Source organism: Jaculus jaculus, chromosome 14, assembly GCF_020740685.1.
Source record: "Jaculus jaculus isolate mJacJac1 chromosome 14, mJacJac1.mat.Y.cur, whole genome shotgun sequence".
Classification (NCBI taxonomy): domain Eukaryota; kingdom Metazoa; phylum Chordata; class Mammalia; order Rodentia; family Dipodidae; genus Jaculus; species Jaculus jaculus.
In genome coordinates this window covers 6,295,576-6,358,026 of record NC_059115.1, presented here as the reverse complement: position 1 = coordinate 6,358,026, position 62,451 = coordinate 6,295,576, and the positions used below count along the sequence as shown (strand labels likewise).

Sequence of the window (62,451 nt, the reverse complement as noted above, 5' to 3'; positions counted from 1 at the left end):
AAGCCAAAGGACTTCAATTTGATCCCCCTGGACCCACATAAGCCAGATGGTGGCACATGCATCTGTAGTTCGTTTGCAATGGCTGGACACCCTGGTGCATCCATTCTCAGTCTGTCTGTGCCTGTCTCTCAAATAAGTAAATAAAAATAAAATATTCAAAAAAATATTTTTTAAAGTATAATTATAAAATGAGTTTGGGGCTGGAGAGATGACTCAGCGGTTACTGCACTTATCTGCAAAGCCTAAGGACTCAGGTTTGATTCCCTAGTACCTATGTAAAGCCAGATGCACTAAATGCATGTGTCTGGAGTTCATTTGCAGTGGTTAGAAGCCCTGGCATGCCCATTCTCTCTCTCTGTCAAATAAATAAATAAAAATAAATACAATATTAAAAAAAAAAAAAACCAAGGGACTGTGGAAATGGTTTACAACATTTGCAGTTACAACATTTGCCTGTGAAGCCTAAGGACCCAGGTTCGATTCCCAGGACCCACATAAGCCAGAAGCACAAGGGGGCATGTGTGTCTGCAGTCCCTATGCAGTGGCTAGAGGCCCTAGCATGCCCATTCCTTCTCTGACTCTTTCTCTCTCAAAAATAAATAATAAATAAAATACCCACCAACAACATAATGAGTTTGAACAGAAGTACCCAGAATGGTAGATAATGCTGTTTCCAAAAGTCATAGGTTATTGAGAGAAAAATCCTAGTGCCTGGAGTGAGATCCTTCTCAGCCAGTTGTTGGTCAGGGAGCCCCGAAGTCTACCAAAACAATCCAGCCTATTGTCAAGGCTCATGGTTGCCCACCAGAACTAGAGGGTATGACCCACATGCTGAGGGCACCATGTGCTTTGGCTACAGGACACTGAGAAATCAAACGAGAGCTGAGCTGGAAGGCTCCTACCTGCTGGCTAGCTGTCATAGATCTGGAAAATGCTATGCATGTTGCTGAAGGAGAAAAGTCATGAATGGTGTTCTCTAGCAGTGGACCCTGAGACCTACATAAACCAGGCAGCCAGCCAGCCAGGCAAGATGTGCCTATCAGTGCGATACTGGCATGGTGGTTATAGGGGTAACCAAAAGCTCTTTTATTGGCTTTGAAGCCTGCTTCACATGAAAACCTACTCAAAAGTCTATGATGGCTGGGTGTGGTGGCACACATCTGTGTGAGTGTGGTAAGTCCAACAGACTGGCCTTCTTAAAATTTTTGCTTATTTTTATTTACTTATTTGAGAGCAATAGACAGAGAGAGAAAGAGGCAGATAGAGAACTCCAAACACCAGGGCCTCCAGCCACTGCAAGTGAACTCCAGATGTATGTGCCACCTTGTGCATCTGGCTCACATGGGTCCTGGGGAATCGAACCTTGAACAGGGGTCCTTAGGCTTCACAGGCAAGCGCTTAGCCACTAAGCCATCTCTCCAGGTCCCTTCCTCCCTTTTAAATGAGTGAGAGGAACAGAAAGAATTGGTGCACCAGTGCCACCAGCCAGAACTTTGTCTGCTTGCACCACCTTGTCTGTCTGGCTTACAAGGCATCTGGGGAGTTGAACATGGGTCCTTGGCTTCGCAGGCAAGCACCTTAACTGCTATAACTGCTAAGCCATCTCTCTAGCCCAGTGTCACACGTTTTAAATCCCAGCACTTAGGAGGCTGAGGTAGGAGGATCAATGGAGTTTGCGGTGAGCATGAGACTACAGAGCGAGTTCCAGGTCAGCCTGGGCTAGAGTGAGACCTTGCGAAAACAACAACAAAAAGCCTTGTTGGGTGTGCTAGGGTGGTTAAGACATTTGGCTGCAAAGCCAAAGGACCCCGGTTCAATTTCCAAGGTCCCATGTAAGCCAAATGCACAAGGTGGCGCATGCATCTGGAGTTCGTTTGCAGTGGCTAGAGGCCCTGGTGCGCCCATTCTCTCTCTCAAATAAATAAATAAATATATTAAAAAAATTCTTGGGTGTGATGGTGCAAACCATTAATCCCATCACTTAGGAAGCAGAGGTAGGAAGATCAATGTGAGTTCGAAGCCACACTGAGACTACAGAGTGAGTCCCAGGTCAGCCTGGGCTAGAGTGAGGTTCTACCTCAAAACAATCAAATAAACAAAAACGCCTATAGCTAGAAAGGTCATAGGCACTAGGAGGGAGGCTAGTAGTGTGATTGCTCTCGGCCTCCATCAGAGAGGCTCTTCTTTTGTTTTTTCTCCTCAAGGTCGGGTTCCACTCTAGCTCAGGCTGGGCTGGAATTCAGTATGTAGTCCCAGGTGACCTCAAACTCATGGCAATCCTCCTACCTCTGCCTCCTGGGTGCTGGGATCACAGGCGGGCACCACCACCACACCCAGTGCCAGAGATGCTTTTTCTTTTCTTTTTTTTTTTTTTTTTACAGCCAGTGACAACTGCAACTAGGTCGACTCAGAACTCTGATCATAGCGCTGAGAATAAGTGACTGTGGAGTGCTCGGTGCCAAATGCGTCTTCTATATTATGCCCTCCAAGGCTTGGGGAACACCGCAGAAGAGGGGGCAGAAAAGACTGTCAGCGCCAGAGGATGGGGAGGAGTGCTGTGGAGTGCTGTCTTCCAGACGGGACACAGTTATTGCATTCATGAGCTCTTGGTGGCTCTGGTTACCTGCGCAGTACTGGGCCCATCAACACCCTGTCATTGACAATGGGGGAGGAAACGAGGGGCCCCCTCATTCCTCCCTGAGAAGTTATTGGCATTAAAGGTTGATGGGGCTGGGGGTGGGGAGAGAGAGACATTTTCTTTGGTGGTATAAATAAGTTACATGTATTGAGTGGTATATAATTTCTCACCCATGTTCATGCAAGCAACCCTAATTAAACTCAGTGAGCTGGATAGATGGCTTAGCAGTTTAAGGCACTTGCCTACAAAGCCTAAGGACCCAGGTTCAATTCCTCAGTACCCACAAAAGCCAGATGTACAAGGTGGCATATGTGTCTGGAGCTTGTTTGCAGTGGTTAGAGGTCCTGGTATACCCATTCTCTCTCTCTGACTTTTTCTTTCTGTCTCCTTCTCAAATAAATAGATAAATAAATTTTATATATATATATATATGTATATATGTATATATATTAACTCCGTGATAGAGCTGGGCGTGGTGGCACACACCTTTAATCCCAGCACTCGGGAGGCAGAGGTAGGAGGATCACCAAGAGTTCGAGGCCACCCTGAGACTACATAGTGAATTCCAGGTCAGCCTGAGCTAGAGTGAGACCCTACCTTGAAAAACCAAATGAAAACAAATCAAATCAAAAACCCTCCATCACACACACACACACACACACACACACACACACACACAAACAATATTAAACCAGAAGGAGGACATGCTGGGAAAAAGGAGATCAATGGGAATGATAAGAGAAAAAGAAAAGGGTAATGGGATGTGATTGTTATCAAAATACATTATTTATATGTATAAAAATTACTAATAAGTGGGATTGTAGTTAAAGGTTCTTGCTTGCAAAGCCTACCAGCCTGGAATCAATTCCCCAGTGACACATAAAGCCAGATGCACAAAGCGACACATTCATTTGGAGCTTAAGAGCTTGTATGCAGCAGCAAGAGGTCATGGTGTGCCTATGCTCTCTCTATACGCTAATAAATAACAATTAAAACAACAAAAAATTAGTCGGGCGTGGTAGCTCACACCTTTAATCCCAGCACTTGGGAGGCAGAGGTTGGAGGATCGCTGTGAGTTCGAGGCCTCTCTCAGACTACATAGTGAATTCCAGGTCAGCCTGAGCTAAAGTGAGACCCTACCTTGAAAAACAAAACAAACAAACAAAAGAGCCAGGCATGATGGTACATGCCTTTAATCCTAGCACTCGGGAGGCAGAGGCAGATGGATCACTGTGAGTTCAAGGACACCCTGAGAGTACGTAGTGAATTCCACGTCAGCTTGGGCTAGAGAATAAGACCCTACTTCGAAAAACAAACAAAAGGAAATAGATAGAGAAAATAAAGAATAAAAATTGCCAGTAAGTCAAACAATTTTAAAAGAAAATTGGGGCTGGATGGATGGCCCCATGGATAAAGTGTTTGCAGCCCAAGCATGCATGCCTGCGTTCCAATCCTCAGACCAGATGCTGTAGCAGGCATGTGTAATGCCCACACACCGATGGGGTGAAGGGAGATGGGGGCAGGAGGATCTGCCAGAAGCCCTGGGCCAGCGAGCCTGGTGGGCAACAAAGAGAGACCCTCCCTGCCCCATACAAGGTTAAAGATGAGGGCTTACAACTGAAGCTGCCCTCTGACCACATGCATGCTCTTGCATGCCCCTACACACACACGCACTGAAAATGTGGGTTCAGGCTGGAGAGGTGGTTCAGTGGTTAAAGGCACTTGCTTGGAAACCCTGATGGCCCAGGTTCAGATCCCCAGTACCCACATAAAGCCAGATGCACAAAGTGACACATATGTCCAGAGTCCATTTGCAGTGGCAAGAGGCCCTGGCACACTCATTCTCTCTTTCTCTCCCCTTCTCTGTTTGTACTTGCAAGTAAATAATAAATATATTTAAAAAAAAAAAAAAAAGGTAACTGTCAGACGTGGTGGCTCACATCTTTAATCCCAGTACTCGGGGGGCAGAAGTAGGAGGATTACCATGAGTTGGAGGCCAGCCTGAGACTACATAGTGAGTTCCAGGCCAGCTTGTGTTAGAGCGAGACACTACCTCGAAAAACCAAAATATTTTAACAAAAAACAAGGCTGGAGAGATGGCTTAGTGGTTAAGGCGCTTGCCTGCATAAGCCAAAGGACCCAGGTTTGACTCCCCAGGACCCATGTAAGCCATATGCACAAGGGGGTGCAAGCATCTAGAATTCGTTTGCAGTGGCTGGAGATCCTGATGTGCCTATTCTCTCTCTCTCTCTCTACCTGCCTATTTCTTTATCTCTCTCTCTCAAATAAATAATAAAATATTAAAAAATAAATACATAAAAATAAAAAAGAAACTAGTAATAATTTTATTTTAAAATGTGGGTGTCTTGTTTGATTCCTCCATGAGACATGGGAGAAGAATATCTGGGTGACATATACAGAGACACGACAGAGCAGACACATCCTCCCACACGCGAATCTGCAAACTCAAGATCTCTCCCACACAGTCGCACAGACACACACAAGTCCCTGGAATTACAATGTCAAACAGCACCATTCGCATATGCATTATCACAGCATCACACACACACACACACACACACACAAACACAATCACAATGCCAGGCTGGGAATGTGGCTCAGTTGGTAGGGGGCTCACCCAGCATGCACAAGGCTCGGGGTTCTTTCCCCACACCACATAAATTGTGTAACGGCGCAAACTTGTAATCCTAGCATTCTGGAGGAGAAGGCAGGAGGATCAGAAGAAGTTCAAGGTCATCTTGGGCTATATAGTGAGTTTGAGGGCAGTATGATCATACACACATACATACATGGACTGGGCATGGTGGCATTCGCCCTTGGGGAGTGGTTATAGGAGGAGCACCATGAGTTCAAGGCCACCCTGAGGCTACATAGTGAATTCTAGGTCAGCCTGGGCTAGAGTAAACCCTTACCTTAAAAAAAATAATCACAGTGCCCTCCACATAAGTCAATGGAAATACATACAGCAGAACTGTTTCACCTAGATGCTAATGCAGGCCCCTAGAAGGACCTGTCCCCTCAACAGAAGTATGTTACAAAGACCCACATGTCCACCCAGAATGGTAGCATAAGCACGAGCATGCACACACACACACACACACACACACACACACACACACACACACTCAGAAGCTGGTTGTGCTGGCTCAGGCCTATAATCCCAGCATTTAGCAGGTGGAGACAGGAGGATCAGGAGTTTAAGGTCATCCTTGGCTGTGTCATGAGTTTGAAGCCAGCCTGAGCTACATAAAACCCTGTCTCAAAAAAAAGTGGAGGGGGAGGGGCTGGAGGGATGGCTTAGTGGTTAAAGCATTTGCCTGCAAAACCAAAAGACCCAGGTTCAACTCCCCAGGACCCATGTTAACCAGATGCACAAGGGGGCGCATGTGTTGGAGTTTGTTGGCAATGGCTGGAGGCCCTGGTGTGCCCATTTTCTCTCTCCCTCTTTCTCTGTCAAATAAATAAATAAAAATAAAATTTTTTAAAAAAATTTAAAAAGTAACATGCACCCAGCATGGTGGTATACACCTTTAATCCCAGCACTCCAGAGGCAGAGTAGGAGGATCGCTGTGAGTTCAAAGCCACTCTGAGACTACATAGTAAATTCTAGATTATCAGCCTGAGATAGAGTGAGCCCCTACCACAGGGAAAAAAAAAAAAAAAAAGAAAGAAAGAAAGAAAGAAAGAAAGAAAGAAAAGAAAAGAAAAGAAAGAAGGAAAAAGAAACACAGATACCAGCCACCTAATGCATTCATACCCCACAGAGTGAACCCACAGAGATGAGGCAACACACAGGTCTCTGGTGCCGACCAAGGCGAGGTCTTTGTGGTGGCTCAGGAGACATTTGTGGGTGTCAGGGTCAGCATGATTAGGGCAGGTCTTTCCACTCCCCTAGCCCGTGCACTTCCCCCCACTGAGGGCCACGACACCCAAGAGGACAGGAGTCAGACCCGGTCCTTCCATAGCACCCGGACAGGCCAATCCCTACAAAGTGGGTGATGCCTTGTAAAGAGGGGGGAGGGAGGGGCTAAGGGGAGGCTTTCTTGTGGAAGGCCTGGAGTAGCACCATCTAGAAAGAAGCTAGGTTAGGAGGAGGCACGGCTGGTGGTAGACATCGGAGGGGTCCTGCCCTCTCTCCCCACCCCAAGGTATGCAGACAGGGCTGTGCGTGTGCCTTGCGGCTGGAGAAGGCCTCCTGGACTGTGAGCACTCCAAGGAGGGGAGGGGGGAGACGCAGGTCACCGGACCCCTGGGAGAAAGTTAAGGCTTGGGGTGGGCAGGGAAAGAGATTCTAGGGCACAGAAGTCTCAGGGCTGAGAGACGGGAGAGGCTTGAAGTTCAAGAGCAGAGGGCCTGGTGGGGTCTGGAATGGGAAAAAGAGGCCGAGGAGAGGAACTGAGGCAAGTGGAATGAGGATGGGGAGCCCAGTACGGAGTTAGGATGATGGGGTCTGGACCCATAAAGTCAGGGGTTGTGAGATTTCAGAGGAAACTACAGGCTGAGTTCTAGATTCTGCACCCAGAGGCACTTGGAGGCTAAGATCCAGAACCGGACGAGGTTGTATCACAGCCGAAGCTATGACACCTAAAACCCAAAGAATTTCCAGTAACGACAAAATTCGAACTATCCCAGGGCTGAACGTGTCGCTCAGATGGCCGAGTGCCTGCTCGGCATACGGAAAGCTGCGAGTTCACTTCCCGGTGCCGAATAAACGAGGCACGGCGGCACACGTCGCTAACCGCAGCACTTAGGAAGCGGAGGCAGGGGGATCTGCAGTTCAAGCTCATCCTTGACTGCACAGTGAGTGTGAAGTCAGCCTGGGCTACATGAGACCATGCTTAACAACAACAACAACAAAAAGCTGCGCGTGGTGGTGCACGCCTCTAATCCCAGCACTCAGGAGGCAGAAGTAGGAGGATCGCTGTGAGTTCGAGGCCACCCTGAGACTACAGAGTGAATTCCAGGTCAGCCTGGGCTAGAGTGAGACCCTACCTCGGAAAAGCCAAGAAAGAAAGAAAGAAAGAAAGAAAGAAAGAGAGAGAGAGAGAGAGAGAGAGAGGGAGAGAAAGAAAGGCCTAAGAGCAAGTTCTAGAATCCACAGGAATTTTGGAATCATGAGAATCATCTAGAGTAAGAGGAAGGAATTGGGGTTGTAAGGCTTCAAGCCAGAAAACCGTGTGAAGGCAAGATCATACAATGAGATACTTTGGAGCTGCAATAATTTGAGTTGTAAGATCTGGAGTAAGGAGGAATTGTATGTGAATCAAGAGGTCTAGAATTAAGGGGGCAAGATCTACAATGAGAAGACATTTATGGCTTAATTCTGGGACCAGTGAAGTGACAGATCATCATGTCTGAGATTAGAGAACGTGGGAGGTTGCACTGTATAAAAGTTGGAGAGTCTTTAACCAGGGGAGGGTGGAGGTCATGAGGCCCAGAACTCAAGAAAACTGGCACATGCTTTCCATGAAGAGATGGCTACAAGGTCAAAATATAAAGCTTATTTTAGCTGGGCACGGTGGCATGCGCCTTTAATCCCAGCACTGAGGAAGAGGAGGTAGGGGTTTACGTGAGTTCAAGGCCAACCTGGAACTACAGAGCAAGAGTTTCAGGTCAGCCTGGGCTAGAGTGAGACCCTGCCTCAAAAACAAAACAAAACAAAATAAACTTCATTTTACTCCTCTTCTGTAAGGAAAGCAATTCTTAAGTGCTGAACTATAAACTAGACACCATCCATGAGTTTTGGAAACAGAACAGTGTAGAAATAAATGATGAGGTCTGGATTTGAAACCAAAGAGACTACAGATAAGGAAGACTCGAACCAATGGGAAGCTTGGAGCTGTGGGGTTGGTCCACCAACAGGGGAAATCATCAGTGATAAAACCTGGAATCAGCTGAGCCCCACCAAATAGGCCTTCAATCCTAGCTACTGGGAAGACTAAGGCAGGAGGATTATGAATTTAAGATCTGCCTGGACTTATAGAATGAGTTTAAGACTGACCTGGGCAAACTTAGTGAAGATCTGTCTCAAGATAAAAAAAAAAATGGGTTAGAGATACAACTCAACGATAGACCACTGACTTAGCCTGTAGGTTCAATTGCTAGTATTAAAAAAAAACAAAACAAAAAAAACAAAACAAAAAAACCACCTAGAATCAGCCAAGTATGGTGGTGCATGCCTTTAATCCCAACATTTGGGAGGCAGAGGTAAGAGGATTGGCACATGTTCAAGGCCACCCTGAGACTACATAGTGAATTCTAGGTCAGCCTGGGCTAGAGTGAGACCCTATCTCAAACAACAACAAATCTAGATTCAAAGTGAGGTTGAGGGCAAGAGACTGAGAATAAGAGGCACTTTTAGGCAGAGATCTAGAATCAAGAGGACATTACAGAATGCATTCCAGAGCCAGGGGATTCTGGTGGAAACAGAGCCAGGCAGACCTAGAGTAGTGGAGCCCCCCAAAACCAATTTGGAAACCATGAGTTTTGAAAACAGGTTGAATTGGAGGTTGCGAGACCCAGAATGAGAAAGCGTGAGGCTGCGTGATACGCAGTTGAGAGGGGTTTGCAGGAAGCATGGTTTACAGCAGACTCTGTGCTGGGCAGAACCTGGGCAGAGTCCGTGGTAGCGTTGTGTAGAACCAAGGAACATCGGCGGGCAGCCAGTCTAGAGCTAGTGAGGGGGCAGAGGCGGCAGTCGGGAACTGAGGAAGGCCATAGATCCCGTGGTCCAAAACCCAGCAAATCTCAGCAGCTGCTGCACCGTCTAGAACCAGAAGACCAGAGACTGTACAACCTAGAAAGCAGGGAAAGGAGGGGAGGGGAAGTCACACAGTTCAGAACCAGGGAGGCCAGAGCCAGTCGTGTAGAACCTGGGAAAGTCTGAGCTCACACAGCTTAGGATCAGGAAAGGCAGAGGACACACAGCCTAGAGCCACTGGAAGGCAAGAGGAACATAGCCTAGAACCAAGGTCAGTCATTGGCCGCACACTTGAGAACTAGGGAGGATCAGAGGCCAGAGGCCATACGGTCTAGACCCAGGGAAAGGCCAGAAAATGCACAGGCTAGATCCAAGGAAGATTTTGGGTCCTGCAATCTAGAACCAGGAAGCTTGGTGGCTGTGTAGCCTAGAGCCAGGAAAGGGCAGAAGTTACCAGGTCTGGAAGTAGAGGAAGTTGTAGGCTACCCCCCAACCCAGCAACAGGAAGACTATAAATGGAATTCATGTTCAGGCGAGGTTGGGGCAGGCAGAGCTGGATGGTAGCTTTGGAAGTTGAGATTCTAGAAGCTGCTGGGGGGGAGGTCTGGCCCAGAACCTCTCCTGTGGAGGAACAAGAGTCCCAAACTCCTTTGGACCCTGTGTCATGCAGCATAGTGATTAAACACCATATTCATGAAAAGAATGGTAATAAAGATAGTGATAAAAGAGGGATAGAAAGAAATGTGGTTATGGTTATCCAAACCCCCCTGGGCTGGGCCCAGAGACATAGATTGGTGGCCTTTCTAGCCCTCCCCAAATAAAGCCAAGAGGGTCAGAGGAAGAAACAGTGAGGTAACAAAGTATGGAGAACCCCAAAGGAAGTCCTGAGAGGAGGAGGAGGCCAGGACCCCCTCCCAGAGGTCGCTGAGCTGAGAACACCCCTAAGAGCCCCTGACTGGGTACAGGCAGAGGGTAGGAGCTGAGGTAGGCCCAAGGCGGCTGGGAACACTCAGTGGGGAGAGGCCCTTGTCGTCCTGGGCGTGAGCTGCCAGAGGTGGAGTGTGGCTGAGTCCTTTCTGGGGTACAGGAAGGGAGCTGGGAAAAGGGCAGTCTCAGTGGACTTGGGCTAAGCCTGCTGCTGGCTGGAAGTGGCTCCTGGGCTGGGCAGCGTCCTCATCCTGGCAGAGAGAGCGCAGTGAGGAAGCCAGACCTGCAGAAAGAGAAAGCAAGCACGGGAGGATTAACTTTTGCCCATCTTCCCCTTCTGGAATTAAAAGCAGGAAGGCTGGGGGATGTCTGCCTAGGCTTCAAGGCTGTGTAATATCGTTTGGTTTTGGTTTCGGACAAGCTCTCCCTTTGTAGCCCAGGCTGGCTTGCAACTCAGTATGTAGGGCAGGCTGACCCCAAACTAGAGGTGATCCTCCTGCCTCGCATCATTCCAAGTGCTAGGATTACAGGTGCAAGCTGTCCAGCTCAAGGGCAGGGAAATCCTTTTTTTTTTTTTTTTTTTGAGATGGGGTCTCACTCTAGTCCAGGCTGACCTGTAATTCACTATGTAGTCTCAGAGTGGCCTCGAACTCATGGCGATCCTCCTACCTCTGCCTTCTGAGTGCTGGGATTAAAGGTGTGCGCCACCATCCCCGGCCAGCAGTGAAATTGTAAGGAAGGCCAGCTAAGGCTAAAAACTCAAGTTCAGGTGTTAGGGGTGTGGCTCAGAGGTAGAGCACTTGTCTAGACCCACAGTGAGGGGCTGGGGGCGTGGCTCAGAGGTAGAGCACTTGTCTAGATCCACAGTGAGGGGCTGGGGGCGTGGCTCAGAGGTAGAGCACTTGTCTAGATCCACAGTGAGGGGCTGGGGGCGTGGCTCAGAGGTAGAGCACTTGTCTAGATCCACAGTGAGGGGCTGGGGGCGTGGCTCAGAGGTAGAGCACTTGTCTAGATCCACAGTGAGGGGCTGGGGGCGTGGCTCAGAGGTAGAGCACTTGTCTAGAGTCCACAGTGAGGGGCTGGGGGCGTGGCTCAGAGGTAGAGCACTTGTCTAGGATCCACAGTGAGGGGCTGGGGGCGTGGCTCAGAGGTAGAGCACTTGTCTAGATCCACAGTGAGGGGCTGGGATCTCAGGCACATATCATAAATTGTCTCCAAGGGTATCCGTATGTTTGCATGGTGTGTGCATGTGTGTACGTGTTCATACATACACATACATACATGAGAGATAGTGCAAGTGCAGTTCTGTGTGCATGGGTGTGGAGATACAAGGTCAACACTGAAAAACTCTTTCCATCACTCTCCCTCTTATTTATTTATAGAGAGAGGGAGAGAGACAGAGACAGAGTATTGATGCAGCAGGGCCTCAGCCACTCAATCGAACTCTAGACATGTGCCACCTAGTGGGCATGTGTGACCTTGCACTTGCCTCACCTTTGTGCGCCTGGCTAACATGGGATCTGGAGAGCCAAACATGGGTCCTTAGGTTTTGCAGGCAAGCACCTTAATGGCTAAGCCACCTCTCCAGCCACATCTTATTTATTTATTTATTTATTTATTTATTTTTTTTTTTTGAGGTAGGGTCTTACTCTGGCCCAGGCTGACCTGGGATTCACTATGGTGTCTCAGGGTGGCCTCGAACTCTTGGTGATCCTCTTACCTCTGCCTCCCGAGTGCTGGTATTAAAGACGTGTGCCACCACGCCCAGCTCCCATCTTATTTGAGACAGGGTCTCTCACTGAACCCAGGGTTCACTGACTCGTCTAGTTTAGCTGGCCAGCCTGCTCTAAGGATGACCTGTCTCTGCCTTTCATATGCTGGAATTACAGGGACATGCTGCCATGCCGGCATCTATGTGAGTTCTGAGAATTTCGACTCAGGTCCTCCACTTGTGTGGCAAGTGTGTAACCAATTGAAACACTGAAACATCTCCCTAACCTGAAGGCACAGATTCCTGTGTCTTTTTTTTGTTTTTTTAGGCAGGGTCTCACTGTAACCTACTGATATGAATTTCAAGATGTAGTCTCAGCGTGGTCTGGAAGTCATGGAAATCCTCCTACCTCTGCCTCCCGAATGCTGGGATTAAAGGTGTATACCACCCCACCTAGCTCATATCATTTCTTTTTTTTTTTTATTGACAACTTCCATAATTATAGACAATAGCCACACTAATTCCCTCCCTCCTCACTTTTCCCTTCACAACTCAACTCTCCATTATATCCCTTCCATCTCTCAATCAGCCTCTCTCACTCTCTTTTTGATGTCGTCATCTTTTGCTCCTATTATGAGGGTCTTATGTAGGTTGTGTCAGGCACCGTGAGGTCATGAAGATCCAGGCCATTTTGTGTCTGGAAGAGTAAGCACTCCTATCCTTCCGTTGGCTCTTACTTTCTTTCCGCCACCTCTTTCACAATGGACCCTGAGCCTTGGAAGGTGTGATAGAGATGTCTCCGTGCTGAGCACTCTGATTTATGTGTCTTAATAGTGTATTTCTAGCACCCAGGGCAGTGTCTCGCATTTATATTGCATTTGATGAATATTTATATAACGTCAGAAGAAAGGAGTAACTGAAAAGAGGGTAGTGGTTTGAATGTATATAGTAGCATAGCCTCACATTTTTTTTGGGGGGGGGCTGGGTGTTGTGGCACATGCTTTTATGAGGGGGAGAGAGAGAGAGAGAGAGAGAGAGAGAGAGAGAGAGAGAGAGATTGGTGCACTAGGGCCTGCAGCCACTGCAATCGAACTCTAGACCTGTGTGTCCCCTTGTGTGCATGTGTGACCTTACACATGCATCGCATGTGCGTCTGGCTTGTGTGGGATCTGGGACATTGAACATGATCCCTGGGTTTCACAGGCAAGCACCTTAACCACTAAGCCATCTCTCCAGCCCAGCCTCAGGTATTCTTTTCAAAAAATGTTTTTAAGGGCTGGAGAGATGGCTTAGTGGTTAAGCGCTTGCCTGTGAAGCCTAAGAACCCCGGTTCGAGGCTCCATTCCCCAGGACCCACGTTAGCCAGATGCACAACGGGGCGCATGCATCTGGAGTTTGTTTGCAGTGGCTGGAGGATCTGGTGTGCCCATTTTCGATCTCTCTCTCTCTCTCTCTCTCTCTCTCTCTCTCTCTGCGCCTTTCTCTCTCTGTCTGTCACTCTCAAATAAAAATAAACAAAATTTTAAAAAAAGAAAAAAATGTTTTTAAGATTTATATTTATTTACTTATTTATTAGAGATAGAGGGGAGAGAGAGAGAGAGAATGGGTGTGCCAGGGCCTCAAGCCACTGCAAACAAACTCCAGACACATGCACCACCATGTGCATCTGGCTTACGTGGGACCTGGAGAATTGAACCTGGGTCCTTAGGCTTCACAGGCATGTGCCTTAACTGCTATGCCATCTCTCCAGCCCTCAGGTATCATTATTATTATTATTATTATTATTATTTTAGAGGTAGGGTCTCACTCTGGCCCAGGCTTATTTTTTATTTTTATTTTTGGTTTGCTGAGGTAGGGTCTCACTGTATCCCAGGCTGACCTGGATATTCACTCTGTAGTCTCAGGGTGGCCTCGACCTCACAGCGATCCTCCTACCTGTGCCTCCCGAGTGCTGGGATTAAAGGTGTGCGCCACCACGTCCGGCAGCCCTCAGCTATTCTTTTTTTTTTTTCTAATTTTTTTAAAAATTTATTTATTTGAGAGCGACAGACACAGAGAGAAAGACAGGTAGAGGGAGAGAGAGGGAATGGGCGCACCAGGGCCTCCAGCCTCTGCAAACGATCTCCAGACGCGTGCACCCCCTTGTGCATCTGGCTAACGTGGGACCTGGGGAACTGAGCCTGGAACCGGGGTCCTTAGGCTTCACAGGCAAGCGCTTAACCGCTAAGCCATCTCTCCAGCCCGCTAAGCTATTCTTGATTAAGCTTCCTACTTAGTCTCCAACAGGGAGAGCCCTTGCTGGAGGAGGTATGAGAGGCCGATCTTGAGTGTAGCCCTGAGTGTGTGTTTAGAGTCAGCTCGCGCCTGCTGGTGCTGCCTGCTGCCTTCCTCTGCTGTGGATGTGTGGTGAAGGGAGCCATCGTGAAGCTTCCCCTGGAGTCTGTAAGCCTGAACTCAACACTTTCCTCCCACAAACTGCTTGTGGTCGGACGTTTGTCCCAGCCAGAACAGGCAACTGCAATAGACTGTGGTTGAAACAGAAGATGTGATGTAGAGAGGGGTCTTAAAGGACCTAGAGGCCAAAGCCTGAAGGGACTTGCATTCGAGTGAGGAACTCTCTGAAGGGCACTATGGAGCCATGAAAAGGTCTTTGAGTAGAGGAGAGCAGGAGTCAGATCTGTACTTTGGGAAGATCCTTCTGAGTAAGGCCTGCGGGGTTCAAGTAGAGGTAACAGCTTTGGAAAGCTGCACCAGAAGATGACGGTAAGAACACACACACTGGGCTGGGGAAGATGGCTTAGAGGTTAATCCATTTGCCTGCGAAACCTAAGGACCCTGATTCGATTCCCCAGGACCCATGTAAGCCAGATGCACAAGGGGGCGCACGCGTCTGACGTTCATCTACAGTGTCTGGAGGCCCTGGCGCACCCATTCTCTCTATATGTATCTGCCTCTCTCTCTCTCAATAAATAATCAGAAAAAAAAGAACACACACACACACAGCTGGGTGTGGTGGTGCACACCTTTCATCCTAGCACTCCCGAGGCAGAGGTAGAGAATCACTGTGAGTTTGAGGCTAGCCTAGGACTTCAGAGTGAGTCTTGGGTAGAGTGAGACCCAACCCTGAAATACACAACACACACACACACACACACACACACACACACACACACACACGCACTATGGGAACTGGCATTGCCACCTCAGCCACGAGGGGAAATATCTCGTGAGTGCTTACTCTGTAACAGGTATTGTGTGACGTTCTGCCCTGCCCCATACAACTTCTCCACAGTTCTTCATGACATCTCCTCCAGCTAAGAACTCTAACAACAAAGGCTGGGCCTGTGGCTCAGTTAGTAGAGTGTGTGCTTGCCTGGCATGCACAACGGTCCGGGTTCAACTCCTAACACTTCATAAGTGGGGTGTGGCAGCACATGTCTTTTATTCCAACACTGGAGGAGTCGCAAGCAGGAGGATCAGAAATGCAAGGTTTTCTTCAGCTATGTAGGGAGTTTGAGGCCAGACTGGTTTACATGAGACCCTGTCTCAAACAAAACAAAAGAACAATGAGGGGCGGGAGAGATGGCTTAGCCGTTAAGGCGTTTGCCTGCAGAGCCAAAGGACTTTAGTTCGATTCTCTAGGACCCACATAAGCCAGATGCACAAGGGGGCACATGCATCTGGAGTTCATTTACAGGGCTGGAGGCCCTGGCAAGCCCATTCTCTCTCTCTCTCTCTACCTGCCTATTCCTGTATCTCTCTCTCAAATAAATAAATAAAAATAAAATATTTTTTAAAAACCTATAGAATCTGTCAGCCCCAACTGACAGATGGGAAATCTGAGGTTTCGCCAGCAGAAGTTGCCCCAAAGTCACACAACTAGGAACAGTCGTAGGAGATTTAACTTTCAATCAGTCAGGCTCCAAGTCGGAGTCCTACACGGGTCCAGGAGGGCTTGGCTGACACACCAGGGGAAGATGTGGCAAGCCCCTGTCCCCTCAAAGTCTCTCCCTACAAAGGGTCCAGGAGAGGAGGAAATGACTGCTCATTTCTACCAATGTCACCTTGGGGCAGCTCTCTCTTTCAAGCATTTGGGTGCTTTCTTTTTTCTTTTTAAATTTTTTTGTTTATTTTTACTTATTTGAGAGTGACAGAGAGAGAGAGAATGGGCGCACCAGGGCTTCTACCCACTGCCAATGAACTCCAGACGCGTGCGCCCCCTTGTGCATCTGGCTAACGTGGGTCCTGGGGAATCGAGCCTCAAACCGGGGTCCTTAGGCTTCACAGGCAAGCGCTTAACCACTAAGCCATCTCTCCAGCCCCATCTGGGTGTTTTTAAGGGGATAAGGAGACCCAGCGCTTCTGTATTCCCAGGTTGCTACTTACCCAAAGGCTCATGCATGTTCGGGAGTGGGGATCTGAGATTTTGTTGGTTCCCTGGGAATTGTCGCCCTTGTAGAAGGAAACTCTGGGGAGGGTGAGAGAGGAAGTTGCCATCACTACCATTATCCACATCACCAGCATCAGCATCACTTTTATTAGCATTGTCATCCCAACCATTGGCACCAGCAGCAGTATCATCACCACCATTAGCACCATCAACATCACATCACCATCATCATACTCAAGAACTTCATCAGCACCATCAGCAGCAGCAACACCACCAGCAGCATCATCAGCTTCAACTTTACCAGCAGCAGCAGCAGCATCACCACCATCCTCCTCCTCCTCCTCACCATCCTCATTATCATTGCCACCATCATCATCAGCATCATCCTAACCATCATCATCACTACCACCGTCATCATCATCATCGTCACTAACATCACCATCCGCAGCAGAGCCCAGGTGCCTCCCTCTCTCCTCTGACAGCCTGTGTCCCGGATGCTGACTGCATTCCCGGACTACATCGCCCATATCACTAAGCCATCTTGCTGTGTGCTCCTGCTGAGCTCAGCAGGTGGGGGGAGAAAGGGGACTTCTTTTTTTAGGGTGGGTCTCGCTCTAGCCCAGGCTGACCTGGGATTCACTATGTAGTCTCCGGCTGGCCTCAAACTCACTGCGATCCTCCTACCTCTGCCTCCCGAGTGCTGTGGTTCTAGCTGTTTCCCAACTTGGTCACTTTGGGTTGGTTACATCTTTCCATGGAAGTTGTCAGCCCTCAAAGAGAGACTCCATTACCCCAGCTATGGATAATGTTGGCCAAAGCACCACACCAGGTCTGTGGATTTGCTTACAAGCCACTCACACCTGTTGTTGAGTTCTCCTCACCACCCTATCTAAGTGAGCTGTCTAGATTCTGACTGATAATGCTGTTTGCGTCTGTGTAACTCTTTAATAATGATATTTATCATTATTTTTTTAAAACTGATTTTTTTTGTATTTTTATTTATTTATTTGAGAGAGAGGAAGAGGCAGACAGAGAGAAAGAGAATGGGCACGCCAGGGCCTCCAACCACTGCAAACAAACTCCAGACGCATGCGCCCCCTTGTGCATCTGGCTTATGTGGGTACTGGGGAATCGAACCGTGGTCCTTAGGCTTCATAGACAAACGCCTTAACCACTAAGCCATTTCCCCAGCCTGATATTTACCATTATTAAATAATGTTAAAGTTAAAGTGTGCTCATGAGGATTTTCATCATGTGAGGCACTCTGTAAAGTCAGGATGACCAGTAAGTGAGAGCTATTAATAATGTCAGCTGCATGCCTCACATTCAAACAGCCCTTGCAGACTAAGGAACCAGGGAATTGAGAGCCCTAGGGAGCCATGGAAGATGCCAGAGGAAGGCTCTATGGAAGTGATACAGTCCAGGCTGCCTTTAAGAAGTGAGGTTCTAGGGGCTGGAGAGATGGCTCAGCAGTGAAAGGTGTTTGCTTACAAAGCCTAATGGCATGGGTTCGATTCCCCAGTACCCACGTAAAGCCAGATACACAAAGTGGCACATGTGTCTGGAGTTCATTGGCAGTGGCGGGAGGCCCTGATGTGCCCATACTAACTCTCTCAATAAATAAATAGGGTTCTGTTGTTTGTTGTACAAAATGGATTTTTAAACTTTTTTGCTTATTTTTATTTATTTATTTGAGAGCAACAGAGAGAGAGAGAGAGAGAGAGAGAGAGAGAGAATGGCTGCATCAGGGCAGATGAACTCCAGATGCATGCACCCCCCTTGTGCATCTGGCTTATGTGAGTCCTGGGGAATTGAGCCTCGAACCGGGGTCCTTAGGCTTCACAGGCAAGCGCTTAACCGCTAAGCCATCTCTCCGGCCCCCAAAATGGATTTCTTTAAGACAAAGTCTCAAACTCTTCTCCTCTTGCCTCAGTCTTCTTAGTTTTGGGATTACAGGCATGTGGTACCACACCTCCTGGCTTAAGTGCTTATTCTCTTTCTCTCTTCCTCTCTCTCCCTCTCTCTCTCTTTTTTCGAGGTTAGGGTCTCATTCTGGCCCAGGCTGGCCTGGAATTCACTATGTAGTCTCAGGGTGGCCTCAAACTCATAGCAGTCCTCCTACCTCTGCCTCCCGGGTGCTGGGGTTAAAGGCGTGCACCACCACGCCCAGTTTGTGTTTATTCTCTTATAATGCTAGAATAATCCAGGGTCAATGCTGTTTTAGTTTTGGCAGGAGGGACGATTCCTTGTGACATAAGCCTTGCCCTGATTTCATGTCTCTTAGTGGGCACTTAGCAAAAATTTGCACAACCTCTTCATACCCATTAACGTAACCAGGAGATCAAGGACCCTGGCTCTAACTGGACCGTTGACCCACCAGACCTTCAGCCAGCCCCTGGCCCTTTCTGGTTTTCCCATCTATAAACAGGAGGTTGAAACCTGCTAGGGACTGAGGACTGGAGAAGCCACTCCCCACCACCAGCAAGTCCCTAAACCTACCAGGCTGAGGGGAGACAGCAGGAAGTGTTCAGGTTCTAGGCTGGAAGGCCGTTTGGGGGGTCTCACTCCCAGCAGCTCCACCTCCTCGTCCTCTGAGCTCTGGGCTAGGGGCCTGTTGAGAAACAAGCAAGACTCTCAGAATGTAGCAAACCTGGGCAGGTGTGGGCGCCTGGGTCAGGAGGCGATGGCCTCCGCACACACTTGTTTATTATTATCTACCTATGAGCCCTAACCCACCCACCCACCCACCAATCTTCTCATTCATCTGTCCAATGACCAAACAGCTTCCACCATCTACCATTACCACCTCCCACCTCCACAATCATTCATTCATTCACTCATTCAGCTGCTTTTTTTTTTTTTTTTGAGGTAGGGTTTTACTCTAGCCCAAACCTGGGCTAGAGTAAAATCCTACCTCAAAATAAATAAATAAATAAATAAATTCACAACTAAATGTTTCTTGGGGACTGGAGAGATTGCTCATTGGCTAAGGGAGCTTTCTTGCAAAGCCTGACGGTCCAGGTTTGATTCCCTAGTACCCATGTATAGCCAGATGCATAAAGTGGTGCATGTCTGTGGAGTTCATTTGCAGCAGGGAGTCACTGTGTGCCCATTCTCTCCGTCTTTCCTTCTCCCTCTCTCAAATAAATAAATAAAGTAATCTACATATTGTAGCAATTTCTTCTTAACTTTTTGTTTGTTTGTTTTTGTTTTTTGAGGTAAGGTCTCGCTGTGGCTCAGGCTGACCTGGAAGTCACTATGTAGTCTCAGGGTGGCCTCAAACTCATGGCAATCCTCCTACCTCTGCCTCCTGAGTGCTGGGGTTAAAGACGTATGCCACCATGCTGGGCTTCTTCTCAATATTTTTAAGCACTCTGAGCCAAGTCCCAGCCCCTTACAGGTGGATTCTAGACAAGATCTACCACTGAGTCACACCCCCAGCCCCTCACTGGTGGATTCTAGGCAAGCTCTGTCACTGAGCTATATCAGCCCAAAAGTTCTTCTCAACCATGAGAAAAACTGTCACTATATTGTTATGTCATGTCATGTCCTAAGGCCTGATCTCTAGCTAAGATGGGATTTGGATAAAGAGTGAGACGGGCGTGATGGCGCACACCTTTAATCCCAGCACTCGGGAGGCAGAGGTAGGAGGATCGCTGTGAGTTCAAGGCCAGCCTGAGACTACATAGTGAATTCCAGGTCAGGATGGGCTAGAGTGAGACCCTACGTGGAAAAACAAAACAAAACAAACAACAAGAAAAAAGACTTGAGAAGGTTGGAGGGCATTCCAGAAGGGGAATCAACCTGGACAGACCCACAGAGGGTGAAGAAATGTGGCATGTGCTGAGGACTTGGAGGGTCTGGCTGGAGAGAGAGGAGATTGGAGAGCCGTGCAGGTAGGTGGGAAGCAGGTGGGGGCAACTGAGGCAAGGCAGGTGGAGAGGGACCTTCTGTAAGCTAGGATCATATACCCCCTTTCACTGCGGCTCACCTCTTCCGGTTCCCAGGCTTGTGGGAGGATGCGGAGGGGTCCCCCCTGGAAGGGCTGGAGCAGCTCAGCCGGGGGTCACTCCCCCAGCGGGGCAGCAGGGCGGGCTCGGGGGTCGGGGGCGACAGGCCGTGGAAGCTACGAGCGCGGGGCCGCCGGGCCAACGCCCCTGGGGGCCTGCGGAAGGCCCTGGGCAGCTGCTCACTGGAGCTGAGCTGGAAGTCGTCATCCATGGAGATGTAGGGAGCCAGCATCTCCAGGTCCAGCGTGTCTGCGATCTGCGGAGGGCGGAAGGAGTTAGCGGCAGGGACCTGGGCCTGGGTCCTTGTGCATGCCTGGGGCGGAAGGCCTGAGCTTCCCGAGCCCCGGGCTGCACAAGGACCATGTGGGAGTCAGTCCCCAAGTATCATCCTGGGGTTCGCTCTTGGGTGCATTCCCCTCAAACAGCACCAAGGCTGTCCTGTGACCAAATGAGATGATTCCATGTGACATTCACTCGCAGGTGTGAAAGGCACGGTGACTGTTTTGTGTGTGTGTGTGTGTGTGTGTGTGTGTGTGTCTTTTTTGTTTGTTTTCCAGGTAGGGTTTTGCTCTGGTTCATGCTGTCCTGGAAATCACTGTGGAGTCTCAGGGTGGCCTCCAACTCTCGCTGATCCTCCTCCCTCTGCCTCCTGAGTGCTGGAATTAAAGTTGTGCGTCACCACGCCTGGCTTTCTTTTAAATTTATTTTTAAATGTATTTGTTTTATTTATTTGAACGATTGAGATAGAGTGAGAGAGCGACATGGATGAGATGGAGAGAATAAATGCACCAGGCCTTTAGCCGCTGCAAACTCCAGACACATGCGCTACTCTGTGTATCTGGCTTTAGTGGGTCCTGGGGAATCAAACTTGGATCCTTTGGCCTTGCAGGCAAGTGCCTTAACTGCTAAGCCATCTCTCCAGCCCGTGTGTGTGTGTGTGTGTGTGTGTGTGTGTGTGTGTGTGTGTGTGTGTGTGTCTTTCTCTTTCTCTCCCTCTCTGTGGCTCAAATAGATAAATAAATTTTTTAAAAATGCTCAAGCCGGGTGTGGTGGTGCACGCCTTTAATCCCAGCATTCGGAAGGCAGAGGTAGGAGGATCGCCGAGAGTTCAAGGCCACCCTGAGACTACACAGTGAATTCCAGGTCAGCCTGAGCTAGAGTGAAACCCTACCTCAAAAAAACAAAACAACAAAAACAAACAAACAGAAAATGATCATTCATCTACCATCACCAGCCTAATGAATGAAATAGCCCATCTTTAAAAAAATATTTTTTTAAATTTATTTGAGGGGAGAGGGGAGGAGGGAGAGGGAGAGAACTGCAAACGAACTCCAGAAGCATGTGCCACCTTGTGCATGTGGCTTTATGTGGGTCCTGGGGAATCAAACCTGGATCCTTTGGCCTTGCAGGCAAGTACCTAACTGCTAAGTCATCTCTCCAGCCTGTGTGTGTGTGTCTTTCTCTTTCTCTCCCTCTCTTTGGCTCAAATAAATAAATAAATATATATATATATATATATTTAAAAAGATCATCTACCATCACCAGCCTAATTAATGGAATAGTCCATACTTTAAAAAAAGTATTTTATTTATTTATTTGGGAGAGAGGGAGGGAGGAAAAGGGAGAGAACGGCAGGCCAGGGCCGCCAGCCACTGCAAACGAACTCCAGAAGCATGTGCCACCTTGTGCATCTGGCTTTATGAGGGTCCTGGGGAATCGAACCCGAGTCCTTTGGCTTTGCCGGCCAGCGTCCATGCACCCATCCAACCCCTCCCGTAAATCCCGAAACATCAGCCTGCCTTCCCATGCCCTTCCTCACCTGAGCCCCATCTAGATCAGTCTCCGCAGCTCTGAGGCTCTTCCGGGCTGCAGAGCATCTGTATGCTTTCTCCTTCCCCGCGAGCAGCACATCCGGAACATCAGCCTACCGAGAGACAGATGCACAGGGGCCTGAGCCTGGGGGAGGGGGAGTTGGCAGGAAGAGCTCAGGGTAGAAGTGGCGGGGGGGCAAATGTCAGACAGCTGAGACATGAAAGGGGACACACGTGGATGCAAATGAGTTCTGGCCCTGGATGTGCAGAATCACAAGGCTTGGTGACTCAGGCCTGCGACCCCAGCTGCAGAGAGGCTGAGACAGGAGGATCTTATGTCTACGGCCAGCCTGGGCCATATTGTGAGACCTGACATCAAAGATTATGAAGATTAGACACTGAGGTCCAAGACTTCCAGGTCCGGAGTGGTTGAAGGTCTGGGGGGTCTGGGAAAAGTGTTGTGGGATAAAGGATAAGGAGAGCCAGTGGAACAGAGATATTTTCTGAGGCCAAGGGTGTTGGAAGGAGGAAGGATAATCGAGACCCATTGAGGTCAGAGGTCAAATTACCTGCACTCCAGTAAACACAGTAGTCCGTTAAGCACTCAGAGTAAGCCAGGGCTCTGTAAGGGCTTCCCATGATAAATGACCTTCCTTAGCATTCATGATGACCAGTAGCATGGCTCCCTGGTCTGTCTGTCTCTCTCTCTCTCTTTTTATTTTATTTTATTTATTTAGTTTGGTTTTTCAAGGTAAGGTCTCACTCTAGCCCAGGCTGACCTGGAATTCACTATGTAGTCTCACGGTGGCCTTGAACTCATGGCAGTCCTCCTATCTCTGCCTCCCGAGTCCTGGGATTAAAGGCGTGTGCCACCACGCCTGGCTTTTTTTATTTTTATTTATTTGAGAGAGAGAAAGAGGTAGGTAGATAGAGAGAGAGAGAAAGAGAGTGAATGGGCTCACTAGGGCCTTTAGCTGTTGCAAACAAACTCTAGACACATGTGCCACCTTATGCATCTGACTTATGTGGGTCCTGGGGCATTGAACCTGGGTCTTTTGGCTTTGTAAGCAAGTGCCTTAACTGCTAAGTCATGTCTCCAGCCCTCTCTCTCTTTTCTGATTTATTTTCTAGAGATAGAGAGAAGGACAGCAAGAGAAGGAGAGAGTAAGAATGGGCACACCAGGGCCTCTAGCCACTGCAAAAGAACTCCAGATGCATGTGCCACCATGTGCATCTGGTTGATGTGGGACCTGGAGAATCAAACTTGGGTCCTTAGGTTTCATAGACACTTTACTTAACCACTAAGCCATCTTTCCAGCTCTCTCTCTCTCTCTCTCTCTCTCTCTCTCTTTTAATATTTATTTATTCGCCAAGAGATATAAGGAGGAAAGAGAATGAGGAGGGGGAATGGAGAAACTCACACCAGGGCCTCTGGCCACTGCAGAGGAAGTCCAGATGCATGTACCACTTTGTACATCTGGTTTGACGTGGGTACTGGAGAATCAAACCCCAGGCCGTCAGGCTTTGCAAGCAAGGGCATTTAACCACTGACCATCTCTCCAGCCCCTCCCCCATCTGTCTCTCTTGACAAGGTCTCCCTTTGAAGCCTAGGTTAGCCTGGAACTCACTATGTATCCCAGGCTGGGCCTCAAATTCATAAAAATTCTCCTGTCTCAGCCACCCAAGGGCTGGGATTAGAAGTGTGAGGCACCACGTCTGACTTCTTCTCATTTTTCAAGTAGAGAAATTGAAGCCTCAAGACTTCTCTTACACAGGGTAACACAACTGAAGAGCAGCACATTCAGATTTTTTTTAAGAGAGAAAGAGGCAAAGAGAGAGAGAATGGGTGCACCTAGGTCTCCAGCCACTGCAGACGAACTCCAAACACATGCGCCACCTTGTGCATCTGGCTTACGTGGGTCCTGGGGAATCGAACCTGCATCCTTTGGCTTTTGCAGGCAAATGCTGCTAACCCATCTCTCTAGCCCACATTCAGAATTTTTAAAAAATCATTTAAAAAAAGTGAATGTAGCCGGGAATGGTGGCTCATACCTTTAATCTCAGCACTTAGGAGGCAGAGGTAGGAGGATCACCATGAGTTCCAGGTCAGCCTGACTTGAAAAACCATAAAAAAGAAAAAAAAAAAGTGAACTTATGGGACTGGAAAGATTGCAATTGCCTGAAATGCCCAAGGACCCAGGTTCAATTCCCCAGTACCCATGTAAGCCAGATGCACAAGGTGGCGCAAGCATCTGGAGTTTGTTTCAGTGGCTAGAGGCCCTGAAGTGCCCATTATCTCTCTCTCTCAAATAATAAAAGAATAATTTTGGGGGGGGGGGTTTGAGGTAGGGTTTTGCTCTCGTCCAGGCTGACCTGGAATTCACTATGTAGTCTTAGGCTGGCCTCAAACTCATGGTGATCCTCCTACCTCTGCCTCCCAAGTGCTGGGATTTGAAGGTGTACTGCTTAAAAAATAAAATATTTTTTAAAATTTAACTTTTTTTTTGCCAGGCGTGGTGGTGCACACCTTCAAATCCCAGTACTCGGGAGGCAGAGGTAGGAGGATCGCCATGAGTTCAAGGCCACCCTGAAACTACATAGAGAATTCCAGGTCAGCCAGGGCTACAGTGAGACCCTACCTCGAAAAAAAAAAAAAGTAGGAAAAAAAGTACAAAAAAATTTAACTTATTTTGATTTCGCATGTATGTACGGTGCATGCACATGTGTGTACATATGTGTGATGTGTGAGCCCCATGCATGTGGAGGCCAGAGGAGAATGTTGGGTGACCTCCTCTGTCGCTCTTATTTCCTTGAGACAGAATCACTGAACCTGGAGCTATTATTTCTTAGTCAGACTAGCTGACCAGCGAGCCCGTCTCTGCCTCCCTCAGGACTGGGGTTACAGGTATATATGTGATCATACCTGTTTTTGTTTGTTTGTTTGTTTGAGGTAGGGTCTCACTGTAGCCCAGGCTGACCTGGAATACACTCTGGAGTCTCAGGGTGGCCTCGAACTCACAGCGAGCGATCTTCCTACCTCTGCCTCCCAAGTGCTCTTATTTGCCGAGCCAACACCTAGGCCACAGAACTTTTATTATTATTATTATTATCATTATTATTATTATTTTAATTATTTGAGAGAAAGAAAGAGAGAGAGGAAGAAAATGGGTGTGCCAGGGCTTCCAGCCACTGCAAACGAACTCCAGACGCAAGCACCATTTTGTACATCAGGCTTACATGGGGTCCTGGGGAAATCGACCCTGAGTCCTCTGGCTTTGCAGGCAAGCGTCTTAACTGCTAAGCCATCCCTCCAGCCTGGAACGTTTTTCTCTTTGAGACAGGCTCTTGTCTAGCCCAGGCTGGCCTTAAACTCAGTCAAGGACGACCTTGAGTTTCTGTTAGGTGAATATGATAACCGCTGCACTACGGAAACAACCTCAATTTCTGATCCTCCCGTCTTCACACCCCAGTGCACACCACCATGCCTGGCTCTTTGAATTGTGAGATAGGGTCTCCCTCTATGGCTCATGATGGCCCCAAAATCACAATCCTCCTGCCTCAGCCTTCTGAGTGCTGAAATCACAGAACTGATAATACTTAGTTTGAAACGTTAAGTCTAAAAGGAACCCCGGCAGGCCCCATCTCATCCTTTGGATGGAGAAACTGAGGCCCAGAGAGCAGCCAGGCTCAAGCCAAAGGCCCAGGCAGCCTGAGTCCTGAGGGTCAGGGAGCCTGGACTGCTTACTGCAAGAGGACTTCGGGGTCTCCTTTCAGCCTGCGGGGTGCTGGGCGTGGCAGCTCCCAAAGGCCCATCCAAAATGGGTGCCAGGAGGCGACGCAGGTCAGGACTACAGAAACGGCGGGGGTCAGCAGCCAGGGCAGCCTCGCTCAGGGTTGGGGGGTGTAGGAAGGCCAGGATCCGGGGCCCAGGAAGGTCTGCAGAATGGAAGGAACGTGACACAGTCATGTTTGGCTGCAGGTCCAGACCCTGTCCTCCGGCCCCCGCCCCCCACCTCCACCAAGCCCAGGGAAGGAACAGTGAGTCATGCCGACATTCTCAACCGTCCACCAGGCGGCGATCATACTGCTGTGAGACCCTGGAGGGTTCTAGAGGAAGTTTCCCAGTGGCCACAAACTGCACTTGGCCACCGTTCTTGTGTGTTAGGAGAATAGACTGACCCAAGACACCCAAGGGATCTAAGATCGCTGAAGGTCAACACCGTCAGCTCTCAGCCAGAAAATTTCAGTCCCTTCCACCCCTACATCCAGGAACATGGTTTGCCAGAGATAGCTTGGAGAAGGTGAGTCCTAGAAGAACAAAAAAGAAGTGAGGGAGAAGAAGGAAGGTGGGGGAGGAGAGGGTGGAAACAAAACAGAGTCAGGAAGTTCAAGTTTACCTGACGCAAAAGAACGAGGTGTAGGCAATTGGGGGCGTTATAGCAGAGCAGAGGGCGACAAGACACTGAAGTTCTTGTCTCATGAATATAGAAAAGGACAGGAAAGAAGGGGCTGGAGAGATGGGTTAGCGGTTAATGCGCTTGCCCGTGAAGCCAAAGGATCCCGGTTCGATTCCCCAGGACCCGCTTAAGCCAGATGCACAAGGAGGTGCATGCTTCTGGAGTTCATTTGCAATGGCTGGAGGCCCTGGTGTGCCCATTCTCTCTCTAGTAAATAAATAAAATATATATTTTTAAAAAAAAAAGGAAGCTGGGCATGGTGGCGCATGCCTTTAATCCCAGCACTTGGGAGGCAGAGGTAGGAGGATCGCTGTGAGTTTGAGGCCACTCTGATACTCCATAGTGAATTCCAGGTCAGCCTGGGCCAGAGTGAGACCTACCTTGAAAAACAAGAAAAAAAAAAAAAAAAAAAGAAAAAGAAAGAAAGAAAAGGATAGGAAATAGGAAAGAAGAGCAGTGTGGACAGGAGGGACAGTACTCCAAGGCAAGAACGGGTCTGGTATGTTCTCAGGTTTGATGGGTGAAGGACAAGGGGAGGAAGGCAGGAGGTAGGAGGCAGATCCCTGGGGGCCCACTGGACCATGTTAAGACACTTATACTTTCTTCCCAAGGGTCTTGAGGATATAGTAGCCATGTTTCCTACCAAGACTGCCTCCAAGTGTTTTCTTCTGAGTGGAGGTTCCGCGCACAGGGGGCCTGCGAGAGTGTTGCTCGGTTTGCTCCAGGGACAATACCATGCCGGTCTCTTCCACCCGGCTGGGGAACAAGGCAGAGACAGGAGTGGGAGTCAGAGCTGGGCCTGTCCCCCATGGGTAGTGCCTTCTTAGGATGTTTTGTTACACAGGCCACTCTATTCAGGGGCCTAAGAGTGTTTATGCAGAAAATAAAGCCCCACATTTATTTACATATTCTTTTTATTCATTTGCGAGAGAGAGAATGGGCACCTCAGGGCCTCCAGCCACTGTAAACAAACTTGAGATGCGTGCGCCACTGTGTGTATCTGGTTATGTGGGTCCTGGGGAATCGAACCTGGGTCCTTAAGCTTTGCAGGCAAGCGCATTAACCACTAACACATCTCTCCACCCATCATTTTTTCCATTGATCTTTTTTTCCCCCATTTATTTATTTGTGAGTGGGAGAGAGTGGTCTCTTGGCCCTGCAAACAAATACATGCTCATGCCCATTCTCTCTCCCTCTTTCTCTGTCAAATAAATAAAGAAAAGAAACAATCAGCTTAGCACTCAGGAGGCAGAGGTAGGGGAATCGCCATGAGTTCGAGGCCACCCTGAGATTACATAGTGAATTCTAGGTCAGACTGGGCTACAGTGAGACCCTACCTTGAAAAACAAAGCAAAACAAACAAAAAGCTGGGTGTGTGTCCTATGCCTTTAATCCTAGCACTCAGAAGCAGGAGGAGGGGGCTCACTGTGAATTCGGAGGCCAGCCTGAGACTACAGAGTGAATTCCAGGTCAGCCTGCGTTAGAATGAGACCTTGAAAAAGCAAACAAGAACAGCAACAAGAAAGTCCCTCCCTCCCCCACAAAAAAAAAAAAAAAAAAGAGTGTGCTGTGGCAGAACATGCCTGTAACTCAAGCATTTGGGGGCAGAGCCAGGAAGCTAAGGAGTTCAAGGCCATTCTTAGCTACATAGTTTGAGGCCAGCCTAGGTTACAAAAGACCCTGTCTCAGAAGACTGGGGGGGGGGGGAAGGAAATACTTACACTTTAGCTTATTCGTTATATTCCCAAATATGAAGAATTCATAGGACTATATTTCTATGAATAAGCATTTATTTATGAAGTTGCTATTCATAGATGTTTCCATCCTCAAGGGAACAGGTTTATAAATGCATCCTTCTGTCCCCCGCAGGGCCATCCCACAGTATCTTCAGTCTGCCTAAATGCCGGCTGAGTGAATTGGCCTTTGGAGAGTGGGTCTGGGGCTGAGGACCCTGCTCCCATTTACATCTCATTAGCATAAAGCATCCGATAGGGTAGAAGGCAGGTAAACCAACCTGTGGCTGCCACCAGGTCTTTGAGAAACAATGACACCCCACTCACCCACTCATCCTCACCAAACCTGTCCTAGGCTGCAGACATTCAAATTTCGAGCACCCTATGCCCACCTTCAGCCCCTTGAAAGATGGCCCACACTACCGCAAAAGTTCACATGCTCGGTCCATGCAGGCACAAACAGAACACGTGTACATACATAAGTGTGTAGAAGGATGGGGCGCACGTGCACACACACACACACACACACACACACTCACACCACAAGGAGCTCACATATCTTTTTCATTCCACAAACATCTCCTTGCCAAAGACGACCACACGAGGCTTGAGAGCAAGGCCTCTGTAGCTGGCAGCCTGGGCTCAAATCTCAGCTCTATTACTTCTGCACTGTGTGACCTTGAACATGTGGCAAATGGCTTTGGACTTCAATTTCCCGTCCTGTAAAGAAGGAAGCTCTGGGCTGCAAAGAGGGCTTAGCAGTTAAGGCATTTGCCTGCAAAACCTAAGGACCCATGTTTGACTCTCCAGATCCCACATTAGCCAGACGCACAAAGGTGAGGCAAGTGCAAGGTCGCACATGCCCACTAGGTGGTGCCTAAGCCATCCCACCAGCCCAGTAAACATATTTTGTTTTATGTATGGCAAAACCCTGTCTTTGGAAACTGGTGCTATGTTATATTAGTTGAACTTCAAGGGCTACTAGTATTTTTTTTGGAGTGGTGGTTATGAAAGGAGAGTCTTGGGAATGCTAGATAGTTCTATCACTGAGCCTCGCCCCCAGGCCCTCACTGATGGATCCTAGGCAAGAGCTCTGCAACTAAGCCACGTCCCCAGCCCCTCACTGTGGACTCTAGACAAGTGCTCTACCTCTGAGCCACGCCCCCAGCCCCTCACTGTGGATCCTAGACAAGTGCTCTACCTCTGAGCCACGCCCCCAGCCCCTCACTGTAGATCCTAGACAAGTGCTCTACCTCTGAGCCATGTCCCCGGCCCCTCACTGTGGATCCTAGACAAGTGCTCTACCTCTGAGCCACGCCCCCAGCTCCTCACTGTGGATCTAGACAAGTGCTCTACCTCTGAGCCACGCCCCCAGCCCCTCACTGTGGATCTAGACAAGTGATCTACCTCTGAGCCACGCCCCCAGCCCCTCACTGTGGATCTAGACAAGTGCTCTACCTCTGAGCCACGCCCCCAGCCCCTCACTGTGGACTCTAGACAAGTGCTCTACCTGAGCCATGACCCCAGCCCCTCACTGTGGACTCTAGACAAGTGCTCTACCTCTGAGCCACGCCCCCAGCCCCTCACTGTGGACTCTAGACAAGTGCTCTACCTCTGAGCCACGCCCCCAGCCCCTCACTGTGGATCTAGACAAGTGCTCTACCTCTGAGCCACGCCCCCAGCCCCTCACTGTGGATCTAGACAAGTGCTCTACCTCTGAGCCACGCCCCCAGCCCCTCACTGTGGACTCTAGACAAGTGCTCTACCTCTGAGCCATGACCCCAGCCCTTCTAACTCTGTGTTGTGATAATATGGCAACTTCATCATAATGTTGTCATTGGCACTCCTGCATTCTTTTTTTAAATATTTTATTCATATTTATTTATTTATTTGAGAGCGACAGAGAGAGAAAGAGGCAGATAAAGAGAGAGAATGGGTGCGCCAGGGCCTCCAGCAACTGCAAATGAACTCCAGATGCGTGCGTGTGCCCCTTGTGCATCTGGCTAACGTGGGTCCTGGGAAATTGAGCCTTGAATTGGGGTCCTTAGGCTTCACAGGCAAGTGCTTAACCACTAAGCCATCTCTCCAGCCCATCCCTGTATTCTTAAAAAAAAAAAAAAAACTGTGATTTTATTTTTATTTTTATTCTCAATTTTATTAAACAATTTCCATGATTACAAAAAATGTCCTATGGTAATACCCTCCCTCCCCCCCTTCTCCCCTTTGAAATTCCATTCTCCAATACATCCACTCCCATCTCATTAAGTCTTTCCTCTATTTGGATGCCATGATCCTTCCCTCCTCTTATGATGGTCTTGTGTAGGTAGTGTCAGGCACTATTAGGTCGTGGATATCGAGGCCAATTTTTTGTCTTGAGGGAGCACAAAACCTGTGATTTTACTTCTGCACACCTATTAGACTTCTAGATTTTATTTATGTGTGAGAGAGAAATAGGCAGGAAAAGAGAGAGAAGGGAGAGAATTGGTATGCTAGGGCCTCTAACCACTGCAAATAAACTCCAGATGCATGTGCCCTCATGCATCTGGCTTACATGGGTCCTGGGGAATCAAACCTGAATCCTTGGGATTCGCTAACTAGTATCCTAACCGCTTAGCCATCTCTTTAGCCCTAGACTTATAGAATTAAAACACAAACACATGGGAGGGAATACATCCCTGAAACTGAAAACCTACAACAGGGGTAGTCATGAGCCGTAGGGGTGTAACATCTGCTGCTGTCTGGCTAAATGAATATACTATGCTCATCAAACTGCCCAGTAAGCACTTCCTTTAATGTTCATAACCATATATTAATGCTACTCTCACTTTTGGTTAGAGAACCTTCTCTTTTCAGATGGTAGTGGCCTTGGGATGACTCAGAAGGCACCATGGTGCTAAGAAGTGACAGAGGGGTGCTCAGCACTGCAATATCTCTATCACACCTTCCAGGGCTCAGGGTCCACTGCAGACAAGGTCGCAGAAAGAATCTAAGAGCCAAAGGAAGGGTAGGACTCCTTACAACGTGCTCGCCCCAGACACAAAATGGCCTGGATATCCATGACCTCACAGTGCCTGACACTACCTACACAAGACCATCATAATAGGAAGAAAAGATCATGACATCAAAATAAAAGAGAGACTGATGAGAAGGGGAGGGGATATAGTGGAGAGTGGAGTTTCAAAGGGGAAAGTGGGGGGATGGAGAGAATTACCATGGGATATTGTTTATAATTATGGGAGTTGTTAATAAAAAATAAAGACAAAGATAAAATAAAATAAAAACACACACAAACACCCAGCACCATGAAATGCTGGTGAGGAAGCGGATCTCATAGTTGGCTTATGGGAAGGCAAAAGGGAACTGGCTCTGGAGAGAGCTATTTGGAGATTACTTAGGAAGCCAATGTCCACTTAGCCAAGTGACCCATCCAGTCCTCTCCTGAACGTTTACCCAAGAGACATAACAAGTGTGTGCACCCACCAAATCCTGTGAAAGAATGTTTACAGTAGTTGTTTGTGTGGTCACCTAAAATAGAAAACAGCCCGGTCCTCTGGCTGGTCTGTGAATAAACGACGGCCTGTTCATGCCGTGGAACACAGGCACCGTGAAGAAGGCGCTGCTGGGCCGGGTGGAATGGTGCAAGCCTATAATCCCAGTCCAAAGTCATCCTCAGCTACATGAGACCCTGCCTCAAAAGTGCAACAGCAACAAAGAATTAGAAAGAAAAAACAAAGAAAGAATGAATGAAAGAATGAAAGAAAGAAAGAAAGAAAAAAAGAAAGTGCTGGGCGTGGTGGCGCACCCCTTTAATCCTAGCACTCGGGAGGCAGAGGTAGGAGGATCGCCATGAGTTCAAGGCCACCCTGAGACTACAGAGTTAATTCCAGGTCAGCCTGGACCAGAGTGAGACCCTACCTCGAAAAACAAAAAAAAAAAAAAAAAAAAAAAAAAAGAAAGAAAGATAATCAGGTGACTCGAGAGATGGTTCAGAGGTTCAGGTGCTTGCCTGCCAGGCCTAACCACCCTGTTTTGATTCCCCAGCACCCATGTAAAGCTAGATGCACAAAGTAGTACAGGCACCTGGAGTTTGTTTGCAGTGGCCCTGGTGCGCCCATTCTCTCTTTCTGTCTCTCTCCTCTTCTCTACTTGAAAATAAATAGATATTTAAAAATTCAGAAGCCAGGCGTGGTGGCGCGCGCCTTTAATCCCAGCACTCGGGAGGCAGAGGTAGGAGGATCGCCATGAGTTTGAGGGTCACCCTGAGTGTACATAGTGAACTGGGCTACAGTGAAACCTACTTCGGAAAAGTCACCCCCACTCCAAAAAAAAAAAAAAAAAAAAAAAAGAAGGATGGAGGCTTAATATCAGGCCCCCAGCACCATGTAAAATGCTAGGTTTGGTGGTATGCATCTGCAATCTTAGTGCTAGGGAGGCCAAGACAGGGGAATTTCTGCAATGTGCTGGCCAGCTAGTCTAGCCAAATGAGCTCTTGGCTCAGAGACTCTTGTCGTGGGCTGGAGAGATAGTTCAGAGGTCAAAGCACTTGCCTGGAAAGCCTAATGACCCAGGTTCCGTTCTCCAGTGCCCACATAAAGCCAAACACACAAAGCAACAGCACATGCAGCTGAAGTTCATTTGCTGTGGCTAGAGGGCCTGGTGCGCCCTTTCTCTTGCTCATTCTCTCTCCTTCCAAATGAATAAATAAATAAACTAAAGAAAGAAAGAAAGAAACAAAGAAACAAACAAACAAATAAGGTTGGAGAGATGGCTTAGTGGTTAAAGTGCTTGCCTGAGAAGCCTAAACACACAGGTTTGGCTCCCCAGAACCCACATAAGCCAGATGCACAAGGTGACATGTGCACAAGGTCGCACATGCACACAAGGTGGTGCACGCATCTGGAGTTTGACTGTAGTGTCTAGAGGTCCTCATGTACCAATTCTCTCTCTCTCTCTCTCTCTCTCTCTCACACACACACACACACACACACACACACACATAAATACAATAAAATAAATAAATTTTAAAAAAGGAAACCTGTCTTTAAGAATAATATGGGCCAGGCAATGTGGCACACACCTTTAATCCCAGCACTCAGGAGGCAGAGGTAGGATGATCATCGTGAGTTCGAGGCCACCCTGAGACTACATAGTGAATTCCCAGGTCAGCCTGAGCTACAGCAAGACCCTACTTCAAAAAACAACAAGGGGCTGGAGGGATGGCTTAGCAGTTAAGGCATTTGCCTGCAAAGCCAAAGGACCCACGTTTGATTCCCCAGGACCCATGTTAGCCAGACGCACGTGTCTGGAGTTTGCTTGCAGTGGCTGGAGGCCCTGGCATGCCCATTCTCTCTTTTCCTCTCTTTCTCTGTCAAATGAATAAATAAATCAAAGTCGGGTGTGGTGACGCAGCCTGAGCTAGAGTGAGACCCTACCTTGAAAACCAAAAATAACAATAATAATAATAATATGGAAGGAGACTGAGGAAGATACGTGGTATCAACTTCCGGCCTCCACATGCCTACATGCGCACACACATATATGTGCGTCACCACACATACAACCGTACACATGTCAGAAACGTGCATACATGTGCACATACATGGTGTGGTGGCGGCTGGAATGTACTGTCCCCCACATCCTCGTTCATCTTTGAATACTTGATCTCTGCTAGTGGCAATTTGGGCAGGTTGTTGGGCCTTTGGCAGGTGGTGAGGACTTGCTGAGGATGTGTATTTCAGGGGACAGGCTTTGGGGTGATAGAACCCAGGCGACTTCCTTCCCGCTGATGTGGGGGTGTGACACGGGCTTCCCGCTCGGGCCTGTCATGCTTCCGCAGCATGAGGAAATGTCCCCTAGAAGTCGTAAACTGAAACATGCCCTTTCTCTCATGAGCTGCCACCGCCTCTGGTCAGGAGTTTTGTTCCAGCAATGAGTAAGTGAAGTTCAACACATGCATTCACACTGCATGCAAGTACAGTTATGTCCAGCCCATGGCCACACGTGTTCCACCTAAAAATATACACGCAAGCCGGGCCAGGTGGCGCACGCCTTTAATCTCAGCACTCGGGAGGCAGAGGTAGGAGGATCGCTGGGAGTTCAAGGCCACCCTGAGACTACAGAGTGAATTCCAGGGCAGCCTGGGCTACAGCGGGACCCTACCTCGAAACAAACACACAAACACAGGTCCACTAACAGAGATTAGACCCACACACCCAGCCACCCTACAACCCCTCTGTGCTCACCTGATCAGGAAGTGGACACAAATGACACTCTCCGACTCAGGCCCTCGGCCCCCGGACACCACTGTGGCCTGGGTCTGCGTCCACAGGTAGCCACCAGTCCGAGCCAGAAAGCGATACTTCCCAGTAACTGCCTGGCCTTTGCTCAGTACTGGGGAGAGGGGAGGAGAGAGGTCAGAGCCACAGCATGGCCGCCTTGGGGACAGAAGGCACCTAGGGATAGAGGTGACGGATGATGGGGACCCAAAAGGAGAAGGCTTCCTGGGGCGGTGCAAAGGCCCCTGGACTTGGGGATGGGAGGATGGCACTCCCGCAAGGTGCTGGGTTTTCCTCTTCAGGATACTGGGGGTGGAGAACTGCTGTGGGGACTGCTGTTGACCAAGCCACCTGGTACCCGACTCCACACTGGGGACACGTATTGGCCACATACAGGTGTGGATGCTCCGGCTGACTGCATCCGAGTCCAGCGCGTGGATGTATTCGTAGGCGGAGCAGCCGATCAGGTCGTCGGGGCTGTAGCCAGCAACCTCTGCAATCCTGGGGTAAGGTGGAGGAGAACTGGTAAGGGCTGCGGTGGAGGGAATGGGCAAGGGACACAGAGATAAAACCAGAAAGATGAGAAACAGGGTTGCAATGCAAAGGGAAGAAGGGAGTTAAAGGCAGGAAAAAGAGTCCAGGGTGGTGGGACAGCACTCAAGACAGTGGACCACATTGCCGAGGCCCTTGGTTTCCCACCAGGAATAGATGGTAAGACCCTGTTGCTGAAGACTCCACATACTTGGGCTGCAAGGCCACTGAGAAATCCTGCTGGAACTGAGCTGATAACCTCCTCCACGTATTCCAGCTGACAGAAAGCTGGAAGAAGCCATTCTGTATGCAGTTCAATGGGAGAAAGAGAAATCACCAGATTTTTCTTGAAGATACTCAACAGTGGACACTGCAAGCCTTATAGTTGGTCAGCCAGGCCAAATGAGCCAACGGGTGCAATAGTGGCACATCTGTTATGGGGGATACCAGCTGCCCTCTAATTGGACTGGAAGCCCACTCCGTGGGAGGGAACACATCTCTGATACTGTAAACTTAAAACAGGGGTAGTCATGAGCCCTAGGGGTGTAATGTCTGCTGCTGTCTGGCTAAATGTATATACTATGCTTATCAAACTGCCTAGTAAGCACTTCTCTTAATGTTCATACCCTTATATTAATGCTACTCTCACTTTTGGTAGAGAACCTTCTCTTTTCAGATGGCAGTGGCCTTGGGACAACTCAGAAGGTATCATAGTGATGGAAAGAAATGACCGCAGTGCTCAGTACTGCAATATCTCTATCACACCTTCCAAGGCTCAGGGTCTAATGCAGAAGAGGTGATGGAAAGAATGTAAGAGCCAAAGGAAGGGTAGGACGCCTTACAACGTGCTCCCTCCAGACATAAAATGGCCTGGATATCCATGGCCTCACAGTGCCTGACACTACCTACACAAGACCCTCATAAGAGGAGGAAAAGATCATGACATCCAAATAAAAGAGAGACTGATTGAGATGGGGAGGGGTATGATGGAGAGTGGAGTGTCAAACGGGTAAGTGGGGGGAGGGAGGGTATTACCATGAGGTATTTTTTATAATTCTGGAAGTTGTTAATAAAAAAAAAGAAAAAAAAAAAGACAGTGGGCCAAAGAATGATGAGTTCAAAGCCAGCCTAAGATATATAGCAGGACCCCCCCAATCTTGCAAAAAAAAAAAAAAAAAAAAAAAGGCTGGGGGCATGGCTCAGTAGAGCACTTGCCTAGCATGTATGAGACCCTGGGTTCTATTCCCAGTACCACAAAAGTAAAATAAATAATAAATGAAGGAGGGCTGGAAAGATGGCTTAGCGGTTAAGCGCTTGCCTGTGAAGCCTAAGGACCCCGGTTCGAGGCTCGGTTCCCCAGGTCCCACGTTAGCCAGATGCACAAGGGGGCGCACGCATCTGGAGTTCGTTTGCAGAGGCTGGAAGCTCTGGCGTGCCCATTCTCTCTCTCTCCTTCTATCTGTCTTTCTCTTTGTGTCTGTTGCTCTCAAATTAAAAAAAAAATAATAAATAAATAAATAAATAAATAAAGGAAGGAAGGAAGGAAGGAAGCAATAAGCTACTGAAAAGTGTGAGGGGAGATGATGGAAAAAGAGTAGAGGGTAGAAAGAAAAAATAAAACACAGGCCAATAACACAGAGCCAAGACAGAAGACCAAACCATTTGAACCTAGAGTTACTGCTTCTGAGCACAACTCAGGGCAGAGGGAGAAGGATAGGAAAGGAGAGAGGAATTTAAAAAATCATAAAAGAAAGGGGGCCAGGGCTGGAGATATGGCTTAGCGGTTAAGGCGCTTGCCTGCAAAGCCAAAGGACCTCGGCTGGATTCCCCCAGGACACACGTAAGCCAGATTCACAAGGTGGCACATGCATCTGGAGTTTATTTACAGTGGCTAAAGGTGCACCCATTCTCTCTCTGTGCCTCTTTCTCTCTCGCTCTCTCAAAAAATAAATAAAATAAAATTGCAAAACAAAACAAAACACAAAATAATTTAAAAGAAAGAAATGAAGGAGGCCAGAAGATCAGAAGTTCAAGATCATCCTTGGTTACATAGTGAGTTTTCAGACCAGCACCTTGTTAAAGACACACACACACACACACACACACACACACACACACACACACGGGCATGGTGGCGCACGCCTTTTATTCCAGCACTTGAAAGGCAGCCGTAGGAGGAGTGCTGTGAATTCGAGGCCACCCTGAGATGACATAGTGAATTCCAGGTCAGCCTGGGCTAGATTGAGACCCAACCTTGAACCCCCCCCCAAGAAAAAGGGAGGGAGGAAGAGAGGGAGAGAAGAAGGGATAGAGCAAAAGGGACAAAAAATGAGAAGGAAGTGACCTGAGAAGAGAAGAAGGGGAGCTGATTGGGGGGGTGCACCAGGCTCCCGCCTACCTCTCATCACAGTATGTGAACTTCATATCCAGGCTGTGGCGGCTGAGAAAGGCCCCCCTGCCCAGAGGGGGCTCCAGGGTGCTTGGGTGAGGGATGGCTTCACAGATGAGTACCAGGCATTGCAGGGGAGGCTCCGGGTGGGGACTCCTGGCCGAGGAAGTTTGTGAGGGAGGCTTATAGACCTTCATATGCCCGGAGCAGTGAAGCACCTTGGGGCAGAGAGGAGGCATCTCAGCCCGGAGGGGCTCTCATGAGGCTAGGAGGTCCGGATCTGTGGACCTCATAAGGAAAAGGCTTGGGTAGAAACGGGCATGGTGGTACACACCTTTGATCCCAGCTCTTGGGGAGGTCACCCTGAGACTACATAGTGAATTCTAGGCCACCCAAAAAACAAACAAACAACACCAACAAAAAAAAAACACAAGGGCTGGAGGGATGGCCTAACAGTTGAGGCGTTTGCCTGTAAAGCCAAAGGACCCAGGTTCGATTTCCCAGGACCCACATCAGCCAGATGCACAAGAGGGCACATGCATCTGGAGTTCTTTGCAGTGGCTGTAGGCCCTGGGGCTCCCATTCTCTCTTTCTCTGTCAAACATAAAATATTAAAAAAAAAAAAAAAAAAAAACCAACAAGGTGGCACACGCCTTTAATCCCAGCACGGGAGGCAGAGATAGGACGGTCACCGTGAGTTCGAGGCCACCCTGAAAGAACATAGTGAATTCCAGGTCAGCCTAGGTTCAAGCGAGACCTACCTCAAAAAAACAAAAAAAAGAGTTGGGGTTGGAGGTATGGCATAGCGATTAAGTCATCTGCCTGTAAAGCCAAAGGTCCCAGGTTCGATTTCCCAGGAACCCCATAAGCCGATGCTCAAGGAGGTGAATGCGTTTGAAGTTCATCTGGAGGCCCTGGCGTGCCCATTCTCTTTCTCTTTCTCTCTTTCACTCTCACATAAATAAAATAAAATATATTTAAAAAAACATCAAAATAAAAGAGACTGATTGAGATGGGGAGGGGATATAATGGAGAATGGAATTTCAAAGGGAAAAGTGGGGGGGGAGGGTATTACCATGGTATATTTTTTATGATCATGGAAAATGTTAATAAAAATTGAGAAAAATAAAAGCTAGAGTAGCTCTGAGGACTCGCATTCCCGAGTCAGGCCCACCCACAGGCCCCGCCCACCCACAGGCCCCGCCCACCTTCCAGGTGGCGGCTTTGAGGTTGAGCGTGCGCCCCCTGCTGGTGAGCGTGCTCTTCATGCGCAAGGAGAAGCGGCGCTCGGTGGGGACCTCTTCCTTTTTCTTGGACAAGCCTGGCGAGGGAGCAGGGAGATGGCAAGTTACTAGGTAGGAATCAAAGGCTCCTCAGGTTCATCCCGAAATCTGGGAACCAGAGGACGGACCAGGTCTTCAGAGTGGAGAGAGGCTGTGCCTCAGCTTCCTCATCTGAAAGGTGGGGGGCGGGTCAGGGGCCTGCGGGCTACTCACTGGGCCTGAAGGTCAGGGCATCCTGGAGCTCCTCTTGGTCGCAGGGATGGATAAAATCAAAGATACTGTGTCCGATGAGCTCCAGCTGTGCGGGACGGAGCAGTGTGCCGAGTGGGGAAGACGGGCAGACCCAGCATCTCCTTCCCTCCTCATTACTCCCGCCCCAGTTCCTGAGTCCAGGCCACTCCATCGGCTCTTTCATTCATTTGGCAACCAATTACCCAGCGTTTACTCTCACCAGAACATCTTCTAAGGACTCAGGATACATCAGTCACCACACAGCAGAGAGCTATCTGCCTTACAGAGAGCTTACTGTGTGTGTGTGTGTTAGGGTTTGGGGAGACATACAATAAACTAACAAACCCAAACTACACATAGAAGAAGCAATGAGACAGCTCAAGCAAGGGTATGGTCATACAATGATAAGATGATATTTTAAAGACCCTGGGTATTTTCTTTGAAAAATGACAGAGAGAGAGATACACACAGAGGGGGGGGAGGGGCAAGGAGGGAGGGAAATGGCCTAGGGCCTCCAGTCACTGTAATTGAACTCCCGACGCGTGTGCCACCTAGTGAGCATGTGCAACCTTGCACCCTTGAGACATCTTTGTGCGTCTGGCTTATGTGGAATCTGCAGAGTTGAACATGGGTCCTTAGGCTTCACAGGCAAGCGCCTTAAATGCTAAGCCATTTCTCCAGCCCAAGTTCACATTAAAAAAATAAATTGCTCAGCTGAGCCAGGTGGTGCATGCCTTTAATCCCAGCACATGGGAGGCAGAGGAGTGTGGTGAGTTTGAGGCCACCCTGAGATTAGATAGTAGATTTCAGGCCAGCCTGAGCTACAGTGAAACTCTACCTCGAACCCCCTCCAAAAAAATTTCTTCATGGGCTGGAGAGATAGCTTCCTGGTTAACGCGATGGCCTGTGAAGCCTAAGGACCCAGGTCTGATTTACCAGTACCCACATAAAACAGAAGCAAATTATGGTTCATGTGTCTGGATTTTGTTTGTAGTGGCTACAGGCCCTGGTGTGCCATTCTCATTCTCTATCTGTCTTTCTCTCCCTCTCTCTTTCTCGCAAATAAATAAAATATTTTTTAAAACTTTTATTTATTTATTCGAGCGCAACAGACAGAGACAGAGAATGGGTGCACCAGGGCCTTCTGCCACTGCAAACAAACTCCAGACACATGTGCCCCCTTGTGCATCTGGCTAACGTGGGTCCTGGGGAATTGAGCCTCGAACCAGGGTCCTTAGGCTTCACAGGCAAGCGCTTCACCGCTAAGCCATCTCTCCAGCCCAAATAAAATATTTTTAAAAATTGCTCAGGGCCAGGTGCGGTGGGGCACACCTTTAATCGCAGCACCCAGGAGGCAGATATAGGAGGGTCACTGTGAGTCCGAGGCCAGCCTGGGACTACAGAGCAAGATCTAGGTCAGCTTGGGCTACAGTGAGACCCTGCCTTGAAAAAAAAAAAAAAAAGAAAAAAAGAAAGAAATAGGGCTGGAGAGATGGCTTAGTGGTTAAGAGCTTGCCTGTGAAGCCTAAGGACACTGGTTCGAGGCTCAATTCCCCAGGACCCACGTTAGCCAGATGCACAAGGGGGCGCACGTGTCTGGAGTTCGTTTGCAGTGGCTGGAGGCTCTAGTGGGCCTATCTCTCTCTCTCTGTCTCTTTGTCTGTCACTCTTATAAAAGTAAATAATAATAAACATTTTTTTAAAAATGAAAAAATAAGAAAAAATTGCTCAGGGAACCTTCTCTTTTCAGATGGCAGTGACCTTGGGATGACTCAGAAGGCATCATGGTGCTGGGAAGAAGTGACAGGAGCGCTCAGCACTGCAATATCTATCAGACCTTCCAAGGCTCAGGGTCCATTGCGGAAGAGGTGGCGGGAAGAAAGTAAGAGCCAAAGGAAGGGTAGGACTCCTTACAACGTGCTCCTCCAACACAAAATGACCTGGATATCCATGACATCATAGTGCCTGACACTACCTACACAAGACCATCATAGTAGGAGGAAAACATGATGACATCAAAATAAAAGAGAGTGGGGCTGTAGAGATGACTTAGCAGTTAAGCGCTTGCCTGTGAAACCAAAGGATCCCTGTTCGAGGCTTGATTCCCCAGGACCCACATTAGCCAGATGCACAAGGGGGCACATGCATCTAAAGTTCGTTTGCAGTGGCTGGAGGCCCTGGTGCACCCATTCTCTCTCTCTCTGTCTGCCTCTTTGTCTATCACTCTCAAATAAATAAATAAAAATGAATAAAAAAATAAAAAATAAATAAATAAAAGAGAGACTCATTAAGAAGAGGAGGGGTATGATGGAGAATGGTGTTTTAAAGGGAAAGTGGGGGGAGGGAGGACATTACCATGGGATATTGTTTATAATCATGGAAGTTGTTAATAAAAAAATAGATTAAAAATTTTTTTTGCTCAGGGCTGGGAGTTGTGGTGCACACCTTGAATCCCAGCACTTAGGAGGCAGTGGTAGAAGGATTGCTGTAAGTTTGAGGGAAGCCTGAGACTAATGGTGAAATCCAGGTCAGCCTGAGCTAGGAGATCCTACTTTGAATAAAAGAAACAGAAAAAAAAAAAAAAGGAAACAAACCACCCCAAAAATTGCTTAATAAGGGCTGGAAAGATGGTTTAGCTGTTAAGGTGTTTGCCTGCAAAGCCAAAGGGCCTTGGTTCAATTCCCCAGAACCCACGTAAACCAGATGCACAAGGGGGGACACATGCGTCGAGTTCGTTTTCAGTGGCTGGAAGACCTGGCACACCCATTCTCTCTCTCTCTTGCTCTCTGAAATAAATTTTTAAAACTGCTTAACAAAACAAGTGAAGCAGGGCAGGAGATGGCTCAGTGGTTAAAGGTGCTTGCTTGTAAAGCCTAACTGCCTGGTTTCGATTCCCCAGTACCCACATAAAACCAGACACACAAAGTGGTGCATGCATCTGGAGTTCGTCTGCAGTGACAGGAGGCCTTGTCCTGCCCATTCTGTCACTCTCTCGCTCATAAATAAATATATAAATACACAAACAAACAAAGTGGCCTCATCGCTCCCTGGATTAAGAGTGCCCTAAAGATTGGGACAGTCGTTTGTCTAAGTCTATGAATGCAGAGAAATTGGTGCCAGGAGTGGGGTTCATTTGACAGGGGAAAGGAACAGAGGCCACTATGAAGCCATTTGTGTAAAAGAGGGAAAAAAAAAAGAGTGGGAATTCTCATAGAGGGTTGGCTGAAAGGATGAATTAAAATTAATTGTATTTCCAAAATGTCTTCAGTCTCATACCCCTATGGGCCTTCCCTCATTCCTCTGCTCCCACCTAAGGGTGGTGGCCACTCTTTGAGGATCACTCACGTCTAGCCATACTCCCTCTAACTCTATCCCCATGCAGGGTCTTTCAAAATGTACGTTGCGGGCTGGAGAGATGGCTTAGTGGTTAAGCGCTTGCCTGTGAAGCCAAAGGACCCCGGTTCGAGGCTTGGTTCCCCAGGACCCATGTTAGCCAGATGCACAAGGGGGCCCACGCATCTGGAGTTCGTTTGCAGTGGCTGGGGGCCCTGGCCGCCCATTCTCAATCCTTCTCTCTCTGTCTCTTTCTCTCTCTCTGTCACTCTCAAATAAATAAATAAATAATGAACAAAAAAAAATGTACATCGCATTCTTCCTCTTTGGCACAACCTCTCTCCTGCTTCAAATCCTTGTATGGCTCCCCAGTGCCCCAGAGACAAATCTCCTAACTTGGATTCACATTATCTAGTCCCTGTTGACCTCTGGTCTTTTTTCTCTCAGTTGCTCCCAAAGCTCTCTGCCCCTGGTCAGGATTAACTTTGTTATTTCCCAAAAGGGCTCTAGTTTTAGCTCACCTCTAAGCCTTTGTACATACTGGTATCTCTACCATATACTTTTCCCATCTCCATTGGCTCCACTCATTTCTCATGTCAGTCTCCACTGGCTTCCACCCATTTTACTTTTTTTCCAGGTCGGGGTTTCACGCTAGTCCAAGCTGACCTGGCATTCACTATGTAGTCCAGGGGGGCCTCGAACTCACCACAAGCTTCCTACCTCTGCCGCCTAAGTGCTGGGATTCAAGGCGTGTGCCACCACACCTTGCTCCCACCCGCTTCTTTTTAATATATATTTTAAAAGATTTATTTTTAATATATATTAATATATATATATATTTTTAAAAGATCTATTTTTATTTATTTGCAACAGAGAGAGGGTTGGGAGGGAGAGAGAGAGAGAGAATGGGCACACCAGGGCCTCTAGCCACTGCAAACAAACTCCAGACGCATGCGCCACCATGTGCATCTGGTTTATGCAGGACCTGGAGAATCGAACCTGGGTCATTAGGCTTTGCAGGCAAGTGCCTTAACCACTAAGCCATTTCTCCAGCCCTCCCACCCATTTCTTATCCTGTGACTGGCTAAGTTGTTTTTCCTACAGGTCTAGGTAGCCCCGTATCAGTTCTATTGTGTATTTTGCTGTCTGGTGACATTCCTCTCTCTCCCCTCTGTGCTGAGTCCCATAGAGACAGAGCTGGGGCTGCTGGGGTCACCATGGTATCCCCCACCCAAGCATCACTAAGCAGGGAACCAGGCATGGAGCAGGCTGCTCACCTGACTGAGGCCCAGGTGCTTGCTGACATTTTCCGACAGGTAAGCCATGTCTCCCTCGGCGGTGAGCACCATGACGAAGCCCTCGAGGGCTTTCAGGTAGCAGGCATCCAGAGGCTCTCCCCCTGTTCCCACCTGGTTCCACTCCCCTGGAGCCCGGGTGGGGGACGGGGTGGCCGTTGTCAGTCACAGGCCCCCACCCTACCTAGCCTCCAATCTCTCCTCACATCAAGGAACTCGCAGCTACATCCTAGTGGCTTGGCATCCCAGGAAAGAGGGCAGAACCACTGTGCTTTGGAGGCAGAGGTAGGAGGATCGCTGTGAGTTCGAGGCCACCCTGAGACTACAGAGTGAATTCCAGGTCAGCCTGAGTTAGAGGGAGATCCTACCTCAAAAAGCAAAAGAAAAGAAAGAGAAAAAAAAAAAAGAAAGAAAGAAGGAAGGAAAGAAAGAGAAAAAAGATGGAGCTCTCAGGGGTTGAAGTTCAAATGGGCCAGGATATGTATAGAAAGTTGGAATGCTTGCGGTATGGGTAAGCTTCCCAGAATTCTAGGAGGACATAGCCTTCTAGATGGGCAGAATTCTAAAACAGCAGGGACTCCCAGAAGACAGAATTCTAAAGGGATAAAGTGTCCCTCAAATCTTCATGAGGCAAGGGAGTTTAATGGTCAGGTGACTGAAATCTTTTTCAAAGACTTCAGTGTGTGTGTGTGTGTGTGTGTGTGTCCTGCAGACCAGAATTCTAACTGGGTGGCAGTTTAAAAAGAACTGAGGGCTGGAGAGATGGCTTAGCAGTTAAGGCACTTGCCTGTAGGCCTAGGGACCCATGATTGGTTCCCTACATTCCACATAAACCAGATGCACAAGGTGACACGTATTGTAGGTCACACATGTGCACAAGGTCGCACATGCACCTGGAGTTCCATTACAGTGGTTGGAGGCTCTGGCACTCCAATTCTTTCTCTCTCATTAAAAAAAGGTGTGTGTGGGGGGGGGGGGAGCTGGAGAGATGGCCTAGTGGTTAAGGCTTTTGCCTGCAAAGCCAAAGGATCCCAGTTCAATTCTCCAGGACCCACGTAAGCCAGATGCACAAGGGGGTGCATGTGTCTGGAGATTTTTTGCAGTGGCTGAAGGTCCTGGAGTGCCCATTCTCTCTCGCTCTCTCTCACTCTCTGCCTCTTTCTTTCTCTCAAATAAATAAGTAAAATTTTTCAAAAATTTTAAAAAGCCAGTCCATCGGGTTTGCCTCAAAAAACAAAAGACCCCACAATTTAACTAGAGAAGGGCGAAGAAGGGAAATGAGACTCAAGGAATTAAAACTTGGGATGTAGAGCCTCCTAGTGGTATTGACCATAAAGAAATGTAAGTATGCAAAGCTGCCTGGTATAGCAAGCAAGTTCAAGGCCACCCTAAGCAGTTTGGTGAGCTAGCATTTCAAAATAAAAGAGGTCTAGAGAGTGCCTCAGTGGTAGAGCACCTGTCTAGAATCCACAGTGAGGGGCTGGGGGCTGTGGCTCAGAGGTAGAGCACTTGTCTAGGATCCATAGTGAGGGGCTGGGGGCGTGGCTCACAGGTAGAGCACCTGTCTAGAACCCACAGAAAGGAGCTGGGGGCGTGGCTCAGAGGTAGAACACTTGACTAACTCATGCAATGCCCTGGGTTCAATCCTTCAGTAAGGCAAAATAAATAAATAAAGGGGCAGGCCTGAGGTGGTGGGCACACAACTTTAATCCCAGCAGAGTTAGGATCGCTGCGAGTTCGAGGCCACCTTTAGTCTACATAATGAATTCCAGGTCAGCCTGGGCTAGAGCAAGACCCTACCTCAAAAACAGAAAAAAAAAAACCAAAAAAAAAAACCGGGGCTGGGGAAGGGGATGGGGCAAGAACTAGTCTCCTAGGGGACCAAAGTTAATTAAGGATTAAAGGGTCCTCAGGGAGGGCTAGGTGAGTGGACCTTACTTAACATCCTAAAGGGACTTGGGTGCCTGGGGGTCGGGGAGGAGCCTGAGGGGCGGAGCTTCCCCCAGAGAGAGGTTCCAGGTAGGTGGGCTTTTGGGGAAAGGCTTCCCTGGGACTCCGCCCCCGGGCTGCACGCGGCGTGGGCGGGCCGGGGCTCACCTGCGGCGCAGAGGCGGTGCATGCGCAGGTAGCTGATGGTGAGGCGCATGATGGAGGCCTTGTCGAGGTGCGCGCTGACGCCGCGCGCGAAGGGCAGCGTGCGCGCCAGCTGGTACAGCACCTCGGTCTCCTGGCTGCGCCGGCTGCGCGCCGCGTCCCGCGACTTCTCCTTGCGCAGCTCGGTGCTCGACCTGCGGGCGGGCGCAGCGTTCACTGGCCGCGTGGGGGGGGGGGGCCGGTGGTGGGCGTGGGGAGTGCACGGGGCGTGCACGTGGGCTGCCTCCCCTCGCGGTGTGGCTCCAGCGACTCCTCTGGGCCTGGGCCGTCCTTACCCATCGGGAGCTCTGTTACCTGTCCTGCTGCCAATCCATGCTCCTCTTCCCGGAGGTGCCTAGCTCTGTCCCAGGCTTAGCCCAGGCTGCTCGGTGCCTTCCTTGATTTATCTGCAGTCTATTCCCCCCACCCCCCGCCCTCCAGCCAGGGACGCCTGGGGGACAGGGAGGCCTCATGGTGGAAGAGGGCTGGCTGGCTGAGCTGGCCCAAGTCCAGAAGGGGGGATGGATGGAGCACGTCGAGCCTGCAGCCTCCCAGAACCCCCTTCCCTGCCCTTTCCCCTCTTCAACCGCGCCGAGCCCTCACAGTCTTGGAACAGAGGTATCTCAAAGTCTAAGGACACACCAAAGGGGCCCTGAAAGGGGGGCAGGCCCCACCAGGGTGACAGCATATGCCAACCCCCTAGTGATCTGCCCAGCACCTCTAGCCTATCCCCTTCAAACGCCTGAATCTTCTAAGTGTGTGTGTGTATTTTTGTCAAACATTCTATCACTTACCCAGTTTTACTATTAAGTTCCCCATGTCAAGCTTTAAAAAACCTCAAGACAGCCAGGCGTGGTGGCGCACGCCTTTAATCCCAGCACTGGGGAGGCACAGGTAGGAGGATCACCGTGAGTTCGTGGCCACTCTGAGACTACAGTGTGAGTTCCAGATCAGCCTGGATTAGAGTGAGAACCTACCTCAAAAAAAAAAAAAAATGCAATAAAAAATTTTTAGAAAACCAACAACAAAAAACTCATACAACCCTAGGAAGACGTTCATATTATCGCCATTGGCCAGCAGGGCAGGCAGAGAGATGCTGGGCCTGCGATAGTGACAGGGTGTGATCACGGGGCTGCCTCTTAAATTGCCTGTTTTTATGGTTTAGGTCCAAGTTCAGAGCTTCGACGGTTTCTGCCACTTTCTTCATATTCAAATTCCAGATGTCTGACTTCAAAGTGCTCCTCTCTCACTCTCTCTAAATATATATATTCCCCCTTTTTCTTTCTTTAAAAAATTTTTTATTTTTACTTGAGAGCGACGGGGGGGGGGGTGGGGGAAGACTGGCCGCAGCAGGGCCTCCAGCCACTGCAAATGAACGCCAGATGCACAAGGGGGGCGCATGCATCTGGCGATCTACTGGCGATCTAGGGAATCGAACCTCGAACCGGAGTCCTTAGGCTTCACAGGCAAGGGCTTAACCGCTAAGCCATGTCTCCAGCCCCCCTTTTCTGTTTTTGAGACAGGGTCTCCCTGTGCAGCTCAATGTTAGTCTCGCGACGCAGTTACTCACTATGCGGCCCAGGCTGACCCCAAACCTGTCATCCACCTCCCTCCACCTCCCAAGTCTGTGTTCACAGGTGTGACACGCCACACCCAGCTCATGTTTGGTTTTGAGTGAAACATTTAGTCTTGTACATAATCTTATTTACATAATATTGCTAAAAGTGAACTGCCAAGCAGTATGCATGTGTCTGACGTTTATTTTGCCTCTATTCTCAAGGGAGCCTCGTGGGGGAGGGAATATCAAACCTCGATTTTACCAGGGGGAAACCGAGGCCCTGAAAGATTCAAAAGTCTTTTGGCAGAGAAGTCACCAAGCTGGCTGAGCTGGGATTTGAACCTACGTTCTAAAGCCTTCAGTCTTTTTTTCTTTCTCATAAACTTCCTGTAATTCACACTCACTCTAGAAGTGAAAGGGGAGGCGGCCTTTTCCTAAATTGGGGGGGGGGCGTGCAGAAGCCACTTTAAATATTTCCTCCTCTGTTTGCTGAGGGGGAGGGAAAAGAAACCACAAGAAAGCCTTTAGTGAAAAAGAGTGGAAGCCAGCCTGGCCCAGGGCAGGAGGAGATGAGGCGGGCGCCCCCATCCCCTCCCTCTTGGCTAGTGGGGGCAGGGGCCTCAATCCCGCCTGCCCAGAGGACATTCCGTCCTGTACCGAGCTGTTCCAGCCCTGTTTGTCTTCCTGCCCAGAGGGTGGGGGTGGGCGGGCCTCCCTGAGCCGGGGGCCCTGGGGCCTGGGGAAGGGTGGGGGAAGGGGAGCAGGGGTGGGTCCCGGGGCCCGGCTCCTCCCAGACAGTCGAGTTCTGAAATCCCACTCCCAGTGGTGCCCAGCAGTTGGGTAGTTTCTTCCTCCCCTGAAGGAGCCAGCTGGTAGCCACAGATGGAAGGACCCTCATCCAGTTCAGACTGTTCTCAGGATGTTGTGAACGGGAAGTGTGGGCCTCTCGCCGGCTTTCTGGCCTTTCCATAAAACAGTGGGGGGACCATGGTCTTCCTTTGGTTCCAGGTTCCCATCCTGACGCCATTACTCACCAGCTGTGTGACTGGGCACGGTGCTCAGCATCTCTGGGCATAGTAACAGCCCCCCTATATCCTCTTAGGGTGCTTCTCCCTGCCCTCTCCCCCACAGCAGGGTCTCAGTAGCCCAGGCTGACCTGGAACACCATAGCCCAAGGCAGGAATCGAACAACTAACCTTAGCCTCCCACGGGCTGGGACTAAAGTTGTGCACCACCACAGCCCTGCTGTTAGAGTGGCTATATTATTATTATTGTTGTTATTCAGAGAAGGAGAAAGTAGCAGCTAGAGAAAGGGCACACCAGGGCCTCCAGCCCCTGCACACACACTCCAGATACATGCTCCACCTTGTGCATCTGGCTTATGTGGGTCCCAGGGAAGCGAACCTGAGTCCTTTGGCTTTGCAGGTAAGCCCCTTAACAGCTAAGCCATACTTCCAGCCCTATTTATTTATTATTATTATTATTTTCGAGGTAAGGTCTCACTCTAGCTCAGGCTGACCTGGAATTCACTCTGTAGTCTCAGGGTGGCCTCGAACTCACGGTGATCCTCCTACCTATGCCTCCTGAGTGTTGGGATTAAAGGCGTGCGCCACCACACCCAGCTGTTTATTTTTACTTATTCATTTGAGAGTGAGAGAGAAAGAGAGAATGGGCACACCAGGGCCTCCAGCCACTGTAAACGAACTCCAGATGCATGCGCCACCTTGCACATCTGGCTTATATGGGTCCTGGGGAATTGAGCCTCACAGGCAAGCACTTAACCACTAAGGCGTCTCTCCAGCCCTTTTTAATTTTATTTTTGAGAGGTTGCTGGGGGTGGGTGGGTGGGTTGGAGACAAGGTCTCACTCGGAGGCTGGCTGGGAACTCATGATTCTCCTACTTCAGCCTCCTGCATACTGGGATTGCAGGCGCGTTTGTGTCAATATGACTGACCGCCTGTGGTGTTCTGAGGATTAAACGAGTTAATGGATGTCAAGGATTTAGGGAACGAGGCCTGACAATTGGTTGGTGTTAAACATACTACTGCCGAGCATGTTGGCGCACGCCTTTAATCCCAGCGCTCGGGAGGCAGAGGTAGGAGGATCACCGTGAGTTCGAGGCCACCCTGAGACTCCATAGTGAATTCCAGGTCAGCCTGGGCCAGAGTGAGACCCCACCTTGAAAAACAAAAACAAAAAACAAACAAACAAAAAAACCTACTGTATTACTTTGTCTGGTCTGGGTGTTAGGCTCTGCTTTAGGAGTCTTGCGTCCTACCCTGCGAGCCTGTGGTGTGCATGTGCACAATCAAAAGGGCACAACTATGTGCGTGAAATTGTGTGCAATAACATGAAAGTTTTAACAAACACTGGGGGAGCAGGACTCAAAAGGCACGCTACTAAAAACTCCATTGGTGTATTACACACTCGGGTACAACCGACCTCATTAAATCTTGGCAACTGGCTGGAGAGATGGTTTAGCAGTTAAGGCACTTGCCTGTGAAGCTAAAGGACCCAGGTTCGAATCCCCAGGACCCACATAAGCCAAAAGGTGCACAAAGGGGCGCATGCATCTGGAGTTCATTTGCAGGGGCTAGTGGCCCTGGCACATCCATTCTCTCTATCTGCCTCTTTCCCTCTCCCCTCCCCTTCTGAAATAAATAAATAAAATTCATTAAAAAAAAAAAATCTTGAGCCGGGAATGGTGGTGAACGCCTTTAATCCCAGCATTCTGGAGGTAGGTGTAGGAGGACCATCAGGAGCTTGAGGCCACTCTGAGTCTACATAGTGAATTCCAGGTCAGCCTGAGCTAGAGTGAAGCCCTACCTTGGAAAAAAAAAAAAAATCTTGGCAACCACAGGGAGCAAAGAAAGGTAGAAAGTGACTGGAGAAGATGGCTTAGTTGCTAATATTAATGAAGACATAAATTTGGATCCCCAACACCCACAGAAAAGCTAGGTATTGTGGTATATGCCTGCACTCACAGAACCAGGGAGGTGGGGACAGGAGGATCCCCAAGGCCTGACTAGCCAGTCTAAGTAAATCGCTCAACACACACACACACACACACGCACAGAGGCACATGTGTACCCACACACTGTGTGCTCACACACACGTACACATGCAAAATAAAAGGTAGAAACCGGGGTTGGGGAGATGGCTTAGCCATTAAGGCACTTGCCTACCAAAGCCAAAGGACTAAGGTTCAATTCCCCAGTACTCACTCACGTAAAACCTAATGCACAAGGTGACACATGTCTGGAGTTCCTTTGCTAGGGACTCTGGTGCACCCATTCTTTCTATCTGCCTCTCTCTCAAAATAAAAAATAAAAATTGTAGATATGTAAGTAGAAGAACAGATTATTGGGGGCATAAAGGAGGAGGGCTAATCAAGTAAGTCATATGGAAACCAACATTTTTGGAAAGTGGAACACCCAAAAGCCATAGATTGTTACTAGAAAATCTCCAATGCCACGGATGGGATACCTTCCAGTGAGTTGTTGCCCAGGGTGGCCCCTGATGCCCCCAAAACATTGCAGGCCATTGCCAAGGCCCTTGGTTTCCCACCAGGAATAGATGGTAAGACCCTACTGCTAAAGACTCCACATACTTGGGCTGAAAGGCCACTGAGAAATCCTGCTGGAACTGAGCTGAAAACTCTCCTCCATGTAGACCAGCTGACAGAAAGCTGGAAGAAGCTATGCCGCATGAAGCTGCATCAATCACCAGTGAAGATACTCAACAGCAGACACTGCAAGCCTTAAATTTTGCCAGCCAGGCCAAATGAGCCAACGGGTGCAATAGTGGCATGTCTGTTGTGGGGAAAACCAACTGCCCTCTGATTTGACTGGAGGCCTGCTCCATGGGAGGGAACACATCCCGGATACTGAAAACCTACAACAAGGTAGTTATGAGCCCTAGGGGTCTGCTGCTGTCTGGCTAAATGTATATACAATGCTCATCAAACTGCCCAGTAAGCACTCTCTTAATGTTCATACCCATATATTAATGCTACTCTCACTTTTGGCTACAGAACCTTCCCTTTTCAGATGGCAGTGACCTTGGGATGATTCAGAAGGCACCATGGTGCTGAGAAGAAGTGACAGAGGAGTGCTCAGCACTGCAATATCTCTATCACACCTTCCAAGGCTCAGGGTCCATTGTGGAAGAGGTGGCAGAAAGAATGTAAGAGCCAAAGGAAGGGTAGGACTCCTTACAACGTGCTCCTCCAGACACAAAATGGCCTGGATATCCATGACCTCACAGTGCCTGACACTACCTACACAAGATCATTGTAATAGGAGGAAAAGATCATGACATCAAAATAAAAGAGAGACTGATTGAGAGGGGGAAGGGGTATAATGGAGAGTGGAGTGGGGGGAGGGAGGGAATTACCATGGGTTATTGTCTATAATTACGGAAGTTGTCAATAAAAAAATTAAAAATAAGCAATATTTTTTTTTCTTTGGATTTTCGAGGTAGGGTCTCACTCTAGCTCAGGCTGGCCTGGAATTCACTATGTCATCTCAGGGTGGCCTTGAACTCACAGCGATCCTCCTACCTCTGCCTCCCAAGTGCTGGCATTAAAGGCCCATGTGACCCAATGGCAGTCAGTGTCCCTGTCCAACTCTGCTCAGCAGCTATCACCTTCCTGCTGAGGAAGCAGGTCCAAGGAGGTGACGGAACTTGACAAAGGCTCCTATTTCCAGGCAGAGCCAAGTCTGTTTACTTCCACCATAAGAACCCAGACTTGAACTCAGTTTACTGCACCCCTACCTGGTGTCTCGTCCTGTCCCCCACCCCCACCCCCATCTGTTTCCCAGCGAGCTCCTCATCACCATCTGGGGTGGGGGCCGGGGAGATCTGACCCCCATTCTCCAGCATAGGCTGCTGGGGCTCAGGGAGGCAGTCACTGGGACAAGACAGCGCCAGTAAATGGGTACACTAGGGTGTGAACGATGACATTAGGGACTGTGTTCTCTCTCCCTCTTTCTTCTTTCTTTTCTTTTCTTTTCTTTCTTTCTTTCTTTCTTTCTTTCTTCTTTCTTTCTTTCTTTCTTTCTTTCTTTCTCTCTCTCTCTCTCTCTCTCTTTCTTTCTTTCTTTCTTTCTTTCTTTCTTTCTTTCTTTCTTTCTTTCTTTCTTTCTTTCTCTCCCCCCTCCCCTCTCTTTCTTTCTTTCGTTTGTTCCAAGGTAAGATCTCACTCTAGCCCAGGCTGACTTGGAATTCACTACATAGTCTCAGGGTGGCCTTGAACTAACTCATGGCCATCTTCCTACCTTTGCTTCCTGAGTGCTGGGATTAAAGGTGTGTATGTGCGGCTTGGGCCTGTGTTCTTTTTTGTTTGTTTGTTTCTTTGAGAGGGACAGAAAGAGAAAGAGACAGAGGGACAGAGAGAATGGGTACACCAGGGCCTCCAGCCACTGCAAATGAACTCCAGATGCCTGCGCCCCCTTGTGCATCTGGCTTATGTGGGTCCTGGGGAATAGAGCCTTGAACTGGGGTCCTTAGGCTTCATAGGCAAGTGCTTAACCGCTAAGCCATCTCTCCAGCCCACAGCCCGTGTTCTTAAATGGCACGTGTCAGTGGATGTGCCCTCCACCTAGGGGACGCCTGTCCTGCTCTTTGCCTCATGGCCTTAGTCCCTTCCTCCCGTCCCAGTGCTGCCTTGAATCTCCCCAGCTGGCCCCATGCCCAGCTCTGGACCAGCCCCTTGGCAATGTGCCCAGCTTGGGACGTGCAGATGGAACTCTGCCACCATTCCTTCTGTTCTATAGCTGAGAACAGAGGGGTGGGACCAGGAGGCCCCAGGGTGAGGCCCAGGAATGGGGGGGGGGAGGTTGGAGCTCAGTGTGCCGCTAGCAGAGAGAGAGAGAGAGAGAGAGAGAGAGAGAGAGAGGAGCCCACCTCTTTCCTGCCCTGAAAAACTTGCACCTAAGATACAAAGGCATGACCAAATTAGGGAGCCCCTCTCCCACATTGGAGGCTACTTCTGCTTCTCAACTGGGTATTGGGAAATTTGCAAAAAAAAAAAATAAATAAAATTGTAGAGTATTTGGGAGTGGGGAGGCTTAGTTTTTTGTTTTTTTGTTTTTTTTAAATCTGGGCAGAGACCCCTTTTGACATGGCCTGGAGGTGACCTGGGAGGCCGGCCTCTGTGTCAGGATTGAGCTGGAGAAGGGACTTGGGGTGAGGGTTCAGGGGGAATCTCTCTGACTCCAACTGTACTTGTTTCCAAGGGTATGAGAATGTGACAGGGTGTCCCCAAGTCTATCCTTTCAGGAAACCCTTACATCGGGTAGGCACTCAAGGCTGCCGGACTTCTCTCAAGCACCCCTGCACCAAGCGAAATGGCCAGAAGCTGGAAGAAAGGGAAGGACATGGCGGAGCAGGGGGCCACTCACCATCGCCCAAGCCCCCTTTTTGTTTCCTGGGGATGCAGGAGGGGGCCCGGAGCGCAGCCGGGAGGCGGGTGCAAGTTTGGAGTGGGTGGCAAAGCTTCGCAATGACACCCATAGCCAGGGGCTCGCCTTGAGGGACGAGGGAGGGGGGCTGGGGGGGGAGCATCGGTAGAGGTGGGGCCAGGACTGGTCCAGAAGGGGTGGGGATGAAGTTCTCCGGTGGGCCCTGAGCCAGACTGGAATAGAATGGGAGAAGAGGAACCTGGTGGTGGTGGTGGGGGGTGAGCAGAAAGGGGTGTGGAAAGATACCATCAAATCTGAGAAGTCAGGGAGGAGGTAAGGTCACCCCCTCACCCGGGCTTGCCTGCCTAGGATTGGACAAGGAACATCAAGGGGGTCCTATCCGATGGGAACCTTGCCAGATGGAACCTGCTGGGGAGCCTCTGCACCTGTTGGGAGGTGATCACAAGCAGCCCACTCCTGCTCTGCACCACCCCAGCTGAGCTCAGGCCACAGGGAAGCTGCCACCATGCCCTTCTGTCCCTCATACTTTTGTCAACCACAGCACCTCTCCAAAGGGGTGTTTCCACCCCCCGCACCCCCGCCAGTAGTGTTCGGGTGGGGCCCCCCTCCCTCAGTTCCATGGCCCGGGTGACAGCAGATGAATGAGACTCAGGGCCAGACTTTCAGAAGAGGCGATGATTCTACTTTTTTTTTTTTTTTTTGAGGTAGGTTCTCACTCTAGCCCAGCCCAGGCTGACCTGGAATTCACTATGTAGTCTCAGGGTGGCCTCGAACTCACAGCGATCCTCCTACCTCTGCCTCCTAATTGCTGGGATTACAGATGCGTGCCACCAACACCCACTTATGAGCACTTTTTGAAAGAATACAAAAAGGGTCCTTAGCAGGGTCCCAGACTAAAAAAGACTTTCTCTCGGTTCATTTGTAGGGGAATGTGAGGTTTGGGAGACAGTTGGAGGGCCCAATGAAAGGGGGCGGGGAGTGAAGGTCTCTCTTTTCTGGAATTCAGAAGTGGAATCTCCCAGGGACTCCCTATATCTGGAGGGGTTCCATCTAGAGGTCCATTATATTACCATATTACCACTATAGGATCATGGTAAAAAAAAAAAAAGCCTTAATTCTGGGGGGCTTGGAGGAATGTCTCTTGGAGGCCACTGGTCAAATGCGACCATCTCCAACTCCCTGGGCACCTGGAGTTTCATCCCCCCAGCTAGAAGGGGAAGCGAACCTGGGACTATCATCAGGAGATGAGAGCTCACAACCCCAGAGTCTTGGACAGATGGGGGGTTGGGGGGTTAAAAAAAACCTCAAGACTTTCTGCAATTTCCCTGGTGTGGAGGGTGCGACATGCCCGTCCTTCACCCCTGTCCCCCCCATATACAGCTGAGGGGTCCCCCTCAAGGAAAGCTCCCCCCAGTCTCCATCATCATTCCTGTCCCGCCCCCCCCAAGACCAGTACCTTGCGCTCTGCAGCCCCAACGCCATGGCTCGCCGGTCGCCGCTCCGCAGCCCTCGGGAGGCCCCGAGCCCTCTCCCCTGGCCCAGCGAGCCCCCTCCCCAGCCCCGGCCCCGCCGCGCCATTGGCTGCCCCGCGCCAGGCCCGCGACTCTGGTTGGACGACGGGCTTGTCACTCGCGGGGGAGGGGGCGGGACGGGGGGGGGACTGGCGGCGCTCGGGGTCGCGGAGTCCTGTTAATGCGCACCCAGCCACGCCCCTGCTCCTCGCCGGACTTCCTCGGCCCGCCGCGCCTTCCCTCGCTCTCCCCCCAGTTTCTGAAGTCCCATCCATCCATTTCTTTTTTTTCTCTTCTTTTTTTTTGTAGGGTCTCAGTGTAGCCCAGGCTGGCCTGGAATTCACTATGTAGTCTCAGGGTGGCCTCGAACTCGCGGTGATCCTCCTACCTCTGCCTCCCTCTCTGGAGCGCTTCTCCAGACATTGCTAACGCGCCCAGCTCACTTTGTCCCCTGCCTCCTAGTCCCACCCCTCCATTCCTATCCCCCTCGGTGGACCTGTCCACCTTCATCCTTTCCAAACCCTCTGCCCGTCTCCTTTGCCCCCCACATCCTCTTCTTACCCCCAACTCCCGACTGTTCCTCAACTCCTTCCCCCTCCAGTATCCTACCTCCCCCTCGTTTTTCCTAGGGTGCGCCCTGTGGACCGTGCCTGTTCAGCCCCACTTCCTCCACTCCTCCCCCCTCCACCCCACCCTGACCCCCGTGACCTCTCTAACTCCCTCTTCAGGCTCCCATTGATGAATAATTAAGCCTATGCTAAGTAAATACGGTTCAGCTCAGCCACACCCACTTTGAAAAGGAACAGAGAAATGACAGGGGAGAGGTGGGGGTCACCTTGGACAGGTGGACATGTAAAATGTAACTGATTAAGAAAGAAAGGCCTGGGCTGGAGAGATGGCTTAGCGATTAAGGCGTTTGCCTGCAAAGCCAAAGGACCCAGGTTCAATTCCCCAGAACCCACGTAAGCTAGATGCGCAAGGGGGCACATGCATCTGGAGTTCATTTGCAGTGGCTACAGGCCTCAGCGTGCCCATTCTCTCTGTCTGTCTGTGTTTCTTCTATCTCTGTCTGCTTGAAAATAAATGAGTAATTTTTTTAAAGTCGTGTGTGGGGGTGGCGGTGGTATGCTGATAGATGGAGGACTGCTGCTATCTCAGATGCATTTTGGGGTGCAACTCTACACTGCAGAAGCATTGGCCTTAGTGTTCCTTGATCGAGCAGGCAAGCACGACCTCAGGGCCTTTGTAGCCACTGTTCTATGTCTCCAGAGTGCTTCTCTAGAAATCCCCTTGGCAGCTCACCTCACCTCACTACCCTGTGTTTGAGGATCTAGTTCTCTTCTGTTCCAATCTACTTATTTTTAAATATTTTTATTTATTTACTTGAGAGAGAGAGAGAGAGAGAGTGGGGGTGCCAGGGCCTCAAGCCACTGCAAACCAACTCCAAATGCATGCACCTCCTTGTGCATCTGGCTTATGTGGGTCCTGGGGAATCGAACCTGGGTCCTTTGGCTTTTCAGGCAAGTGCCTTAACACTAAGCCATCTCTGCAGCCCATGTTTCAGTCTATTTAATTTGAGCAAGGCTGGCTGGCCACACCCCTCACCAACTTCTGGGAGGAGCACAGCACCCAGACCTGGACAATTCATTGCATGGTTGATTTCCTTGGCCATCCACAGTGATGGGAAGACATGGGACCCAGTGTAGCACAATGAGGACTGACCCTGAGGCTGTGTGTGTGTGTGTGTGTGTGTGTGTGTACACATGTGTGACTGTGGGCATATCCATGCCGTGGCACCTGTGGTGGTCAGGGATGTTGGGTCTCATCTTCTACCTTGTTTGAGGCAAGGACTCTCATCGACCACGCCTGCATTTGCCAGGCTAGCTAGCCCTTAAGCTCCTGGGAAATGCTCCTGTCTCCACCTGCCTTCTTGCCATAGGTGTGTTGGGATTACAGACGTTTGCTACCCAGTCGGGCTTTACGTGGACTCTGAGTGCCCTAACTCGGGTTCTCATACTGTGAAGCGAGTGCTTTGTCCCCACCGAGACATCTCCCTAGTCCTCTGAGGACTTTGCTGCAACTGGTGGGAAAGGGTTCTTCTTCTCTTGTTCTTATTTTATTTATTTTGCCTTTTTTTGAGGTAGGGGGTTTCACTCTCACCCAGGCAGATCTAGCTTAACTCTGTAGTCCCAGGCTGGCCTCAGACTCACAGTGATCCTCCTATCTCTGCACCTGAGTGCTGGGATTAAAGGTGTGGGCCTCCATGCCCAGACAGTCTCCTCCTCCTCCTCCTCCTCCTCCTCCTCCTCCTCCTCCTCCTCCTCCCCCCCCCCCCTCCTCCTCCTCCTCCTCCTCCCCCCCTCCTCCTCCTCCTCCTCCTCCTCCTCCTCCTCCTCCTCTTCTTCTTCTTCTTCTTCTTCTTCTTCTTCTTCTTTTTCCTCTTCCTCCTCCTCCTCCTCCTCCTCCTCCTCTTCTTCTTCTTTTTTTTTTAACAATATGTTATTATTATTTTACCTAGTTATTTATTTGTAAGGAGAGAGGGCTGGGCTGGGCCAGGCATGGTGGCCCATACCTTTAATCCTAGCCCCTGGGAGGCTGAGGTAGGAGGATCACTGTGAGTTTGAGGTCAGCCTGAGACAACATAGTGAATTCCAGGTTAGCCTGGGCTAGAGTGAGACCCTACCTAAAAAAAGAAAGAAAGAAAAATAGCAGGCTGGAGAGGTGCTTAGCAGCTAAGGCACTTGTCTGTGAAGCCTAAGAGTGCATGTTCAAATCTCCAGGTCCCAAGCAGCCAGATGCACAGTGGCACAAGCATGCAATGTTGCACATGCGCACAAGGGGACACATGCATCTGGAGTTCATTCACAGCCGCTGCAAGGCCCTGGAATGGCCATTCTGCTCTCTCTCTCTCTCTGCATCTCTCAAAAAAAAAAAAAAAAAAAAAGAAAGAAAGAAAGAAAGAAAAGAAAAGAAAAAGGAAAAAAGAAAGAAAGAAAGAGAAAAAGAAAAATTCAAGCTGGGCATGGTGATGCACACCTTTAATCCCAGCAGTTGGGAGGCAGAGGTAGGAGGATTGCTGTGAGTTCAAGGCCAATCTGAAACTACATAGTTAATTCCAGGACAGCCTGGGCTACAGCCAGATTCTATTTTGAAAAAAAATCAGAAAAATAAAGAAAAGGAGAGAGAGAGAGAGAAATGAATGATTGTGCCAAGACCTGCCACTGCAAACAAACTCCAAATGTATACACCAGTTTGTGCATCTGGCTTATGTGGGTACTGCAGAATCAAACCTGGTTCTTTTAGGCTTTGCAAACAAGTGCTTTAACTGCTGAGTCATCTCTCCAGTCTCAACTTTCTTTCTCTTTTTCTTTTTTTTGGGTTTTTTGTAGGTTTGTTTATTTGGTTTTTGGTTGACATTCAGAGATTTAGATATAATTCATTCTGGCATTTTCCAAGTTTTTGGGCTTTCATAATTTTTTTGTTTTTGTTTTTGTTTTTCGAGGGTCTTACTTTAGCTCAGGCTGACCTGGAATTCACTATGTAGTCTCAGGGTGGCCTTGAACTCACAGTGATCCTCCTACCTCTGCCTCCAGAGTGCTGGGATTAAAGGTATGCAACACTACACCCAGCCATAATGAATTTTTGTTGTTGTCATGATTTAAAAATTTACACATGCGGCTGGGCATGGTGGTGCATGCCTTTAACCCGGAGGCAGAGGTAGGAGGATTGCTGTGAGTTCAAGGCCAGTTTGAGACTACATAGTGAATTCCAAGTCAGCCTGGGCTGGAGCAAAACCCTTCCTCGAAAAAACAACAACAAAAAATTACACACACACACATATATTCATACCTATATTGTCAAGGTAGTGTTTCATACATATTCATACATATACATACACGTATACATATACATATATATACATATACATATATATACATATACATATATTTTCAAGGTGCTATGAGGTCATGAATGGAGTGGCCACTTCATGTCTGAAAGACAGCGGTTTACAGCACCCCTCCATCCTCTGGCTTTTGCACTCTTTCTGTCCTCTCTTCCCTGAGCCTTGCAAAGGGTGTGATCCAGCTGGTCTCATTTAGTGCTGAGGACTCCACGGTCACTTATTCACAGCACTTTAACAAGTTTTTCTCCCCTTCCTTCCTTCGTTCCTTCCTTCCTTCCATCTCTCTTTCTCTCTCCGTCTTTCTTTCTTCCAGTAGGGTCTCACTCTAGCTCAGGCTGACCTGGAATTCACTCTGTAGTCGCAGGGTGGCCTTGAACTCAACAGCCATCCTCCTACCTCTGCCTCCCAAGTGCTGGGATTAAAGACATGTGCCATCAGGTGGCCCAACCACTTTGACAAGTTTTGAGTCTCCCCCAGTAACTACTACCAACTTGAAAAGACACTTCCCTAGTTAAAATGATTTTCTTTTTTTTTCTCAATTTTTATTAACATTTTCCATGATTATAAACAATATCCCATGGTAATACCCTCCCTCCCCCCACTTTCCCCTTTGAAATTCCATTCTCCATCATATCCCCTCCCCATCTCAATCAGTCTCTCTTCTATTTTGATGTCATGATCTTTTCCTCCTGTTATGGTGGTCTTGTGTAGGTAGTGTCAGGCACTATGAGGTCATGGATATCCAGGCCATTTTATGTCTGAAGGGAGCACGTTGTAAGGAGTCCTACCCTTCCTTTGGCTCTTACATTCTTTTCGCCACCTCTTCTGCATTAGACCCTGAGCCTTGGAAGGTGTGGTCGAGATGTTACTCAGTACTCCAGTCACTTCTTTCCAGCACTATGATACCTTCTGAGTCGTCCCAAGGTCACTGCCATCTGAAAAGAGAAGATCCTTTACCCAAAGTGAGAGTAGCATTAATATAAGGGTATGAATTTTAAGAGAAGTGCTTCCTGGGCAGTTTGGTGAGCATAGTATATACATTTATCCAGACATCAGCAGATGCTACACCCCTAGGGCTCATGACTACCCCTGTTTTAAGTTTCCAGTATCAGGGATGTGTTTCCCCATGGAGCGGGCCTCCAGTCCAATTGGAGGGCAGTTGGTTTCCACTATGATAGACGTGCCACTATTGCACCCATTGGCTCATTTGGCCTGGCTGGCCAACTATAAGGCTTGCATTGTCCACTGCTGAGTATCTTCACTGGTGATTTCTCTTTCTCCCATTGATCTGCATGCAGAGTGGCTTCTTCCAGTTTTCTGTCAGCTGGTCTACATGGAGGAGGTTATCAGCTCAGTTCCAGCGGGAATTCTCAGCGACCTTGCAGCCCAAATATGTGGAGTCTTCAGAAATAGGGTCTTATCATCGATTCCTGGTGGGAAACCAAGGGCCTTTGCAATGGCCTGTAATGTTTTGGGGGCATCAGGGACCTCCCTGGCCAACAACTCACTGGAAGGCATCCCATCCCTGGCACTGAAAATTTTCTAGCAATGATCTACAGGGCTCCTGAGTGTTCCATTGTCCAAAACCAGAGGATTCCATATGATTTATTTATATCCTCTTAGATTTTGATTAGCCCTCCCTCCACCTTTCCTTTACTCAATCTCTTCCCCTGACCTCACTTTGGGCCTTTTCACCCCTGTTAATCTATTCTTCTTCTTACATATATACAATACCAACCTATTAAGTACCCTCCTCCCTTCCTTTCTCTTCCCTATATATCTCTCTTTTTTTTTTTTTTTAGCTTACTGGCCTCTGCTACTGAGTTTTTTTCCTTCTCACACAGAAGCCCAATCATCTGTAGCTAGGATCCACATATGAGAGAGAACATGCAGTGCTTGGCTTTCTGGGCTTGCCTTACCTCACTTAGTATAATCCTTTCCAGAGCCATCCATTTTCCCGCAAATTTCATAACTTCATTTTTCTTTACTGCTGAGTAGAACTCCATTGTATAAATGTGCCATATCTTCATTATCCATTCATCAATTGAGGAACATCTAGGCTGGTTCCATTTCTGATTTTCTTTCTTTCTTTTTTCTCAAATTTTATTAACATTTTCCATGATTATAAAAAATATCCCATGGTAATACCTTCCCTCCCCCCCACTTTCCCCTTTGAAATTCCATTCTTCATCAGATCCCCTCCCCATCTCAACCAGTCTCTCTTTTATTTTGATGTCATTCTCTTTTCCTCCTCTTATGATGGTCTTGTGTAGGTAGTGTCAGGCACTATGAGGTCATGGATATCCAGGCCATTTTATGTCTGAAGGGAGCACGTTGTAAGGAGTCCTACCCTTCCTTTGGCTCTTACATTCTTTCCGGCACCTCTTCCTCATTAGAGCCTGAGCCTTGGAAGGTGTTCTTTTTTAAAAAAAATATTTTATTTCTTTATTTATTTGAGAGAGAGAAAGAGATTGAGGAAGAGGCAGAGAGAAAGAGAGAATGGGTGTGCCAGGGCCTCCAGCCACTGCAAACGAACTCCAGATGCATGCGCCCCCTTGTGCATCTGGCTTATGTGGGTCCTGGGGAATCAAACGAGGGTCCTTAGGCTTCGCAGGCAAACACCTTAACCACTAAGCTATATCCCCAATCCCCGATTTTCTTTTTTTGAGACAGGGTTGCAGGTATCCCAAACTGGCCTCGAACTTGCTTTTCAGCTGTGGAAGCCCTTAAACTCCACCTTTCAAGTACTGGCATTACAGGTGTACACAACCGTGCCTGGCTTCTTGTGGTCCGAATGTATCTCCACCCCTCTTTTCCTCCGTGAAGCAGTGACAATGGCTGTCCTCTAGCCTGCCCTGGGAGGAAGCTGGTGATGTGTTCCAGGATGTGCAGGGAGGGACTGCCTCATCAGAATTAAGACAGGCTGAAGGTTAGAAACTCTAGTCTGAGGCCTTGAGAGACCTGGGATTAATCTATAGCCAGGCCACCCTGAACGCACAGTCCCATCTAATCTTGGAAGCCAAGAGGGGTCCAACCTGCTGAGTACTTGGAGGGGAGAAAACCCAAATTCAATCCAAACTGTAAACTGGCATGGTGGAGCATGCCTTTAATCCCAGCCCTCTGGAGGCAGAGGTAGGAGGATCTCTGTGAGCTCAAAGCCAGTCTGGGATTATAGATTTAGTGCC

General features: G+C 49.0%; 1 protein-coding gene across 1 annotated transcript; it reads right to left on the bottom strand.

Annotated features, from left to right (window-relative positions):
• Window positions 1-7,645: 7,645 nt before the first annotated feature.
• Window positions 7,646-46,263, bottom strand: Hif3a (hypoxia inducible factor 3 subunit alpha). Its single transcript, XM_045134400.1, has 15 exons — window positions 46,184-46,263; window positions 45,833-46,023; window positions 43,718-43,863; window positions 39,090-39,174; window positions 38,802-38,914; window positions 37,603-37,811; window positions 35,068-35,174; window positions 34,641-34,788; window positions 27,309-27,421; window positions 25,954-26,144; window positions 22,217-22,321; window positions 20,379-20,653; window positions 18,887-18,998; window positions 16,384-16,465; window positions 7,646-10,569 (listed from the first exon to the last, which is right to left on the bottom strand). The coding sequence occupies exons 1-15, from the start codon at window positions 46,201-46,203 to the stop codon at window positions 10,472-10,474; spliced, it is 1,995 nt and encodes a 664-aa protein (XP_044990335.1). The 5' UTR covers window positions 46,204-46,263; the 3' UTR covers window positions 7,646-10,471.
• Between the last annotated feature and the right edge of the window lie 16,188 nt (window positions 46,264-62,451).

Bases quoted from the DNA above. Each gene is read 5' to 3' on its own strand.
- Hif3a (XM_045134400.1), bottom strand. From the start codon at position 46,203: ATGGATTGGCAGCAGGACAG. The intron at 39,175-43,717 runs GTGAGCAGCCTG...CGTCCCGCACAG, and splicing joins AGCACCTGGGCCTCAGTCAG to CTGGAGCTCATCGGACACAG. The intron at 34,789-35,067 runs GTATGTGGCCAA...CCCTCTCCCCAG, and splicing joins CAGCCGGAGCATCCACACCT to TACTGAGCAAAGGCCAGGCA.